The 72,089-nt window shown below is 39.8% G+C and overlaps 3 protein-coding genes across 7 annotated transcripts in view; 2 read left to right on the forward strand and 1 right to left on the reverse strand.

Annotated features, from left to right (window-relative positions):
• The first annotated feature begins 13,616 nt into the window (after window positions 1-13,616).
• On the forward strand, window positions 13,617-37,914 carry LOC143856367 (MLO-like protein 13). Its single transcript, XM_077366562.1, has 14 exons — window positions 13,617-14,224; window positions 20,689-20,746; window positions 25,854-26,077; window positions 32,541-32,657; window positions 32,919-32,979; window positions 33,954-34,048; window positions 35,049-35,123; window positions 35,243-35,331; window positions 35,835-35,884; window positions 35,979-36,019; window positions 36,353-36,604; window positions 36,698-36,765; window positions 37,264-37,324; window positions 37,422-37,914. Exons 1-14 carry the CDS (start codon window positions 14,102-14,104, stop codon window positions 37,653-37,655), a joined length of 1,548 nt encoding a protein of 515 aa, XP_077222677.1. The 5' UTR covers window positions 13,617-14,101; the 3' UTR covers window positions 37,656-37,914.
• Window positions 37,915-46,548: 8,634 nt separating this feature from the next.
• On the reverse strand, window positions 46,549-47,190 carry LOC143856610 (uncharacterized). The gene has a single exon (XM_077366876.1). It carries the CDS (start codon window positions 47,188-47,190, stop codon window positions 46,549-46,551), a length of 642 nt encoding a protein of 213 aa, XP_077222991.1.
• An 11,684-nt stretch (window positions 47,191-58,874) lies between these two features.
• Window positions 58,875-72,089, forward strand: part of LOC143856530 (uncharacterized) — a 27,599-nt gene continuing 14,384 nt past the window's right edge. Inside the window, exons 1-12 of one of the 5 annotated variants that reach the window (XM_077366782.1) lie at window positions 58,875-59,378; window positions 59,518-59,637; window positions 59,742-59,921; window positions 60,837-60,966; window positions 61,083-61,185; window positions 63,261-63,387; window positions 66,510-66,575; window positions 66,842-66,880; window positions 69,867-69,947; window positions 70,095-70,142; window positions 71,247-71,297; window positions 71,409-71,477. In XM_077366782.1, coding sequence (XP_077222897.1) covers window positions 59,772-59,921; window positions 60,837-60,966; window positions 61,083-61,185; window positions 63,261-63,387; window positions 66,510-66,575; window positions 66,842-66,880; window positions 69,867-69,947; window positions 70,095-70,142; window positions 71,247-71,297; window positions 71,409-71,477 — 864 coding nt within the window. In that variant the 5' untranslated portion in view covers window positions 58,875-59,378; window positions 59,518-59,637; window positions 59,742-59,771. Of the gene's footprint in view, window positions 59,922-60,836; window positions 60,967-61,082; window positions 61,186-63,260; window positions 63,388-66,509; window positions 66,576-66,841; window positions 66,881-69,866; window positions 69,948-70,094; window positions 70,143-71,246; window positions 71,298-71,408; window positions 71,478-72,089 lie in introns of all 5 variants that reach the window. The other 4 variants (XM_077366783.1, XM_077366779.1, XM_077366781.1 and 1 more) reach the window with 4 other exon arrangements.

The following is a 72,089-nucleotide window of genomic DNA, read 5'->3' on the forward strand; positions in this document are numbered from 1 at the left end:
CCTTGCTGAAGTTCCAAAGAGAAACTATTAGTAAATTTACAAATTCCTTGCTTTCTTCCCTACTCCTCTGAAACCCGAATTAGTGCAAAATCTATCCATCGAAAGACTTGAATAGAAAATACTATTTGAGATACCTTAGTTCCTTGCTGAAATTCCAAAGATAACTATTATTAAATCCTTTACTACTAAAAGGGAAAATCCTTGAAAAATCGTCTGCTTCTTTCCTGCTATTGCCTTTTGTGTCCCACCTTAATTTCCGTAAAACTCCCACTTATGTCCTTTTTCACTACTTGTTTTTCGTCATTTTCCCTTCTCATATGCCCTTGCACATGAGTTAAAAAAAAATCCAGTTGTCTCCTTTTATGCCTTTTTTGTTCCGTAATTGTCATAATTTTTTCAATTTTATTTGCAGTTTTGACCGTAATTGTTATATTTTAGTACCTTCGTTCGGTATTTTCTTCGTAATTTTTCTGCTTGGGTTCCATGTTCTCGTAATTTTTCATTTAAAACTTAGTACCCGCACACAATTATTATTTATTGCTATTATGTATTGCTAGCCACCTTTGCACACATCGCACTTCTACCAATCTTTGCAGCAAAGGATGGGTGACAAGCAGAAAAGTTCGCTCAGCGAAGGTGGCTAGCAAATCCCTATACAAAAAAAAGGGATATGTTATCCGCACTACTGTATTTTGATGAGGGCACTCCTCACTTTATTAAAAGTACGGTATGGCCATACGTCAAAAATCCATTTGACCGCGGGCTGACCCAGCCCTCACGGGGCGGGTGCGGGTCCAAGCCCAATGACCCGTAAAATTTTCCGCGTCACCTTGACCCGGCCCGCTTGACTCGTTTCCCCATGATTTTAGAGGGAAATGATGTGATTATGAGAGTTTTTATATATAGTGTAAGTCCTTATAGTGAGTATTGTTTTTCAAAAAGTATTGTATGGCTTACATCGTAGGATGATCCAAACCGTACATTTGATGGGCCACAATGTAAGTAGGTTGAGTGCCAAAATTCATTTCCATAGGATAATTACAACCCTTCAATCAATAAATGTTTCCTAAATATGCCGTTCCTCTATAGACTGCAGGGCTAGGATCATCGCATGGAAATGTGTTTTTTCGGAACATCCTATTTACGATGTGGCCCATCAATTGGACGGTTTGGATCATCCTATGGTGTAAGTTAAACAGTTCTTTTTTTAATAGGGAGTGTAAGAAATATGTTTTTGGTTTGCAAGCTTTGTCACAAAATTCTTGTTACAATATATATGGTGTAAGCCCATGTAGTGAACTATTTTTTAATAAGTCGGTAGGGGTCCTCACAAAACCTCAACTTACCTATCAAAAATTGGAGTGAATATTTTACGGCCTACACCATAGGATGATCCAAACCATCCATTTGATCATTCCCAAAGGAGGATCGCATCCCTACAATCTATAGATAAATGACATATTTTGGAAACCCCGTAACTGTTGGGATCATCCTAAGGAAATGATTTTTGTCATACAACCTATGGTGTAAGTCCGTACAATCAAGTATTTTTCAAAAGAATCGTACGCCTTGTATCATAGGATGATCCAAACCGGCCATTTAATGGGCCACAACATAAATTGATTGTTCCCACAAAATAATGTACATATGATAATTCCTTGCCCTTCTTTTAGAAAAACTTCCTACTGTATCCTATTAGCTGGGGGCATTTACGTCATTTTGATGCTAGAAGTTTGTCAGAATGAGAAATGATTTGAGGGTACAATTGTCAATTGCATACGAAAAGTACCGCCATATGGTACCTGTCTATGACAATTACGGAAAAAAACTATGAAAAAGAGGTATAGACATATGACAATGACGAAAAAACTACGTTATATGACGCATTCGAGATAAGTTACAAAATATTGACGGATGCCGAGCACCTGAAGAGGAACAACAATTATGGAAACCTCTATCGATTGGAGGGCTACAATCAGCCTATGGAAATGATTTTACAAGCACAACCGATTAATGTTGTGTTCCATCACATGGACGATTTGGATCAACCTATAACCCTCTATAGATCGGAGGATTAGGATCAACCTATGAAAATTATTTTTACGGCACAACCTATTTAGGCAGTGACCTATCTAATGGACGGTTTGGATCATCCTATGGTACGGGCCATACCGTACATTTTAATAAAGTGAGGAGTGCGATCATCAAAATATGGTGAGTAGTGCCATTATAAAATATGGCAGTGAGGACATTAGCACTATGTATAATTTGAAACCATCGTTGTTACTTGGATGTTTCCACGCGGGTAGGGTTCAACCCGAATTTGGGTTGGGTTGGGTTGGGTTAAGATTTTTCGCAAATCGGGTTGGGTTGGGTTGGGAAAAATCAACCCGATCCGAAACCCGAATTTGGGTTCCATCTGAAGAAGTTCTGTATATGTATTTTTCTTTTTCAACATTGAAATAGTCTCCACAGTCCACAATGGACGGTTTGGATAATCCTATGGTGCGGGCTATACCGTACTTTAATCAAGTGAGGACTGTGATCATCAAAATATAGTAGTGCGGATAACATTTCCCTTCGTTAATTATTCGTCCCTGTTTGTTTTGGATTTTGAGAACCGATTGTGAGTTAAAAACTGATTATTGGTGACTCTCTATTGGTTCCCAAAATCCAAAACAACTCGGCTTGAGTTGAGTTGGTCAACAATTGGTACCATATCAAATCGGGTCAACCCGACCCAACCCAGCCCGAATTGGAAATCGGGTTGGTTCGGGTTGAGGAAATTGCAAATCGGGTTGGGTTGGGTTGAATCCAGCCGGGTTGGACATTGGGTTGGGTTGGAAAAATGGGTTCCTCGGGTTGAGTTGAGGTGGCCTCAACCCGACCCGAGTTACACCCCTAACGATGACGAAAAAACTACTTTTCCTTATTCACTATGTGAGGGTTAAATTACAAAAAGTTTGATATTACGAAAGGCACTTTTTTTTCCAAACAACGAAAAAAACTGGTCATAAAAGTAATGGAATAGAGTAGGTCAGCCCTTACGAAACAACGAAAGACACTTAGGAACCAAGAGGATTGATCTTCCCTCTAAGAAGATCAATCATGTTAGGCAATGTCTGAAACCATTTATAATCCCACATGCATACGATACCAACAAAAAATAATTATTACTCACCACTTGACATTTCATAAGGGATGACCTCCTCTATTCCATTACTTTTCATGGAGGAGTTAGAAGGACAAAAAAATGAATTGCCAAAGTGCCCGTCGAATAGAAAATGGATACCGAAGTTTTTGTACAAACTTCTTGTTTTACCTTAAAATTCACAACCATCTCTCCTATTCTGGACAAGTAGATTCAATCCCCTATAGTTGAAAACTTTGAAGACTATGTGGCTCTCCACCTTGTGATTTGTTTTTTGTATTTGGACCATCTCGTCCCCTTTTTTTTTGCAATAAAGTTGGCTACCATTTAAAAAAAAATGAATTGCCAAAGTGCTCGTCGAATAGAAAATGGATTCCAAAGTCTTTGTACAAACTTCTTGTTAATACGTTGAAATAAACAAATTGAAATAAACAACGAAAGACACTTTTTTTTCATGAAAAGGTCAAATTACTTTTCCTTATTCACTGTGCTTTTTTTAACCAAATTGATCATAAAAAAACTTTTATCATTTTACCTTTTCTTTCCACTCAAAATTGTACGTAAAACAAATTTTATGCCCATTTTTAAGGTTTGTAAAACAAATTTTATGCTCATTTTATTTTTACGCCCATTTTAGGGAGCCTGGCTATTAGTCATTGCTCTTCTACCACTTCATCAATCAATTGATATGCAACTACGCATTTGTGGTACCTCATGCTCGGAGCATCTTCATCTTGTTTTTCTTTCTGTCTTGCTTTTCAGAAGTTGCCAAGTGGGCTCCATAGCGATTGTTATGTTATGTATGCAGTATTATCTTGTTTGCTAAGACTCTTAGTCACACGTGCCTTTTTACTAGTACCTGTAGACACCCCCATTTTGCTACGCTTTAAAAAGCAAAAGATTCGGTAGTTTGTCAAGTCTCGAGTCTATATTCCGCATTAGATTAGGCATCAATGCATTTTAGGGTAGATTTCATCTCATTTTAGGTGTTTGGAAGTTGATTTCCAATCCTAAAGGTTTCTAGGGTGTTCCAATGGTATCTGGAAAATGAAAGTTCAAGTTTTCAAGTAAGTGAAAAAACCTGCTATTTTTAGAATTTCCAGGGTTTCCCTCATTTTTGCCCTATTTTGCACTTCAGGGGTATTTTGGTCTTTTCCTTTGTTATTCTTTTGATTCTCGAAATATGTCTGAGAGATTATAGATGATTTCATGAATTTTGGAAAACCTGCTAAATTTAGAATTTCTCAGGGGTTTTACTTAACTTGGAAATTTTATGTGCGAAGGGCATTTTAGATATTTTCAGGGGGTATCAAATGATCATGTTTGATATTGCCCACCAAAAGAAGCAAACTTAAAAAACTTTCTATTTTTTAGGTTTGACCATGAAGACTTTCTATTTTTAACTTTTCCCTTTGGGGGCAATCCAATTTAAGGTCATTTTGGTCACTTTTGGGTGTTTTGATCGAATAAGGGTATTTTGGTCCGAAAAATTATTTTTCTAAAGGGGATGGTTCGACCATATGTCGAGGGTACACCATGAATGTCATATGGGTTGAGTTCATCAATGAAAAATTTAAATTTAAAGGATTTTATTGAATTTTCATTGAAAAAAAACCCGAAATACATGTCATATGGCCCATTGGGCTAAAGCCCATGAGGTGGGGGTCCATGTGGACGCACCCATGTGGGTTGGCCACATAAGTGGGTGCCCCACATGGGGAGGCCACATGCAAAAACGTCCAACATGGGATGAGGTGGTTGGTGACATCATATTTGCTTTAAAAAAATAATAAAGAAAAGAAGAGTTATAATTAGAAAGGGCTAGTAAAGTCAGGTTAGTAAAATTACCATAACTTTTTACCTTCTCATTCAAACAATTCATAACTATACTTGTTTCGAACGTCTCGAAAAGATCTACAACTTTCTAGTTTATCAATTTTTCTGAATCAGCCCCTAAATAAGTCGAAAATGAGCTCAAACGTGGACAGCCCTCTTTGGACGAAAATCATTCATAAAAGCTAGTTTCCTATGTGAGAAGGCTTCTAGATTAATCTTGAAGGATCTATATTGTGTAATTTAGCATGTCTTATTTGACAAGAAATTAAGATTAGAATCTAATTAAATTTGGAAACAAGAAAGAAAGGAAGCAAGAAGCACAAATTGGAAACATGCTAAAGAAAGAAGCTCTCACATTGGAAACTGCTAATTTTCTCTCAACTCTAATCTTTTCGATAAAAGCAAGCACACACAACCTTTGGGTTTCTTCTTGAAAAACTTCATCCAACCCTAGGAGAAGATCTGAAAATTCATCCATCTCTCTTGCTCCTTTCTTGGAATTTTGTTCCATTCTTTTGGTGTTCATCTCTTCTACTTGGTTCTTCAAAAAGAATTCTCATATTTCTTCGACATAATCAACATATTGGAGATATTCTTTGGGGGTTTTCTTTGCTAATTGAAAGGGTAAGACAAAGCGTATATCCGAGGATTACTTACCCTAGAGACAATGAGAGCTAGCAAGGTTGGTATTCCAAAACCCTCTTTCATATATCTTAAACTAGAAGCATGCTAGGATTAAATTTGTGATTTTTTTTTTAAAGTCATGAATATTAAAGAATTTGAATGTGAAATTTTAAGAAGATTAGATCAAGTTTAAGTTATTTCATAATCTGAAATTTTTCTTGGAAAATCTATTTTTTATATTAAAATTAAATTTTCGGAAATAAAAGGGTTTAAAATCCAATTTACAAAGCAAATATAACAAACCTTTACAAATTTTTGAATTTTTCAATCTCTGAGTGTTTTGCACATTAAAAAGTGTAGAAATCTGGAATTTCGAAGAATTTTGACTTCGTTTTGACCGCGATTTGACCTTTTGAACTTTACCCTCAAAGGGGTAAAATTCTAAAGATTGAATTTAAAAAGATGTCAAAACAGATCCAAAATCAATGAAAATTTAAACATAACATAATTTTAAGATTTTGAATTATTACGAATTTTCTGATGAATTCTTGATTTGATTTAAAGGGTTTAAAAATTCATTTAACTCTAGGGGTATTTTTGGAAAAAACCAATTTTCGAAAAATCTATAAGGTTTTCAAAATTGAAATTTGGATGAGAAGCAAATTAAATCTAATCTAATCTCCTGTGAAATTTTCAAGATTTTTGGTTGCTGTTGGATATTTGTTTATGATTTTTATGTCAAATCATGCATGCTGTATTAAATCTGAGAAAAATAGTAAATTGCAATGAAAACTTCTGAAAATATTTGTTTGATAATTATTACTGGAATTACATGTTTTCATAAAGTTTAAACTGATTTGGAGTTGATTTACTATGTGTTGCTTTGTTAATTCATAATCTGGATAGATATTTGTAAAATCGTAAATTAATAGTAAATCATTCTTAAAATTTATAAAACTTTTACAGTAATCCTTTCTGATTGTAATAAAGTTACTGTAGAAATTTGATATTGTGTTGAATTGATTTGCTATACGTTACTGTCTTAATTTACAATCTGGACAGAAACTTTCAACATTGAAAAAATAATAGCAAAACACATTTAAAATCTATGAAATTTTTATAGTAATCTTATCTAATTAAGGAGAAGTTACTGTATAAATTTTATCTTGTTCTGAAAAGATTTGCTATATGTTGATGTGTAAATCTACAATCTGAATTGAAACCTTTTAAAATCCTTAAGTAAATCGAATTAAAATCAAATTGTTTTAAAAATTTCCAGATGATCATAATATTCCATCACATATTCAATCATTAAATTATCAAAATAGAAACCTTAGGAATCACTGATTTCCTTTGTAAAATCCTGATGCTGTGATAGTTTAATGGCTGAAATCGCATTCATAATCGTATACTAATTGTGATCAATCCTTGACAATTTGAGCATGTAAATTATAGTACGATATTGGCTCCGAGGTCTACTGTCCACGGAAATCCTGAGAAACATGCCAGGCAATAACGTACTATAACTTAGATGTTAAATTGTGCGAGGTGAGAGCGCACGATTCCCTTTCATGAATGCGATCTAAGCATGAATTTTATCAAGCCTTAGAGCCTTTGGTATTCCTTAGATGTTAGGAATCAGAAACCTTTTAAAGAACTGAAAATCTTTCATTTCAACAAACTGAATTGATTTAATCCATGTCTTTGGAACCGTTGGATTGCGGTCTCCCATCGTAGGATCCTTTAGAGCCCCTTAGGAACACTCACGTCACGTTGTGTTCTAGGTTTTAGGGAGTCCTAGAGTTAGGAGTTCAGCCTCATCACGGACGCTTGCTATAGATAGCAACCGTGCCATAGGTCTACTTACACTAGTCACCCAATCTTTCCCTAGGACAAGCCTAGTAAACTAGGATGTAGGCTAACCTGCATTAGTCTAAGGAACAACTTGCATTTAGATAAGAATCATATAGCATCTTAAATGAAATCCTAAGATAATAAAATCCTCAACTTGAATTAAATAACTTCTCCTAAAACCGTTGAAACAATCAATCCCGTCTAGGTCGGTGTCTTAGTTGAGTTAGGCATAAGTAGCTTAGCTTAGGTGCACCGAACTACGTCGACTCTGATCCCAGTGAGGCTTGGGTACGTAGGCAGCTTGGATGTCTGATGGCATACCAACCGCGAGTCGGCACCACAACAAATTGTGGTGTTTTGTATATTAATTTTCTTGTAAATGCTTAATCAAATCACTTAGGATTTTCCATGAAATTAGAATTTTATGAGAACTTTCACTTAGATGGAATTCAAACAAATAAAGTAATCAAGATACACACTTAGGATCTACATTGAAATTAGATCATAGGATGCATGTCACATAGTTCGCACATTAACAGAGAGTTGAATGAGCCATTTAAAATGAATTCAAAAGAGTTAGCTTTTGAAATTGAAGACCGATTATCGGGCAGGAATGGTGCATGTGGTGGATAACTCCCCATACCTTCCATTCTTGTAACAAGGTAGCGAGTCTAGATTTCTGGTGAATTATGGGTCCTAGATCCCACATCTAGGTGGCGACTCTGTCAGTCTCTTTTGTGTGGAATTCGGATTGCCTTAGTGATCCCAAGTCTACATAAAAGATGAATTAAAATCAACACTAAAAATGCACACGCCAATCGCGTGGGTACGAGAGACCAAGAGAGCGTGTGGCGGCTCGCGCCCCACCCCTCTCGCGGGATCGGGTCCCACAGTACCTTAAAAATGAAAAGGACTCATGTTCAGAAACAAAAGATTCGGATAAATAATGCAATTTCATTAAAAAATCAGATATATATTCAACTACAAAATTAAAAATTAAAAAATTATTAAAATCCAATTCCTTGAATTCTTACCTAAACCTCTGGAAGCCACATTAAACGCAAGTTCCATGTGGCAAAAGTCTCGAATAAAATATACCCTTTGAATTGTGCTCTTTGTTAAAATTGTACAGAGAAGTATTGTTGAAACACTGAAACCGGCAAAGACACGGAATTTATACGGATCATGCATGTCAAGCAAAAGAACCAGAGTAAAAAAAGTGTAAAAAGAACAAAATCATTGATTTTTGTCAGTTTAGAGTTTTGATGTGAACGCATGTCTGCTTGGATATCGATGGCAAACAACATATCCGTGATTTACAATTTCATAATACAGGAAAACAAAAAAGAAGAAAGAGAAAAAGGGAGGGAGAAGAGTCCCCAAACTCTACCTTTGTGCTGGTATTCGTTCCGTCGGTCCTGCAGCGGAGGAACCTTCGTTTAATTGCTGTGTTCTTGGCATTGGACGCGTTTGGGTTTTGCTGTTGGTAGATGGAACTTGTGCATAGGATAGAGATGTGGCTCGAGCCGTCTCGATTGCCCTCTGAAGTCTGAAAGAAAACGCCATGAAAGGGGTTGGTGTGTATGTGAGAGAGAGGCGAGAATTCCAAATTAATGGAAAAAATTGAGCAATAAATGGAACATTACGGAAATGAATCGTCTTGCGCGTTATATATCAAGAGGCTAAAGAGGCAGGAAAGTCCAAAAGACGTAACGTTTTTGTAAAGCTAAAGAGACATGAAAGTCCAAAAGACGTAAGTTTTTGTAAATACGTACTTTTTTGTAAGTCCACATCAGCGTGGGTGTTTAGTAGAGAGACGTTTATAGGAGGAAAGTCCAGAAGTCATGCTATGGAATATTTAGTGATGCCACATCAGCATGGGATATTAGTAGAGTCCCGATTTTTTCAAACAAAAGCTGAATGCGGTATGCAGAGGGGGTGCCACGTGGCACAACACAGCGTACCACATTCAGCTTTATATATATATATAGTAGAAGAGAAAAGAAGAGAATTTTTTGAATTTTTTGAAAATTCTATGAGAATTACACATCACTTTTTTTGACATTTTTTTAACAAATGCACCCATTCAACCCACATATTTTCAATCCTACCCCCTCCTTTATGCTTTTTAACAAAGGCACCCATTAAAGCCACATAATTTCAATCTTACCCCCCTCCTTTACGCTTTTTTAATAAAAAATCTATAGGGTGATCTTAACCATCCGATTGAAGAGGAATTATGGAAACCTCTATAGATTGGAGGGCTAGGATCAGCCTATGGAAATGATTTTTGGGGCACAACCTATTTATGTTGTGTTCCATCACATGAACAGTTTAGATGTGGTCTATACCATTCTTTGTCAGCCCGTACATCGCACGGGGTTTTTTGCTAGTATATATATAGGATAGAGGAGGTGCCACGTGGCAGTACCACAGTTTATATATATATATATATATATATATATATATATATATATAAGATAGCTTGATGGGGTTTTCACTATTCATTGCTGACGTGGCAGCGTGAGGGAAAAAGAGTGGTTTTTTTTTAATCCTATAACTGTGGTGCTGCCACGTGGCACCTTCTCTATCCTATATATGTCACGTGTCACCCCTCTATAAAGAAAGCAGAAAAGCAGAATCCTATAACGTTACACCGTTTTGTTTTTCAAAAGACACCCTTCCTCCACAAACGTCGCGCCTCCTCACCTCCACCCAATCAACAAGGCATAAACAAAAAATCTCTCTCTCTCTCTCTCTCTCTCTCTCTCTCTCTTTGCTTCTTTGTCTCTCTTTATCGCCCTAAACCTTTTTCCTTCCTACCCATATCAGCCCACCCTTTCTATTGATGGTTGAAATCCTTTCAAGTAAACCCTTCCTACCATTTCACGCCTCTGAAATTTCCACTTAAAAAAAAAAATCAGGTTATTGTATTTTTTGTTTTTTAATGGCTCAGGTTAGTGTAGTTTAATTTTTTTTCTTTTTCTTCTCTTTATTCATGCCCCTGTCTTTATATTTTTGGTTGGGATTATTAAAACCCGATTCATGATCAGTTAAGGTCATTTCTGGATTTTGGAATTCATAATCACATCATGGATTTTGCATACTTCTTTATTTCCATGTTTGGATTGCAGGAATTTTTTGGAAGAGTTTGTAAAGGAAAAATATTTCTTAATTTTTTTAGACGTGAAAAACCATAACTTGAACGAATCCTTTTCAATTTTTTATTTAGAGGGACCTTCAATTTATGATTATAACCCTCTAGATTAATCATAATTATATCATTTCAATTTATGATTATAACCCTCTAGAAAAACGTTTCCTGAGAAAAAAATTTCCTTTTCAGAAATGTTTTTCTTTCAAACCAAACAGGGCCTAAAGCTCCGTGATTTTTCCATACATGTTTCACGTGTGCACCAAGTGCTTGATGAAATGCCTCTAAGAAAATCGTTTTTTACTTCGCTATGTTGTGCATTTAGGCATTCCAGGGTTGCAGAGGCATCCAAAGGAACACTCATTAATTTGTTCGGATCATTTACCAACAACTCAATGCTCCATTTTGTGTTTATATATACGTATATAAATATATATACAGGGATCCAGATAATTTTTGCTATTTAAGGTGCAAAAGGCAAAGGCAAAGGCAAGGCAAGGCTATTTTTTCTTTCCCCCTTACGCAAATATAACAACATGTTCTCTATCCTATTTGTCCGAATTTTCCCTTGGATAATTTTTTCATATCTTTTTAGTGAAGATATCGCCTTTGCAGAAGACCAATTCCCTTTCTCGGTCGAAGAGACTCAACCCAACTGAATAGTTTGTGCCAAGTGGTTGGCTGCAGCAGCCCGGACAACCTTGGTCTGACTGCGAGAGGTCGTTAGCAAAGAAAAAATAAACTAATGGCGTCGAGAAAAGCACGGTGGAAACGGGGTTTTTTTCTCTTATATTTTCATGAGTGAGCTTTGGGATCACTTATTTTTAAAAGAGTGAGTTTTGTTCAACTTAGGCCATGTTTTGATTGATTTGTTGAAAATTTTGGCAAATAAAAGGCTCTCGATTAATTTTTTTTATAGTTTCGAAATTTTTGGATCACTTATTCAAAGTTTTGTTCAACCAGTTCGATACTTGGAAAGTGAAGTCTACTACCACTTATGTTCTCTGTCAACTTCTGGGTGTTTTATGTGAAAAAAATGTTTTCCTATTGCTCATAGGCTTTATCCACCCATCTAATACTTATTAATTTCTATAAATGAAAAAACGCATTTTATTTTTTTTATTTTAAATCATTTCTGTTGCATTTGTTTTGAATTATTTACTCCTTCCATTTTCTTTTTAAACAACATTTTTTTACGAATAATTTACTTCTTTTGTCGCCCCGTGCATCGCACAGGTTGACCCACTAATGTGTGTGTGTGTGTGTATATATATATATATATATATATATATATATATATATATATATATATATATATATATATATATATATATATATGAGGAAACTGTTGGTGCGCTTAAGCTCACCAAACTTATGGTGAGCTTAAGCGCCCAATCACATGGGGGCCCACTTTGTTAGGATGATCCAAAGCATTCATTTGAAAGTCCCTTACATAGATGGGGGGTGTACCAAAAATCAGCTCCATAGGATCATCCTAACCCCTCCATTTGTGGAGGACAAAAATGGACAGACACAAATCTGCCCCATTTTTGTCCTCCACAAATGGAGGGGTTAGGATGATCCTATGGAGCTGATTTTTGGTACACCTCCTATCTATGATAAGGCCTTGCAAATGAATGGTTTGGATCACCACAGGAAATGTGGGACCCATGTGATTGGGAGCTTAAGCGCACCATAAGTTTGGTGCGCTTAAGCTCACCAACAGTTTCCTCTCTCTCTCTCTCTCTCTCTATATATATATATATATATATATATATATATATATATATATATATATATATATATATATGTAACATGTAAGGGCCTTTCAAATGAATGCTTTGGATCATCCTAACAAAGTAGGCCCCAATGTGATTGGGCGCTTAAGCTCACCAACACTTTCGTCATATATATATGAGAAAAGTGTAGCTACACCAACGGCTTAAAATACAGTGGGCCCCACATTGTTCGGGTGATGCAAACCATTCATTTGATGGGCCCTCATATAGATAGGGTGTGCACAAAAAATCAGCTCTATAGGATCATCCAAACCCTACGATTTGTGGAGGCAAAATTTGACGCGTAAAAACCTTTACAAATCTGTCCATTTTTGCCTCCACAGTTTGAAGGGTGGGGATGATCCTATGGAGCTGATTTTTTGGGCACACCCTATCAATGTGAGGGTCTATCAGATGAATGGTTTGGATCACCCAAACAATGTGGGCTCACTGTATTTTAAGCCGTTGGTGTAGCTAAGTTAGCTACACGTATGTGTAGCTTCACTTAACTCTCTCTCTCTCTCTCTCTCTCTCTCTCTCTATATATATATATATATATATATATATATATATTTATATATATATATATATATATATATATATTTATAGGAATCTAGATTCCATTTGAAATGAGAATAGGAATGGGAATGAAATGGAATGTGCGTTCCAATTCTCATGACTTTACCCTACCCGCGTGAAGCATTGCAGCACACATTCTAAAATGCTGCTCTTGGATCAAATATCAAGGGGAGGTACTTTTATCCTAGTTTGTACACCCATCCATCATATAATATCTAGGGGTGCAACTCGGGTTGGGTTGAGTTGAGGCCAACCCGAACCCGACCCAACCCAAGTTCCAACCCGATGACGTTTAACCCGACCCAACTGGAGGAACCCTCTTACCCAACCTGAGCCCGACACGACCCGACCCGACCTTACCCGAGTTTTTAAGCTTACTAAAAACTTAAAAAAATAATAAAAAAGTCAGGTTTCACTCAGGTCGGGTTGTCCAAGCCCTCAACCTGAACTCAACCGGGGTTAGGAAAAACCAACCCCAACCCCAAAGACACCTAACCCGACCCAATTTTTTTTCGATCCCGAAAGGGTCCAGGCTGAACCCCACGCGAGTTGCACGCCTAAAAATTTATCATCTCGAGAATATGACAGGATGCCACCAAATTCGGGAAAAAGTATGAACAGTCCAAAGGCTCTCAGTGCGTATACCCACGATGGCAGTAATGATGGAAGTGTCAAAACCAGGCCTTTCACGGTGGCTTCGGCACAAACTCTCTCTCTCTCTCTCTCATCCACCCATACTCTAGAGTGAGTGCTCCCCAGTGTACCTACCACAATGAATGGTGATAATTGGAAATCCCTTTCAGCCTTTTCTTTCTCGCCACTTGATAGAGCCTTCCAAGTCCCAATAATAATATCAAGGCAAAAGAAGAAGAAGAAGAAGAAGAAGAAGAATGAAGATGCTTTCCTTTCCTTACCTATCTCCTACTCCTTTTCCCATTCTTTGCGTCTCCTTCGCTCACTTTTCTTCTTCTTCTACTAAAATAAAAATAGCTTCTTCTATAATTATTCTTTCCTTGTTTGTTAAAAATTCTATACACTTGGTATTTGTATCTATCTCGGATGGATGGGTAGATTAGATCTGCTCCCCCGCCCCCCCCCCCCCCCCCCCCCACCTATCCTTAAGGAATGGCCGTCCAAGAGGAAACCTCATCCCTTAAGTATACTCCGACGTGGATAGTTGCCGGCGTCTGTTCCGTCATTGTACTCATATCCCTCTGTGTTGAGCGCTTGCTTCACCGCTTAGGAAAGGTAATCTTCCACCCATTCCTTGCTCTTTTTTTTCTTTTTTCCTTTTTTTTTTGCCCTGAGTGGGGCCCTGCCTCTGTATGGGACTAGGTTGTAGACCCAGCCTGCTATGGGTCAGGTTTAAAGGGCCTAGCCTAATGCATTCCATCAGTTCTAGAGCTTTTGGCGTATTGGTTAGGTATCTAACATTTGGTATGGACTAAGTGGGACCTAGCATGGGACGGGTTTAAAGGGCCTAGCCTAATATATTCCATCAATTATGGAGCTTTTGGCGTATTAGTTAGGTATCATATTAGGTATGGACTAGGTGGGACCTAGACTAGTATGGGGCAGGTTTAAAGGGCATACCCTAACACATTCCATTGGAGCTTTTGGCGTATTGATTAGGTACCTAACATTTGATATTAGAGCAGCCACCAGTTCCGTGTTCAAGTCAAGAAAGGGGCGACCTGCGGAGAGGACTACCTGGAGTAAAAGTCACCAGCCACAAAGTGGGCTGCCACGGAAGTGGCTACCTGGAAAAAAGGAGCGCAGTGGAATGTTACAGGTCCTGAGAGTGGGGGCCTGCCTAGGTATGAGACTAGGTGGGACCAGTCTGGTATTGCCGTAAAGTTTGTTTTTACACCAATTTTTCCACTTAAAATGGACATAAATTCGTTATGCATCCATTTTACGTCAAAAGAAAAAGAAACAGAGCCTTTATAAAAATTTGAACTGAGGCACCAATTGAATTGTATTCATAGGCAGGCTACATTGCAGTGCTGCCTTTCTCCAATTCCTTTGGACACAAGTCCTAAACACATACACACCCAATCCACCATGGACAATTGATTACATTGATCAATTACTTTTCCATCATTAATTTTGTTGGCATTTATTTGACCTGCAAAACATGTGATACCTGCCTTTTCTGGTCTCTCCATCACAGAACACAATTGTCATCGTTGAAGTTGTTGCTGTTGGATCCCACATCACCCATCTTGCAGGTCAAATTGCCACTGTTGGATCCGACATCGCCCATCTTGTTGGTCTAGTCACCATTGCCCAAATGGCATTTTTTTCCTTTCTAAAAAACTGATAGTAAATTGCAAAAATATTCATTTGATAAAAGACTATAATAGTCATGCATAGCATAAATTAAATAATTAAGAACTGTATTCAAATTAGGAAAATATTTCAACACTCTCCATGTGTACTAACTTGAGGTATCACAACTAATCACATTCTAAGGTTTTCAAAATTAGCTTTAGGTAATGTCTGGCGAAGATGTTAGCCACTTGATCTAAAGTATCCCACAATTCAACTTTGAACAAGTAACTTGTTCAACATATTATTCGGCTTCGGAACTAATTCTCATATTTCATTCTTACTGAGAGCCATGATCTCTTCTTGCTTTACAATCATCCATATGCATTTCAAGAAAACATTCAGCAATCTTGCAAATTTTGCAATAGTATGTACTCATGTGGAAGCATAGTTTAAAAACTCGACTCGACTCGAAAGTGGGTCGAGTCGAATCAGGTTGAACGAATGGATGCCGACTCAACAAAAACTTGACACTATTTAACTATTTATGTGTAGAAACTTGGGACATATATATATATATATATATATATATATATATATATATATATATATATATAATGCATCAAACATGCATATCTCAATAGATAGCGTCATTTTACACCAGGCAAGACGTGGTGGGTTCCAAGTCTTTTGGTTGATTTCTTCACTCTTTACCCTCAACAACTTGTGGACAAGGTAACTACGAGTCAACTGAAATGAGTTTCGAATTGACTCGACAAACTTTAGTACCAAGTGGAAGTCCTTACATTTCTCTAGAACCATGCGTTATTTCCACATGCCAATTTGATCTTCAATTTTTTTTAGAATCATCTAACGAAGCCCCCTTTCTCCTTAAAATGACAATTTCTTTTATGTGGAGATTCAAAGCCCTCCCTTGAACTTGATCTCCCAAACATAGGAGAGCATGAAGTTGATTTACTTGGAGCTTGTGATGAAATTGGACTTGAGCTCTCATAGTTTTGCATTATTTCACCTCCTCGGCACTTGTGGGGGCCATAGATGGGGTCAGTAGATAGATTTCCTAGGATAGGTTGCTCGGTTTGGAGGGATATTTTGGGTATTTCCTCAGAATTTCAGAAGGGTATTAGATTTAGGGTGCACTGTGGGGATCGTGTGAGATTTTGGTTGGATTTATGGTGTGGGAAGGTAATATTGAAAGATACTTTTCCTGATTTATTTTTGGTAGCGTCTGCGAAGGAGGCTATGGTTGGGGATTGCTTTGCTAGGATGGATGGGAAGGTTATTTGGGCGCCTGCTTTTAGGCGTAATTTCTTTGATAGAGAATTATTATCAGTGTGTAGGCTCTTTGATGCTTTAGAGAGTTGCTATATTAAGAGGGATGGGGAGGATGTAAGGGTTTGGATTTGGACCTCGGCTGGTGAATTCTCGCCTAAATCGTTCTACAAGCATTTACTGCCTTCTTCGGCTGCTCCTGTGATTGCCAAAGTGTGGGACATTCCTGCCCCCCCTTCGATTGTTGTTTTTGGGTGGGCAGCCATTTTAGGGAGAATTCAAACGATTGATTTGCTGAGAGATAGAAAGATGATCATTATTAATTTTTGCATTTTGTGTCGGGAGGATGGAGAGTCGGCGGACCATTTGCTTCTCCATTGCAGTTTTGCGCGCAAGGTGTGGGGTCGGGTGTTGGGGATGTTTGGAGTTCATTGGGTCTTTCCGAGGTATTTGGCCTCAGCTATTGCGAATGGACAATATGCCCCGTGGGGTTTAAAGGGGAAATTTTTTATGGAAGTTATCTTTCCTTGCTGTTATATGGTCGATTTGGAGAGAACGAAATGCGAGAACCTTCAGAGGCAAAGATAAAAGTGATTCCTTTGTTGCTTACAAAGCTACGACGGTAACTATCTTTTGGGCGAAGTCATTACATCTTTTCCAATTTGTGTTAGCGTTTGATCTTTGGTATGGTTGGCAAGGGGTGTGTTCGAGTGGTGGCAGGACCAACATCATTGTTCAAGAATGGGTTCCTCCGGGAGCTGGTTTGCGTAAGTTGAATTTTGATGGATCAAGCTTAGGCAATCTCGGTCCGGCGGGTATTGGCGGGGTTTTGCGGGATGATAAGGGTGAGGTGATATGGTCTTTTGCTGGGCCTATTAGGATAGCTGATTCGAATGAGGCGGAAGTGAGGGCTGCGTATCAAGGTATTAAGTATTTGGCAGGGGAGATTCTGAATAATGTTATAGTCGAGGGTGATTCCATTAATGTTATCTGTTGGTTTTCTGCTTCCCATAAGGTTCCGTGAAGGTTTGCGGATTTTTTTAATGAATTATTAGATATCATCGGAGAGTCTCATATTGAGTTCAATCATGTAAGGAGATCGGCTAATGGGGTGGCAGATTCTCAAGCTAGGAGAGGGGTTTGGTTTGGAGTCATTGGAGAAATTTGATTTTCTTCCTCCTTGAGGGCGTATTGCTCCTTTTGTTTGTTCTGTTTTTCTTTTCTTTGTATATTCTGTCCGTCTCGGTCTTTTTTAATGAATTCTACCATTCAAAAAAAGAAGAAGCCGCCTCATCAAATGCAATGGTATTATGAGATGTAATTTTCTTTTGAGTTTTCTGGTCCATGCATCTTCGAAATTTCTTCTTGTGTCATGTCCAACAAACACATGTCATAGCTTTTACTTTATAATTTTCATTTCTTAATCCAGAACAAGCACATGGCATATGCCACCAAAATCTCTAAAATTGGCTATCAATGACTTAATCTTGTACAAAAGCTCATAAGGTGACCTCATCTTATTAGTTCTTGAAAGAAGTCTATTCATCTTTTGACATGCACATCTCATGAGTTTTGTCCACAACTCCTTGGCCTATTTCTTTACTTTTATCCATATCAACACTTTTGATAAGTGTGTTAACTTGTACTTGGTAACATAGTTTTGTTGTGATGTTCTAACAAAAGTCATTTGCCGTATGTCAACTTGATGGGAGTGTCATTCTACGGATGGAGTGTGTTCTCTTGTTGTTGTCTTGAGTCTCTCTTCTTGTTTAGTGTTGTCTTGTTGTTATCTTGCTATTGTCTTGTTGTTATCATGTCATCGTCACCGGGTTGATGTAGTATCACCCTCTTGTTGGAGTGTTGTTGGTGAGTCCTTTATGTTCTTTGTCCTTCTTGGTATGATATTCGTCCCTTATATGGTCGGTTCCTTCTTCGTGTTCTTGGTGTAGTTTTACGCATTATTGTCCGGCTGTATGCTCGGTTGTTAGCATTCCTATCATCCTCATCTCTTCAGGCGGCGATGTCTTGCCGTCAACCCTGTCTCCAGACGATGATGTCCGCATCGTTGGTTGGTTATCTTATTGTCGATCTTGTCTCTCCGGACGACGGTGTCCCCCATCATTGGTCGGTTCTCTCTACAGGCAATGGTGTCCCCCATTGTTGGTTGTTATCCTTCTCCAGTCGACGGTGTCCTCTGTCGTTGGTTGGTTCCGATCACCTTTCCGGTGGTTGTTCTTCTTCTCTTAGCGTTATGCTGCTTAGCCGTTGTCTCTGCCCATGGTACTTCGCCGTTGTTCGTTGCGCGCACCTTGAGTGTGCTTATTTTGTTCGAGGCTCGCTGTTGTACTCTTGTGGCCGTAGCTATCTTTTGTTATGCTTTTCATTATGTATTCACCACACTAGCTTGAGGAGTGTTGTACCAAACTGGCTGTGTATGAGATTATTGTACTTTTTGGTTGTATGGTTATTTTTTGCTGGTTTGTAGTTTTCTTTGTAGCAAGCTAGAGTTCCATAGTATATACACTCCAGCTTGAGGGGGAGTGTTGAAGAGGATGTAAGGGTAGTTTAGGTATCACTTGTAGTAGTGAGGGTATTATTATCTTTGTACTCATGTTGACCTAGATGGGCCTATACATACATCATTTACATGAGGAGCTCCCTAGTGGAGACTTCCCATCTTCTCTACTCTTCTTCTCCCTCTCTTCTAACCCTAACTCCACTTCTAATAGCTCTTTACTACAAACTTTTCTAAATTACAAAGTATCTGTATGAAAAAAGGATCAAAAGAACTTTGAACATAAAATAAATAAATCAATTAAAAACTATACCGCTCACATCTCTTATACCGCCTAGCTCTCTTCTCTACACAAACCACTCTGGCACAGAAACCACTCAAAACTTAATACTTGATTGTTCTTCGAAACATATTATCATGCATTTGCTATATGTGTATAAACCCAATTGATACTAAAATGTCAATGGATAACTTTCTAATTCCAACTCCAACTGCCTATTTTAATAGCATATTTATTCTAAGAAAGCTTCCTCTAACTAAAGAGTAGAAGTTCATTGTTACAAAAGAGAAGAGATCCACTTTTAAACACATCTATGCTAGGCATTCTTAAGTTAAATGAATGCATGAGAGTGTGCCTTTTCCAGATTATTGGTGTTAGAGGGTATTATTGTCTTTGTACTCGTGTTGCCCTAGGTGGGCCTATATACACATCATTTACATGAGGAGCTCCCTAGTGGAGACTTCCCATCTTCTCTACTCTTCTTCTTCCTCTCTACTAACCGTAACTCCATTTCTAACGGCCCTTTACTACAAACTTTTCTAAATTACAAAAGTATCCGTATGGAGAAAGGATCAAAAGAACTTTGAACATAAAATAAATAAATCAATTAAAAACTATACCGCTCACATCTCGTATACTGCCTAGCTCTCTTCTCTAGACAAACAACTCTGGCACAGAAACCACTCAAAACTTAATACTTGATTGTTCCTCGAAACCTATTCTCCTGCATTTGCTATATGTGCATAAACCCAATTGATACTAAAATCTCAATGGATAACTTTTGAATTCCAAACTCCAACTGCCTATTTTAATAGCATATTTATTCTAAGAAAGCTTCCTCTAACTAAAGAGTAGAAGTTCATTGTTACATATGAGATCCATTTTTAAACGCATCTATGCTATGCATTCTTAAGTTAAATCAATGCATAACAGTGTGCCTTTTCCAGATTATTGGTGTTGCATGAGTATTTAAATATCAATTTTTAGGAATTGTTTTAACTTCTTTAAGTCAACAACTAGTAAAATTCAATCCACTCGGTCCAATAAGTGACTAAGCACTGAATCAACTCCTCATGAAGTTGACTTAATGTTAGGTTTTTAAACATTGATAGTGTGCATCTTTAGAGCAAAGGCGTTTATGAACTCAGTCTAGTACTCAACCAAGCTTCAAGGTGACTAAGCTGACGGTTGGGTGTTAAACCTTGATAGTAAGCATCTTGGATCATTTGAATGTGTGTATTTTCTGTTAGAAGTGATGTAAATTTTCTTTTCTTTTTCTTTTTCTTTTTGTTTTGTCTCTTTAAGCATCAATATAATGCTCTTAAATTGGTTGGCTCTTGTTTCCTATTTCAGTTTTTGATAAAGAAGCACCAGGATGCACTCTTTGAGGCCTTGCAGAAGCTAAAAGAAGGTTTGTATTAGTGACCCACTTTGATATTTCTGCATCTAATATTTTTTACACTGCCAGTTTCATTTTAGTGTATTCACAATCAGTTGGCTAGCAACTTAGGGTGTGTTTGGCGTACCGTTTGAAATAGCGTTTAAAACACTGTTTTGCAAAATGACGTTTTGGTTCAAAATGGCGTTTTGCCAAACGGCTTTTTGATGTTTGGTTGGCCAGATCAAAACGGCATTTTAAACGGCAAACGGAGGTATTGTGTGTTTGGTTGCAAATGCCCCAAAACGGAGTTTTAGTGGTAAAATGACCAAAAAGGGCATTGTTTGGTTGGCCTCAATGTAACTCAACTACTCTTTCATTAGGCCCAATATTAAAAGGTCATTAGGATCTCATTCAAACACTATTAAAATTAAACATCATTGCCACAAAAAAAAATGGCTATACCTTTGGGGTTCTTCTCCTTCTTCTTCTTAACGGCCTGATTTGCCGGATTTGACGAACGAGTGGAGGCGCTGAGGCAGTGAGGCGTGAGAGGGTTTGCAACTTTGCAAAGTAGATGAAGAAAGTAAGAAACTAGGGTTTCTTTTAATTCCTTTGTCTTTAAAAAATAAAATGAAGAGATCATATAATGATATCAGCAGCTCCTTGTTTTGAATTAAATATTAACAATTTAACAAATTTGTGTCTACAAGAATGATATTAACACCCCAACTTTTTTGGTATTTGACGTAACGCATAAAATTGCATGCATATACGTAAAATAGGTTTTGGTGAGGGCAAACACATAAAAACCCACAGCCTAAAAACTTCGTTCAAAACGGCGTTTTGCAAACGGACCTTCCCCCCTCCGTTTGCAAAACACCCTTTTGAGGGTTCAAAACGGTGTTTCAAAAGGCGTTTCAAACGGTGGCTGTGCACCCAAACACTCCCAAACGGCCGTTTGGCCCCAAAACGGTGTTTTAAACGCCAAACGGTACGCCAAACACGCACTTAGTCATTGTGATTTATCTTTCAAAAAAAAAAAAAAAAACTTAGTCATTGCAATTTTAATACTTGTGACAGTTGGTCTTGTATCCACGTGTTAGAAGAAGAAGAGGAGATGAGAATGAGAGAAAGAAAGAGTGAGTTGAGGATAGCTCCTCCTCACTTACGTATTTATATAAAGAGAGAAGAGTGCAATGACCACTATGCCCTTAGGCATCAACGTACACATACACATACTTCTAACACTCCCCCTCAAGCTAGAATGTATATATTATGCATTCCTAGCTTGTTACAAACATCACTTAATTTAGCTTTGCTCAAAGGTTTGGTGAAGGTATCAGCCAACTGATTTATTGACTGAGTGAAAGTAGTGCATATCTCGCCCTGTTGGATCCTGTGATGTATGAAATGGCAGTCCACCTCTATGTGTTTGGTACGCTCATGAAACACTGGGTTGTTACCAATGTGGATAGCAGCTTTATTGTCACAATACAACTCAGCTGAGGAAGATGTTGAGAATCCAATCTTAGATAGAAGGAGCGCAACCATATAAGCTCACTACCAATGTGTGACATAGCGCTGTATTCTGCTTCTGTACTCGACTTGGATACAACATTTTGTTTCTTGCTTGGCCAGGACACTAAATTACCTCCAACAAAGGTGCAATATCCAGTAGTGGATTGTCTATCAGGCCGTGACCCTGCACAGTCAGCATCACAAAAACCTTGAAAAACAGTCCTCTCCTAGGATCGCTTTTCAAATATCTAAGGATCTGAATCACAGCTGCCCAGTGGGAGTTACGAGGGGTACTCATGACCTGGTTGACAACCCTCACGGCATATGAAATATTTGGGTGAGTGACTGTGAGGTATATGAACTTCCCAATTAGCCGTCTGTACCTGCCTGGGTCTTCTAACAAGTCGTCCTCTTCTGGAAGCAGCTTAATATTCGGGTCCATGGGAATAGCAGCTGGTTTCATACCCAAGGATCCAGTCTCATCTAGTAAATCTAAAACATACTTCCGCTGTGAGAGAGAGGCTACTACGAGAGTAAGCTACCTCAATCGCTAAAAAATATCTAAGGCGACCAAGGTCTTTTGTGGAGAACTTTTTTTGCAAAAATACCTTCAACTTTTGTATGCCACATATATCACTCCTTGTAATGATAATATCATCAACATAGACTATGAGAAGCACATGGCCAACACTCGACTGATGACTAAACACTGAGTGGTCAACTTTACATTGTTCAACGCCATATCTCATGAGGGCATCACTGAACTTCCCAAGCCAGGCTCGAGGAGCTGGGATCGCCGGCTGAGAGGATGATGGCTCGGGAGGGGGTTTGAGGGCATCTGGCCGCTAATAAACCTGTATAGGAGCTGCAGAACGAGGAGGAGGAGCTGAGGAAGGAGTAGTAGGAACCAAAGGAAGTGGCAATAGTAAAGAGGGTGAACAGACAGGATCAGGTAGAACATGAAGAAGAATCTGAGGCTCGGATAGACTGCTCTCAGCAGGAGCAATAAAAAAGGAGGTAGACTCAAAGAAGCTGGCGCTGACGGGAACAAATAGCTGGCGAAGTCGAGGACTGTAATACTGATAACCTTTCTGGGTACGAAAGTTGCCTAGAAAGACACAACACTTAGCCTGAGGATCCGATTTATCTAGCCCATCCACATTTGGAAGAGAAGAGTGCGAGCAATATTAAGCAAGGACCGGACTTTGCGTTCGGCTACACCATTCTGCTGGGAGGTGTAGGCACAAGAGGATTGATGGATAATACCATGAGAGGATAAGAACTCCTGAAAGCCATTAGACGCAGAAAAGTACTCTCGAGCTTTATCGGTACGTTAAGATTTAAGACGGCAGTCATACTGGGTAGTAATCTCGGCATCGAAAGTACAAAAAGCAGTAAACACTTGGGATCGATCCTTAAGGGGAAAGAGCCAAGTCATATTGGGTAGTAATCTCGGCATCGAAAGTACAAAAAGCAGTAAACACTTGGGATCGATCCTTAAGGGGAAAGAGCCAAGTCATACAGGAGAAATCATCAACAAAAATGAGGAAGTATCGATAACCTAGAAGAGACATAGTTCGGGACCCAGACATTAGAGTGGACTAGCTCAAATGGACTCGAGACAAGGCTAACCAGCCTAGGCGGGAAGGAAGTACGATGGTGCTTCCCAAGCTCACAGGCCTCGCACTGAAAGGACTGAAGAGGGCTAAAGATAATAGTGGACTGCTGAAGTCGCTGAAGAGAAGGATGGCCAAGATGACAATGCCATTGATGGGCATCAACGGAGCTATGCAACATAGCACGAGGAGGATCACAATCAAGGTAATAGAGACCATTGGCCGCATAACCAGACACAATCGTCTTCCCTGTGGAAAGGTCCTGAATGACACAATGGGAGGGGAAGAAAGAGACCAAACAGTGATAAGTTTTGGTAATTTAGGTCACAGACAGTAAATTAAATGGCGACTTAGAAACACAAAGGACCGATAGCAAGGTAAGACCAGGGTGGGGGGAAACAATGCTAGTACTAGAGATGGGTGCAGTGGTCCCATCAGCTAAAGTAACAGTAGAAGGAAGTTGAAGGGGTTGAAATGAGCGAAGGGAAGCAGGGTTACCCGTTATATAGTTGGACACCCCAGAATCAATAAACCAAGGACCATAAGCAGTAAGAAGCGAAGCAAGGGGACTATTGGGTTGTGCAGAAGGGGCAATATGGGCTTGGCGATGTGCATGAGGCGCAAAAACTCATCATAGTCAGTGCGGGAGATACGGACTGGTCCAGTGGAAGGGGAAAGACAACGACTGCCACGGCCAGAAGATCCATCACCAATATACGCACCAAGAATAGAAGCCCCAATCAAAGGGGTAGGATTCAACAATGGAAAGGGAGCCGACGGCGGAGAAGTCGATCCGGTAGTACGAGGGAATCTAAGATGAGGATCCATGATGATAGAAATATAGAGACACCCTCAAGCACACTACGATAGAGGATAAACAAGAGAGAAGTAGAGAATCACACGGCAAGCCCAGGCATAATAGCGTAGTTCCGACGAAGAGACAAAGCATAAGAAGACATAGGATCACTACCCATGAGGAGAGGAGAGGCTAGGAGATGAAGGCGGAGGCACAATAGCTCACTCAGACATTTCAGCAAACACGTAGTGTGCACCTTTGATAGGAAGAGAAAGGGTAGGAAAAACAAGGAAAGGGGAAGCAAACAACGAGAGGAAAAGGAGCTTAGAGGGCCCAAAGGACATACCGCGGCTCGGAAAAGAGAGATAGTGGAGGGAGGCATAAGACTACACGTCAAAATAGAATGGGTAGTGCATTAGAGCACTAGGAAAAATAGAAAAAGATGCGAAGGAATAGAAAATAGGCGATTTAAATGATGGAGGGGGCGGCACTATTCACGGTACTGTTCATGACGCTATTCACGGGTACGGTTCACGTCACTATTCACGGGTACTGTTCGCGGCTTAGGGTTTGGAAAGAATGGATTTGGGGTTAGGGCTAGGGCTAGGGTTAGGGTTAGAGTTAAGGTTGGGGCTTTGGAGTGAATCGTCGATCTTCAATCCGGAGCTTCGCTTGGGCTTGTGGCAAAGACGGGGATGGGTTTGTCTGAGAGAGAGGGATGAGAGGTGGAGGGGAGGCGGACGTGGTCCCTACGGTATCATAACCCTACGGCTCTGATACCATGTTAGAAGAAGAAGAGGATGATGAGAATGAGAGAAACAAAGAGTGAGTTGTGGATAGCTCCCCCTCACTTATGTATTTACATAAAGAGAGAAGAGTACAATGACCACTATGCCCTTAGTCATCAACACACACATACACATACTTCTAACACACGTTATCTTCTTTCTTTTCTCCCCACGGCGGTTTTTAAGTGCAATATTCGATAGTAATTGATTGGCTTGAATGTTAGGCGAGGGGACTCAGGCTGGCTGGGCTCCCAAATACCAAATTTGAGCTCCAATTTTATTATTTAGTTTGGAATACCCTTATGTTTACGCAGACACAAAACAGGAGCATGTCATCAATCACGCCTAGTGTTCGTTTTTTACGACTAAAGTATACAATATTGATATGATTCTGCCTCACAACAATTTTCTGTATGCAGAGTTGATGCTTCTTGGCTTCATTTCCCTTCTATTGACCGTCTTTCAAGGTCTGATCAGCCACTTATGCATTCCCATGAGTTTTTCATCCCACATGCTTCCATGCAAGAAGGGGGATGACTCCTCTTCTATCATGCATCATCGTGAAAACTTCTCACTTGGACTTACATGGAATAGGCGACATCTTTTGTCTACGGGTACTGATTCTCAGCATTGCGCAAAGCAGGTATATTCAGTTATATTTCAGCCCCTCCCTTGAATATGATATATAGACAAACACACATGCACATATATGGGCCCTTATATGATGGATGCGGATATTTTTCCTAGGAAAACTATGAGGCATCTGGCCACATTTAAGCCTTCAAATTGGTCTGGAAGATCAAAAGATTGGTCCTGAGCAGGTTTTCCAACAGTGGCCCTGTTTTGAACTATGAAATTATGTTAATTATGCCAAGCAAAAAATTAAGATCGCTGCAGAATGAGGGCTGTACATATTGTTCAAAACAGTAAGCACAATGTTGAATTGCTTGGAGTTGGGAAATCTGTGCATATTAATGGGAAACATGTTAATGTAGAAGTGAGGTGGATGTGAAAATTGCAGTTAATGATGATTTTCTAAATTTGTATAAATGGGTAGTCAATGAAGAGCCAAAAGACATAGAAGAGCCAATGACTTCCACTTTGGGAGTTGAGAATAAGGTATTCTGCCTGGGCGGGGTAAGAAATTGATGAAGCAAGCAACCACAAACAATTTGATTGGCAAAAAGTGAGATGTCAGAAACAGTTAGGGAGCAAGGATATTCCCCATAGGCATGATAGTAGGTTTAAGTAAAAATTGTCACACCCCGAAACCTCGTACACAAGGCCTGGGGACACGACAACACCGTATACCTGTAAAGAGACCCTTACAAGTATACAAGGCTAATAAGCAATATCAAAACCAACAATTGGTAAAAACAATCTCCGCAATTGATAAATATCATCCGGGAATCAAATAATCAATCTCAAGTTCTCCACTCTCGCTCTACCCAAAATAACAATTAGCGTAGTCTTTATCAAGGTTTTAAATTTCGGTTTCGGAACGCATTTCAGTCCTCACCGAAACCAAAATTTCAGACGAAATCAATAGAAATTAAATAAAGTAATATTTTATCCCGTACCAAATTTCGACAAAATCCCCGAAATTTCAGTAATTTTGGCTGAAATTTTGGGATAATATTAAATAATGAATAAAAAAACTTTTTTGGGAGAATGAGGATGGCTACTGTCAAAAAAGAGCAGAAGGAGGCGGACTGGCAATGCCGTCATTGCGGCTACCAGAATTCTGGATGGCGGAATAGATGCAAAAGGTATCCGCAAGCTAGACTGAATCTGCCCCCCCCCCCCCCCCCCCCCCCGGCACATCGAGGGGAGGGGAGGCCCATAGGGAGATTTAAGCATGATAGAGATAATAGATCAGGAGCATGGTTTTGCTCTCTCTGTCAATATCTTAACTTTAGTTGGCGGGATGAATGCCGCTGGTGTCATAGGACTAGAATTCCCTTAAAATGGGTTCCTCGTGCTAGCTCATCATCTAGCGTAGAACCCAATGGTAGTGAAGATGATCTTTGGCCTGATTCGGGTAAAATTTATTGCCAGAAAAGTTCAGGGGTTCCACTTTTATCTATCTCGGGTAGGGAAGTGGATGTGCGAATGGGTTTCCTAAAAGCCTGCCTGATAGGGAAAAAGAAAAACCATAATGAGACCTTGCAGGAGCTCTGGAAATGGGCACAAGTATCCTGGGAACTCCCATCTTTACATCGTCCTTCTATGTTGGCGACCTATGGAGTTCTTTTTATGTTTGAAACAGAATTCCAAGCATTACAGATCCTCGCTAAGGGACCTGCAGCCTTGGATAACCACTTGCTTTCCCTCTCACCATGGAAAAATGAATTTATTCAAGGGGAGGATGCTCATTGGGTTTATTTTTATGGCATCCCATTGCACGCCTGGGCTGTCTCAACGGTGGAGGCGTTAGGGGGCCTTTTTGGTAAGGTTATAGAGACCAAGATGGAAGGCAACCACCAGAATTGTATGAGTTACGTCTCGGCCAAGATTCTAGCCCCACACTGGCTTTTCCTTAATTCCTGCGTTAAGCTCAAAATTTTAGACCAGACCTATACCATTGGGGTTGTTCTTTTGAAGGAAAATTCTGATTCCGCTATCCCAGGATCGGGTATTCCTTTGCCGGCAGATCTATCTCTGGCGTCTAAGGGGCTTTTGCCTGGTGAGCCGTTGGGCCCCGTATGGAATTCAAATTTTAAATCTTACCAGTCAAATCCTCAGGTTGGGATGCCTAAGAATGTGCCGATGGTCTGCCTCAAAAAAGGTGTGATGGGACCTGAAGAGAGGAAGTCAGACCATTTAGGTCTACTGTTGGTGAGTCCCAAGAAATCTAAAGCCTAAATACCCTGCCCTTAGGCAGAAATCTGCTTTGATGGCTGCACCCTTCACTAATACCAATACGTTTGTCTTCACCCTAGAGTCAGGAAGAGTTTTGATTATTGTGCCCCTGGCGGTTTTAATGATGGTTTAAATCCCCTAGCCAGGAGGTCAAGATCTCAAGAAAATTTCCTTATGAATATATTGGGGAATATCTTGGTTTCAAAACCAGGATCAAGGAAGACAAACAGCAGATTGTTGAAGCTCCTAAAATTTTATTCCAAATCTGGTAGGATAGGTCCCATCTATAGCTAATTCAATAGCCGTGGATCCTGGGGCTGAAGGAGATTTTAGTGATTAAAGCGATTATGGGTGCATTCATTAACTTATCTTTTCTCGGTAGCTAGGAAGTTGGTATTTTATCTTGTGTCTTTTCAGTTTTCTAGTGCTCTTTTCTAGGAGCGGACGTTTCAAGGTCCTGGGTATGGTCTTAAAGGGTACCCTCAACCTCATTTTGAAGAGACTCTCAAGCCTAAAGAAAGATTTCTTTTTTCTGGCTACCGTTAACAAAGGAGGAATGGCATCTCATGATGATCCAGGATTATTCTCATCTTGCTTTGGAAGACGGCTATTCTCTCTTTATGCGTTCTGGAACCTACTCAGGCTAGAGTCTCAAGTCGGGCCGTTCACTAGGTATAGCCTCTATGGGATTATTTTGTTAAAGGACAACCATTTACCGTTATACAAGCACTCTTTCTTTAAGATTCTTGGGTTCAGAAAAAGGGTTGTGTGGAGGCAAATTTGGGAGGAGACTAAGGCGGTGGGTATCCGGCTGGTGAAAGAAAACCCTACAAGCAGAGAATCTCCGGAAGTCCTGAACAAGATTCCGAAGGTTTTTCTCCTTTTTTGGCCAGAATCTCAGATCCAGTATAGCATGGAGGAAATTCTTTCGGTTTTGATGACTTGTCCAGAAGCTCAAACTGAATGACTATCTAGATGGTGATGACAAGTCTATTTTGATGAATGCCTTGTCTCTTCCCTGTCTTTGAAAAGATGAGAGCGGGACCTCAAGAAATAAAGGTTAGTAGATGAAGATTTCGAAAGGGAAGTGAAATAGTTATTTGACAAGGTGGCAGCGTATGGAAGTGTAGACCTCACTGTAATAGTTGACCTTGAAGACTTTTTTTGGTTTCTTATTGGTTTAGGAGCATGCTCCTGGTCCCCAATGTAACTTTCATAGTATCAATGAAATTGTCAATTATAAAAAAAAAAAAACTTTTTTTTGGGGATATTCCTTAAATTTCAGCCCGGAAATTTTGAAAATTCGGTCGAAATTTTGTAACGTTTCGGACTTTACCCAATTTCGGTTCCAGTTGAAATTTCAGATTGCGGTCGAAATTTAAAACCTTGGTCTTTATACAAAAGTTGTCAATCATACTCACGGTCTCTAGATGCCAGGAACAAATAAACTAGCAAGGAAGAGTCAAGCCTCCGCTCCCTCATCCACACCACGAGGGTCAAAATATGAAAATGTTAAACCGCGGTCAGTTGAAGCCCAGTACATAATAACGTGCTACAATAGTGGAGTCAAGCATGCGAGAATAAAGGTAAAATCAGGTAACCAAAGGAAGTAAGGAACTACACACATAACACTAGCATGGATCCACATCACTGCGATAAGTGTAACAATAGATGAGAAGCAAGGTCTAGAAGTCATATCTCAAGAGTATCACATCACGGTCATCGGCTTAGTCCAAAAAGCAAGTTATTGCTTACACCGACTGCCCACAGTGTCGGGACTAGTTCCTCACATCACGTACCTGTCGACAAGGCCAGCGTATCGTCCCACTTACGGGACCCAAATAGCCAACGTCCTAGCCCCATTGGTGCGGCCCCTTATTGTCCACATATAATCCTAAGCCTCCTTGTGAAGTGTACACACATATAACGAAAAGATTCGAAAGAGTACAAAGATCGAGTGGCAATGATTTACATGGTTTCCACAAGGGTTTCAATGTAATAGATGTCCATCAGTTATCAACTGTGAACTTCACATTTCTAAAATATTCACAGAGTTTCCACAATAAGCTTCAAGTTATGGAGCACATAAGTATCAATGAACCCAAGGTTCTATAACACTTCTCACAGTAAGGAAACTGAGCATGCAAGACCCGAGCCAAACTTACATCAAGGTTTCACATAGTCAAAAAGGTTATGCGAGTTGTAAACACAAAGGGCACATATTCGAGTCGAAGATCAATTCACCAAAGTACTACGAAATTACGTACCTTAGTGTCCAAAGCAATTCTTCACGCTCTCACTTGTAGGGGCAAAGTATACTCAAATCCTATGCAATATATCCAATAAGGAGTCTTAGGAGATGAAACAAAGTGGAGAAGCCCTGCAAAACAACTCATATCGAAACAATATCGGAAAAACTCAAATTGATGGCCAAACCCACCCCTAAGACTAGCAACGGGGTGGGGCGGGTCTGGATGTTGCATTCCCCGTCCCCGCCTTAAGGAAAATTCCTCATCCCCTCTTCGGGGATGGCGGGGAAATCCTCGCCCCGTCCCCGCGGGGAATATCTAGTCTTCGTCCCCACTCTACACACTAAGGGCCAAAAGGCATATTTGGAATTTAAAAAATATAATTTTTTTGATAATGCAAATTATGTATTGATAATGGCATAATGCAAGGTATTGAATCGAGGCGGGGCGGGGCTAGAGCCATCCCCATCCCTACCCCATCCTCGCTCCAGGGAATTTTTTAAATCCCTGTCCCCGCCCAAGTCAGGGAATCCCAGCTCCGCGCTGGTGGAGCGAGGCGAGGCAGATCCCCGTTTATACGTGGGAAATTGCCATCCCTACCCACCCCTAGTCGACCTAGGCCAAACACTAGTCTCCCGGTCGAAGGTCGACCACATACATGTTGTTTGGGTTTTTTGCGAGAAAACCCCTATTTTCCAAGTTTCAGTCATTTTGAGAGGTTCAAACTTAGTCTATACACATCCAAATCAACCATGGTTGGATTCGATGGATTCCGTATGACGAGGAGAATCAATCAAACCCAACTTGGTTGATGTAAATCACCGGACGAAGATCGGAAGAGGAAATCAAAGTCTAGGTCAAAAATCGCAAATATTCGCTTTTGATGATCAAAACATGATGATCTAGGTCTCTTTGGGGATCCGAAGACACAGTCAACCCTAGGAACTCTAGATCCATCAAAGGGACTCTCCTAAACACGATTGAAAATCCAAAAACACATATTTCTAGGGATTTGCTAAGGTCCATCGCAAAAGGCTTTTCGTGGCTGGTCTGTCGCATGTCAGACCAGCTACCTCATGAATGGAGACAAAAGCTGTTGTCTTCATTCACGAGGTGGCTGGTCTGAGGTGAGACAAACCAGCCACGAAATGCCTTTTGCGATGGACGCTAGCAATTCCCTTCATTCGCTAATATCAGACATTTTAAAGGTTTTCGAAGATACTTATCATGGACATAGCACTTACCTTGGCTCACGATCTATAGCTTGTGAATCCACCTCTCCTCTTTCTTCCACAAGTATGTGGGCTGGAGAGACGGAAAAAAAAGTTTTAGGTTTAGGTTTTGGCTAACCTCCCACTAACACAGGAAATGAGGTATTTATAGGCTTTCTTGATAAAAGCCCTAATTTCACTCATTCCAAAGACAAAAACACCCTCGTATAGGGAGGGACGAATCACTATGGGGGTATTTTAGGGTATTTACTAGAACCTAAGCTTTCATTCAAAGTCCAAGCATATTGAAATAAAGTATCATTAGTTTTGGGGTGTTCTCAAAGAAAAGTTGTTACAACTTGAAAAAATCCATACCATGCAATTTTATTTTTTTTGAAAAGATCCATATCGACAACAATGGCTCGGATATAATGTCCAAGGCCCTATCCAGGGACAAGCATGAGTATTGTAAAAGCATGACTGGCTTGGGCATGATGAAGCCTTCTTCATGTGTCGGGAGGGAGCGATTGTTGGGATTTCTCTTATGTGGAGGTGGGACATATTACACCTCTAGTTATGAAATTATGATCATGAGATAAGTTTGTGTTTTGATCTGGCGCATCTCTACATTTGCTTATATTCCACAGTTGTCCATTACTATACTATTTGGCAATGCTTACCTTAAATTTCACAATGTTTCCATTTTATGCTCTACATACACATGCAATAACTATAACTATGATCTCAAAGTTCTTAACTTGCTTTTGATTCTTTCTTATTTCAGGGAAAAGTTCCTTTGTTATCCATTGAAGCATTACATCAACTGCACATTTTTATCTTTGTCTTGGCACTTGTTCATGTAGTTTTCTGTGCCACTACCATGGTTTTAGGAGGGCTAAAGGTATGATAATTTCATTATCTAGTGTTTCTTTTTTGTGAAAAAAGCAAGCTGGTCTTTATACGAATTATAAGCTTCTCCCTAGGGTGGCTGCCGCTCCCACCTTAGAATCTTGGACTTCCTTACTATTTTGAATAAAAAAAAATGATTGAATGATTGTAAGTGCAAAAATGAATTTGTGGATGCATTGTTATCTGTACCTGTATGTGTGTCCATCATTTCTTATTAATGACCCTTGAATTGATAGATTTATACTTGTCATAGATACGCCAATGGAAGCGTTGGGAGGATTCAATTAGTCGTGAGGCTTTAAAGGCAGAGAAAGGTAACGGTTACTGATATTCTTGTGTGCTGTATGTCTTGTTGATATATACTCAACTCAACTCAACTAAGCCTTTGTCCCAAACTAGTTGGGGTCGGCTAAAGAATCCTTTCGAAAATTTTCATGAAGAATGTGAAAGAATCTACCCTGCTCAAATTGACTAAATCTAATCCTGTCACTAATTGGATTCGTCTACATGGGTCATTTTCATCCATTCTCTCCTATCCAAGATCATGTTCTCTGTTATGTTCCTAGCCATCAAGTCTTTCCTCACTTTTTCTACCCAAGTTGTTTTCGGTCTGCTCCTACCTCTTTTTACTCCATCAACTTGGCATGAGTCACTTCTTCTCACTGGAGCATCCTAAGGCCTACGTTGGATATGCCCAAACCATCTTAAGCAATGCTCTCTCATCTTCTCCTCAATGTGCTACCCCCACCGTTTTACGGATGTCTTCATTTTTAATTCTATCTAACCTTGTGTGGTAGCACATCCATCTAAGCATTTGCATCTCCGCTACACTCATCTTATGCACATGCTGCTTCTTGATGGCCCAACATCTGAGCCGTACAGCATGGCTGGCCTCACAGCTGTCTTATATGTGTGTGTGTGTGTGTGTGTGTGTGTGTGTGTGTGTGTGTGTAAGTGCGCCTTGTTGGATCCAAGTCACCCAACCACATATATCATTCCTCTTTGAATTTTTCAAGGTTGTTAGAAATGTGATCGGGTGAAGTGGATCTAATATGGCACTCCCGAGGCTGGTATTTGCAAGGTGGCCCTTCAATTTAGCATTCCTCTCTCTCTCTCTCCATGTATCTGTGTGTGTGTGTGTAGAGAGAGAGAGAGAGAGAGAGAGAGAGAGAGAGAGAGAGAGAGAGATTAGAAGTACATGGTGGGCCTTTCAATGTTTGCAGACAATTCAGCTAGCCTACCATGTAGTTCAATATGTGATATAAACTAACTTTTTGAGCTGTTTCAGGGCCAGAAAGCACCACAGCTGCTCACTATCGTCACCAGTTTGTCAAGGAGCGTGTTCTAGGATTTTGGACCAAGTCAGCTGTTGTAAGCTGGATAGTGAGTTACTACACCAATTTTGACTGATATATTATATCATATTGTGCGCTGAATTAGAATGGAGAGGCATTTTGTAAGAAATTGGGATTTTCTCACCAGTTTCTCTTTTCATTGTTTACAAATTTGGATGTTGCATGAAATATATGTCATGATTTTAGTAAAATAATCCTGCATTGATTAGTTGGTTCTTCATGTACCCTCAAATTCTATCAATGTAGAGGAATTTGGACCCCTGGCTTTCAATGTTCTAGTGCATCACAATCAGCGTTGGCCCGAAAACTCCACATTTGGAGTGCTTTGGCCCCTCAACTGGCAGCAATGCAAATATCATTACAGAAAATGCTAAATGCAGCTATGCAAATGGCATATAACATATTTTGATGCCCTACGAAGCTATGCAAATGGCAGATAACATATTTTGCTGCCCTACATTTGCCTAACATTATCAGGAATATGTCCTGCAGAAATGAAAGTAATAAATTTACTATCTCCTCCTGAAACTTTGCATACCAAGGCAGAGGAGACCACCCTCCGTCACCCATGTTCTTGAATTTAATGGTTCCATAGAAGTGCGTCACAATTAGGATTGGCCCAAGAAACTCCACATTTTGAGTGATCTGGCCCCCACAGGATGCTATGCAAATATTGTTATAGAAAAAACTAAATGCAGGTATGCAAATGGAATATAGCATATTGCAATGCCCTAAAGTTTGCCTAGCAATGCCAGGAATATGTCCTGTAGGAATGAAAGACAATAAATTTATGTATCTCCTGAAACATTGCATACCAAGGTGGAGGAGACCACCCCCTTCATCCATCTTCTTGAATTTAATGGTTCCATATAATCAAAATTTAGTGTTTATAATGTTCACTTAAATCCTTCTATCATGTAGGCAAAGTGACTTCTTCTTTCCTTCGTTTTTCTACCCTATATGATGCTCTTCTTATAAAGCTTTAAGTAATGAAATGTTTCTTTCGTTATATTTATGTTTTATCGTAGATTTCATTCTTCAAACAATTTTATGCTTCTGTCACCGCGTCAGATTACACTGCTCTTCGATCGGGATTTATCACGGTAAGCTTTTTAGACTTTAATAATCACTAGTTATTTCACCCATTTGCTGTTATAACTCCAGATACCATGCTCGCTCCTTTGAGGAAAGAATTCAAAATGCGTACTGTCTCTTGTTCCAGACACACTTCCCTACAAACCGGAACTTTGATTTCCACAAGTACATGATGCGAGCACTTGAGGCTGATTTTAAGAGAGTTGTTGGCATAAGGTAATCAATCTTCAAAGAGGACCAATCCCATCCATGTAACTCATTTGCAACATATTCTGACATTATTCACATGTATCCTACCTGTGCGTGGACGGTTAGATCATTAATTCGGATCATCCGTCCAGTAGTCCCAACCCATGATAAATGGCAGCCAGCCCAAAAAATGCTCTGATCAACCGTCCGATTGGTGGAACCAATGGCTAAAATCTACAAGGCAGTTTTTGTTTTACCCATGCTTTTGAAGGCCACCTGTCTGACATCGGGATCATCCGATCAGTGCAAATTTTGCAACGGCACATCAATGGTGGGGCCCACTGGGTGGACAATCCAGATCAGACATCCACTTGAGGTGACCATCATATGATGCAAATAAAGGGAATTGGCAATTTTTCAGCTTCAAAGGATTTGACATCCTTCATCTCTTATTTCCTTAATGGAGGGTATTTTCAAGACGAACAGAGAATTTTGTATTCTCTCACTGACAACACACAATTTATATGCAGCTGGTATCTGTGGCTCTTTGTTGTTATCTTCCTGTTGCTGAACGTAGATGGTATGTTTGAGTCCCGATAAAATTATGGTTGTTGATCCTAATGTGTATCGGAACCTAATCTTTCTTCATCATCTTATTTTGGTTGTTTATGCAGGATGGCACACATATTTTTGGTTATCATTTTTGCCTCTGATTGTAAGTGTGTCTGGACTTCAACATTAGTGTGTACTGGTGTTTGTGGTTGCTTGCTAATTGCTGAAAGTTTGACCCAAACTTGGGATTGATGAGGGTTGCTAATTGCTGAAAGTTTGACCCAAACTTGGGATTGATGAGGGCTGGAGTCTGAATTGCCTCCAAACTCGATTTTGTTTTTACTAGAGTTTTCTTACTAGTGCTCAATTGAGCTTTTGGGCACCCAATTGAATTATTCCTGTATTAGATCTAGTTTCTTTTGAGTTGAAGCAAAATTATCTATTCAATCTAGTTTCCAAACACTGATTCTAGCCAATGAACTGGGTGGATTTGTAGCTTCTACTTGTTGTGGGTGCAAAGCTAGAACACATAATTACTCGAATGGCTCAAGAAGTTGCAGAGAGGCAAAAGGATGATGTGGAGGGTCCGAAGAATGATCTCATAGAGAGGCAGAAGGGTGACCTCCAAGCAGCAGTCAAGCTCTCTGACAAGCATTTCTGGTTTAGTCGCCCTGGCATCGTTCTTTACTTGATTCATTTCATCTTGTTCCAGAACTCATTTGAAATAGCATTTTTCTTCTGGATCTGGGTAAGTAAATCGGAAGGTTCACACACATTATAGGCATGTATGTGTATACATACTATGCATGTTTAGTGCATTTATTTCTCTTGATATCAACAGAGCACCTACGGCTTTGACTCATGCATCATGGAGGAAGTGGCTTACATTGTTCCCAGGCTCATTATTGGGTATGTTCAGACACAACTCGCTCTTGCTTTCATCTTCGGTGTTGCCTGCTTGAAGCATCTTGCTTCTTGGCTCTGTCATGAGACAATGTTTAAACAAATAGGAATGTTCAATGATAAAAAAAAAACTCGTTCATTGGCTAAGTCCATCTGGTTTGGCCAGGCTTCGAGTACCGGGCAAACCTTGGTACGTTGAGGAGTTTTTATTGTCAACTCAACTCGGTCCGGCAGAACTTGAAAATAAAATAAAAAAGAGCACTGAGAGGGTGCCATGTCATGTGTATTGGCATGATCAGGTGCAGAAGTAGGGTCATGCCTGTAGTTTAGGGTGTAAAGTGCCCCATGTATGCTTACTTCAGCAAGGTTGCATGCTTACACTGGCCTTGGCAATCACTTATAAAAGAATTCAGTACCAGCATATTGTATTAAGTAAATGAATCAGTGTAGATGCATCCATCTCAAAACTCTTGGTAAATGCTTAGACTGGTTTACTCTGCGCAGAGTGATTATTCAAGTACTCTGCAGCTACAGCACTCTTCCTTTGTATGCTATTGTTACCCAGGTAAGCCAGTGAATTTCATATAATTTCGTTCTGTTTGAAGGTAGAGTTTTGAGATGGTTTGATTCCTTTCACCTTTCTAACTTTTGTTGAATGAAAGATGGGAAGCATGTTCAAAGTTGAGGAGCACACAAAAACATCCCTGCATGGTTGGGCTGAGGGGGCAAGGAGGAAAAAGAGACCAGCTACATCATGGTGGAAGAAGCGTGGTAGCAATAGTCAAGAGAGTGGCCCATCTATGAAGAAGATGGCCATTCAAGTGGTTGGAAGTGCTCTTGATGCCAACCAACCAGTTGTCTTGGAAGGAATTACAACCTCATTAACTGAAATTTAATATCATCATGAGCACAACACTTGTGCTCCCAAATGATTCGTGTTTCTTCTATCAGTCACCTTATTTTTGTGACATTGCCAAACTCTGTATATTTCCTCTCGTGTAAGTAAAAAAGGATGAAGTTGGAGAAAGCAAACCAGCTACTTTTTAGAATCTTTATATTGGAGACTTGACCCCACCCCCATCCTTATAACCGAGTGTTTCAATTTTTCACTTCATAATATGAAAAACAAAACCAAGTAGCATAGTTATCCGCTAATTCAACATGTTTTTCTTATAAATATGTTTTAGTGAGGGTAGATCTCCTTATATAATAAATCTTGGGGAGTGATAAATCGACTCCCCTATATCTTAAATCGACCTCCAATGTGCCTATCTCTCTCCTCTTTCTCTCTCTAACCCAAAGGCGAGAGAAAGACACATATAGGGAGTCCATTTAAGGTACTTGGGAGTCGATTTATCACTGTTAAATCTTTATTAATGCAACATGTTGATGCACATTAGACTGCTAGGAAAATGGGAATCCGTTTTGTGGAAAAAAAAAAAAAAAACGGGGCATCATTCATTAGAGCCACCTCCATTAAAAGACAGAGGAAGGGAGCTCAATTCCCCAAAAAGCAACAGTTACATATTGAAAGGGTCAAATCAATGGTCATGTCACTCCCGTTTTTATTTTCCGGAAATTTGACACAAGGGGACAAATAAATGACATAATATCAGAGGGGTCAAGTGTATGTTGAAAATCACAGAAGGGGGTCAAAACCCGGTTTACGAAAATATGAATGACGAGAATGCCCCTCTGCAGAAACAGAGTGATATGACTTTGAGAAAAAAAAATCATTTCAGTTTTCCCTCTTCTCTCCTCCCGTCTCTGTTTTTTTTATTTTCGTCCTCTCCTCCGGTGATCTCTCTGGCAATCTCTCCGGCGATCTCGACGAAGGTGAAGCACGTATCAAACCTCGCATTTGAAGGAAACCCTACCTGGTACGTCGTTTCCTTCCCTTCCTTTATTCAATCTCTTTTTTATTTATTTTTTAAAAGGAAAATCAGGTTGACAGAGATGCAAAGGGGGGGAGGGGAAATCCTTTTTGATGCAATCTGTTTTTTATTTTTTCCAGTTCATATACATGTCAGTTACTGCATTTCCTCCTACAGAGTAAAATAGTTGTAAATGCTTGTAAATGCTGTTTGTTGCTGCTAGGGTTTTATGTTTTACATTAATTTGTGAAATGGAGAACTGTTATGCTGTTTTTTTATTCTAGGGTTTTATTTTGTACATTAATTTGTGAAATGGAGAGATGGGATTTCATTTCATATATGCGTATGTTACTGCAAATTCACCTACAGAGTAAAATAGAGTTGCATGCTATTTGTTGATGCTAGGGTTTTATTTTTTACGTTAATTTGTGGAATGGAGAAATGCGATTTCATTTCATGTACATATCACTTACCGCATTTCCACCTACCGAGTAAAATAAATGCAAATGCTCGTCTTTTATTTTTACAATTTGTGGAGTGGAGAAATGGGATTTCAAAAACACCTTCTTCAATATCATGTAGAGCTCCCCTATATTGCCCTTCAAAACCCTCTTTAGGTACTAGTAACCCCACCTAGATAGCTGAAAACCCTTTTCTGTGAAATTGGGGACCATGGTGGGCAGTTGATGGGCCCTCTATGGGGACTTCTTCTACCCCATTTAAGGACCCATAACACCTTCTTCAATACCATGTGGAGATCCCCTATATTGCCCTTCAAAACCCTCTTTAGGTACTACTAACCCCACCTCGGTAGCTGAAAACCCATGAGAAGCCTCCCTTATGTACTAGTAACCCCATTTATGTAGCTGAAAACCCCTGAATTTGAATTTGAGGACCATCTTCTGGATTCGATGGACCCTCCATGGATTCTTCTTCTACCCCATTTTAGGGCCCATAATCCCTTCTGTAATACCATGCACAGCTCCTCTATATTGCCCATGAGAAGCCCCTCTTAGGTACTAGTAACCCCATTTTTGTAGCTGAAAACCCATGACTTTGAACTTTATGACCATCTTCTGGATTTATGCTAGGGTTATATTTTTTACGTTAATTTGTGGAATGGAGAAATACGATTTGATTTCATGTACATATCACTTATCGCATTGTACACACCTCATTTTGACCTGACCCAAATTTTCGAAATCGAATAAATTCCCGAAAGCTGAGTCCAGAAATTTTTGAAGAACCGAGCCTTGAATGCGAAGAAACCCCAAAATTTTATTGACCCACAGTGTTCACTAATTGATACAAATTTTCCCAGGATGGTTAACCTCTCCGAGAGTGTCCCTACAAATTTTAGAAGAATTGGACGAGCAATGGACATAGGCCATAGGATCAAAAGGAGAATGGATGGCTGAGATTAGGAGGAGGGTTTTAACCCTAGCTATAAAAAAAAATCTCGTAGAGAAAAGGGGGGGCCGATTTTTTCTGGAAAAAAGGGAGAGAGAGCTGCAAGAGAGGGAAGAAGCCATCATCCCAACCACCTCCTTCACATCATCTCCACCACCACCCATACTCTTCTTCTCCTTCTATCTCCGACCAAACCCATAGCCGCCGGTCACCTCCACCATCTCCGACCCCCCCCCCCCACCCCCAAAATTCGAAACCCCATCTTCCACCTCCATCTCCACCGCGCCACCACCAGCTACCATTCTCAACCTCAAAACCCTATTCCAAACCCACTTCTTTTTTTTTACTCTCCACCCTCAGCCACCGAGAGGAGAAACAGAGACAGAGACAGAGAGAGAGAAACAAAAACAGAGAGTAGCAGAAAAGGAGGAGACCGGCCACCACCATCTTCAGCTCCACCACCATCCTTAGCTCCACCACCACCCAACCCTTCCACCACCCAACCCTCTTACCACAGCCACCCCCTACCTCCTCAATTTTCAACATCTAAACCCATTTCAAACTCACCCCCAACCTCCATTGATTCCGGTGGCCTTACCGGAATCCGGCACCACCACCACCACCACCACCACCCTCTACCTCTACCTCCATCTCCACCTCAACACCACACTTCGAAAATCCTCTTCCATCCTCCACCTTCACTTTCCTCAACCCCCCAAAGCCGAAACCCATTTTCCGCACCTCCAAAAGCCAAAACCCACCACCACCGTCCTCCACCTCCATCTCCACCCCAACACCACCCTTCGAAAGTCCTCTTCCATCCTCCACCTTCACCTTCCTCAACCCTCAAAGCCGAAACCCATTTTCTGCACCTCCAAAAACTGAAACCCACCACCACCAACCACCACCAAACCGAAACCCATCTCCACACTTCGAAAACCCTCTTCCACCCTCATTTTCTCCGACCCCCACCTATAAAAACCGAAACCCATTTCTACCCCAAACCCACCTCGAAAACCCATAGCCACCACCACCGGCCTCCCTCAAACCCTCAAACCCTCTTTTTCTTTCTGTAAAAAAAAAAAGAAAAAAGAAAAAAGAAAACAGAGCAATAGAGAGAGAGAGAGAGAGCTAAGAGAGAGAGGGGTTTTGGCAGGTTCCCCCATTCCCTCCTTTGCCTACTACATCTCCTTCAAAACCCATTAATTTTAGCCATTTTTCAAAGCCCATCCATCTTCTTTTTCTACCTCCATCATCATCTTTTCCATTGTCGTTTGGGGAAAATACACACAGAGATCGAGCAAGGGGATTCTACCATTTTCTCGCCGAATCCAACCTTGCCAGTATCATCCATGCCGATCATCGCTCTCACGGCCATCGAAAAGCAAGGATTAGAGGAGACTAGAGCTCTATCAAAGGGGTAAATCCATCATTTTCTTCCTCTCTAATTCCCTGCTGGCTCATTTTCATGTCTGTAGGATATACAAATGCATGTGGGTTTGGTACTTGGCATATCAATTTCCATGATTTAGGTTCTGCATTTTTTGCTTTGGTTTATGTTGTGTCTGTACTCCGTTTGCGTTGTCTGATCCTCTAATTAAGAGCAGTAGCAGCAAGTGCAAAAGGGTTAGGGATTAATTTCTTTCCTTCTTCGGGTTCATCTTTTCATACGTTCTTAGGGATCCTACTCGAGCTTCGGGATTCCCTCGATTTTGGGAACGCTTTGTCGGGTTTAGGCGATGACGGACGGCAACCTCTTGAGCCAAAACCCTCTTTCAATCAAAAGGGATAAAAACTCATAAAAATCGAATAACAAAAACAACAAAAACATCAAAAAACACTCAAAACGTTCTTCGAAAAGCTGTTTCGAACTACGTTGGCTTGATCCCTTTTCACAGGATACGTAGGCAGCTTGGGACCGTCATCCTAAGTTCAGTCAAACTTTTCAATAAAATCATTTAAACCCTTCAAAAAAATCATTTCAGCATCCAAAAATATCTTTCAAGCTTTCTCAAAAATACAAAAACCAAAATGGGCAAGGATGGTGATTGCCGGGTCACTCGGAGCCTTCTTTTCATTTCATTTCCGATTTTGATTGTGGTTTGCCGGTTTTATTGGTTTTTCGACGTTTTATCGGGTTTTGGGACGGGCGACGACGTAGCATGGCCCCTTTACAGGGATTGTCCTCGCTGAGCCCAACGATAGGCTATGACGATCGCGAGACTTGTCCGATTTTAGCGGATCAGGATCACTGAGCTCGATTCCTTTAGAATCGCTCCCCGAGTCTATCGTATGTCCCATTTTCTTTTCCCTGGCATTTTGGGTTTGCGCATACCATCTATTTTCTGATTCCTTTCTTTCCTCGCATCTTTTAGCTCATCGTGTGTTTGTCTTTGGTTCCTTGTGTGTTTACTTTCAGCTTGCTTATTCCTTGTGTGCTTAGTTTCACATGCTTAGCTGTGACATTTATTTGCTTACTTATCATGATCATATGCTTAGCTGTAGATATTTACTGCTTTCCCGCTTATCATATCTACTATTACCTGCTTAGCTGTAGTTGTGCATGCGGATGTTACTGCTTCCCTAGATGTGATGGGTTAGGAGTAGATGCGGTGAGTCAGGATTTGGATGCTCATTTTCTTTTGCCCATCCCCGGGTCATGCATGCTTAGATAGACAAATGGTACTATTACCATTATGTGAAGACAACCACTGGGTTCTTCTGATTGTCGATATGGTCACCAAAATCTTCCACGAATGCAATTCGTGTAAAGGAATGGAGTTCCAGGAACGAGCAGGATTGACCGTAAGTGGGTTAGCATCTTCAATGTTTTCCTACTTATAAATCTATACGTATAACACTTATGTTTCCTAAACTTGTCAATGTTAACCACTTGCAGGTTGCGTTGTTGAAGGAGTACTTCAAGGAAAGGGGCTGTGATATAGACCATTTTCAATATGCTCAGATGTACAATTTCCCACAACATGCCAATGGGTCAGTATATTTAAATATTTATTTTTGTAGGCTATGATTTTGATTCGCTCAATACAACCGTTGTTATGCAGGTTCGACTGTGGTCTGTTCGTGCTTAAAGCGATCGACCATCTGTATGCAAAGGATCCATTTACTTTCAGCAAGTGTGACATTCCCGCTTATCGGCTGCAGCCGTGCGAAAGATTCTTGCACCGAGAGTTCGGGGACTGTGGCGATTTTCTTAAGTGGGTATATAAGTGAAAAATGAAGAAGAGCTCTTGAAGTTCTGATGGATGTTGTAAACAGGATGGACATTGATGGTCTTTGCAGTGAAGTTTTGTGTCTATTTGTAAGCAAAATGGGGTAAAATGGGGTAAATTTATTTGTAATTGTTGGGCGCATATGTGTTGGACAGAAAGTAGGCTGTAGAGACACAGAGGGAGGGTTTGTTTGTATCTTAACATACTGACAACTATGTATTTGTAATTAAAAATCAAGTTCTGTCAAGTGATGGTGGTTGTGGCATTGGGTTCATTGCGAAATATGGTAAAGGACTTTGAAAATTATCAAATATTTCTTCATAAAGTTTTGGGGGAATTTATATTTCTATTGGATGGAAATATGATTTATTTGTATTGAATTGTGGTTATTTTCTGTAGTTTTAATTTATTTTCATCGTCATAGTTGGCAGTGGGAGCCCTGTTTTTTGTGCTTTTCCGGGTATTTATATTTTTATTGTAGGTGAAAATGTTAGGACATTGTCTGATAGAGCCCCAAATTGCCCGTTCTTGGGACTTTTCTAGTACAAAAATCTCCCTGGGAGATTGGTGGGAAAATTAGTTATCACTGTTAAAAAAATAATTCCTTTTTTCTTTGGTTGCTTGAATTGTTGGGAAGAAAAAAATTCTTCCTCAAACTTGTTCATAAATTGAACACCATTTATGACAACAGCCACCCCCTTCTCTCCAAATGGCCACCCCCTTCTCTCCAAATGGACTGTCCACCCCACACCATAGGAAGACCCATAACGTCCATTTGATGGGCCACAATTTAAATAGGTTGTACGGCAAAAGACAATTCATGCATTTAGATCATGTTTTGTACTTGGTATGTCCTCCTGACAAAAAATTAAATTAAATTCTCGGAGCTCCAAGATTTTGTCTCGGACCTCCGAGAATATGGCCAGACGAATCCTGGAAAGATTCTCGGAATTCCGAGACAATTTCTCGGAACTCCGAGATTTCGTCCAGGTCAGCCTCGGAGCTCCGAGAATTTGTGTCGGAACTCCGATATTCGGGCCAGTAGGAATAAATTTAATCTGTCTCTTCTCGGAACTCCGATATTCCATCAGGGTGAAAGTCAGAGCTCCGAGAAACTTTCTCGAAACTCCGAGAATGGGGCCAGTAGAAGGAAACAAAATTCTTCTATTCTCGGAGCTCCGAGAATCGCCCCAGCACCGTTAAAACCGTGGACCCGGTTCATTTTTTTTACTTTTCTTCTCCTCTTTCCCCCTTCCTTCCACTTCTCTTCAAACCCTAACTCCATTTTTCTTTTTTCCGTCATTTTCTCCCTACATCTTCCTCCAAAACCCTCATCTCCCTTCCAAATCCCTCTCGTCTTCCTAAAACCCTAGCATTTCACCCATTTTTTGTTTTTTCTTTATTCCCTTCTCTAATTCTCCTTTTTTCCTCCATTTTAGGGGTATTCCTCTTTTTTTTACATATTCCTTTTCTCTCCACCCACATTTCCTCTCACCATGCCTCCTAAAACCAAAAATCTCAACATCGGAGGCTCCTCCCAACTTGAAGACCCCGAATACGTTCTTGAAGTAGTTTATGAGGAAGAAGGGCCTTCACGGAAGAAGGCCAAGGCCAAGGCTGTGGTTGCCAAGGTTGTGCCAAACTCCTATTTCACTGGGGATAAGGCCAAGAAACTCTGGGCCGACGTCGGCACTAGGGGCATCCTCACCGGTAGGTACATTGATCCCCCTGTCCTTGAAAATTTTGATTTAAAGGCCAAATTTGATGCTCTTCATTGGACACCCATCCTTCACATCAACGAACCCGTTTGCCCTCGATTGGTGCGTCTCTTCTATGCCAATCTCACCATTTCCCCTTCCTTCTTCAAAATCGAATCTAAGATCAAGAAAATTGTCATCAAACTCAACTATCAGACTTTTGCCACAATATTTGGGATTAGCCATGAGGGCCTCTTACACTATTTTTGGCAGGAAGATGGGATGCATTCACTTGATGATATTGATCATGACACTGTGTATGGTCGGATAACACGGCGCTACCACCCTAATATGCCTGTACAATCTGCCGACCTCATTCAGGTTGCGCGCATGCTCCATAACTTCACGTACCACATCTTCATACCTCGTGGTGGGATGCGTGAAGCCCTAAGACCCTTAGAGGCATATATTATCTACAGCATCCTAGAGGGCCGCCAACTTTGTCTGCCATATATCATGTTTCGCTACATGTTTCAGACCCCTGAACGCTACCGCTCTTCCTTGCCATATGGCATGATTCTCACCCGTGTCTTCCGCCACTTCGGCATCACCTTGGATGGAGAGATGACCATGACTCCTACTGCCCCGTTTGATGTTCCGACCTTTAACCGCATGGCTCTTAATGAAGCAGCGATTGACATCGATTGTCACGATGGAGGAGGCTACGAAGCCGAGGACCAGGCTGCACCGGCACCTCAGCCGTCACAAGATACATCTCAATTCTGCACTCGCCAGGATTTGGCTCACATGCAGGAGGCCATTGAGCGATCCATGGCCTCTCAGTTTCAGCAGTTGTCTACCCATGTCGACTCTGCGATTTCGACTCGCTTCCACACCATGAATTCCCACTTTGATGACCAGTGGGCCGCCTATTATCGCTACATCTCCAGTGGTCAGTGGGGCCAGGCGCCGGGCAGTTCTTCTCATCAGCCACCGCCTCCTCTGGAGCAGTAGATGGCTCTAGTTCTCTGATGAAAATTACTGTCTTGCTCATATTTCTCTTTATATTAGGCTTATCTATATGTTTCTATAGTCTTTGGATTATCAGTGGGTTGTATGGATCCTATTTAGGTAGATGCTTCTATAGTCAGTTTGATCTTTTTGGGATGTATTCCGTTTTATATAATTCTGTCACTGTTATGATGTGTCGTGGATGCTATGTCCTTTGACTGGTTGTATGCACTTTCATTGGCTCACACCTACCCTCTTTTCTTTTGTTCCACCTTTTTGGTGATGACAAAAGGGGGAGAATATTTGAGCTCCCAAGTCATAATAATATGCATATATTAAGGGGGAGCAAAGCTCTATGCTTATAATTTTGCAATAAAATTTCCATCATTAAAAGTATTGCCTTAATAGGGGAGCTCCTACCCTAAAACAAATTATGTTTGTCATCATAAAAAAGGAGGAGATTGTTAGCCCAAGGGTTCAACAAGTACTCCTATCGAAATGTTTTGATGATTAACAAACTCAATTTGTTATAAAATAAAGGTTTCTCGGAGACACTATGATTATTTATTTTTTGTATTTCAGTTCGTATTTTAGGAAAGAAATAGGTTTTCTACAGTTGTAAAAATGAGGTTCTGGAGGCACTTCCCATTGAGTGCGATCTACTGTAGGGTGAAACACCTCACAGTACGTTTCCCGATACATCTCTATACGAAACCATTTATGGCAATAATCGTACTCATCAAAATCCGTGATGGTAATGGCTGCCATGGCATGTCCGCACGGAAGCCCAAGCGTTTGGAAGTCACGACATGTACAGGTTTGTTGCAGCAAGTTTACGACATCATGATGATCACGGGACCTTACTTCAAATTCGTTCACACCTACTCGATAAGCATCATATCCGCGACCCTGTTCCCTGGCCAGTCCCAAATGTTTTTCTGCATAATGCGTGCACTTTGTTTCCCATTCAAAGCCCATCGCTTGACGTTTCTGTATGTATTCGGAGCTCTTAAAACGAGTCAGCTCCACCGCAGCTGCAATCGGCAATTTTCTGGCATCCTTTAGCACTGCATTGTAACACTCCGATCTATTGGTGGTCAACACATCATATCTTTCCCTCTTGAAGTAGAAACTAGCCCAGTTTTCCTTAGGAATAGCGGCTATCCAGTTGTGTGCATTTTCATTCCTCGCCTTAATTTTTTCCATTGTGTTTATGAAAACACTCTCTCAAAGCCCTAGCAGCTCTCAAGAACAATTTCTTAAGTAAAGGGTCTTTGAAGTCGGTATACAAATTGGCGGCGAGGTGACGCATGCAGTAGCTATGGTTTGCAATAGGCATTACTTTAGGCACTGCTTGCATCAACCCCTTTTGTTGATCGGAGCATAGGGTCAATGCGCCTATCCCCTCCGGCAAAACGTGCCGCTTCACCAAATAGAGGAACCAGCACCAGCTATCTTCGTTCTCAGTCTCGACAACTCCAAAAGCTAATGGAACTAATCCGTTGTTCCCGTCTACCCCAACTGCGATCAGTAAGATTCCAAGATACTTTCTACGTAGATGCGTCCCATCGACCAAAACTATCGATCTGAGTGTTCGCTGGAAAGAACGTATGCTGTGACCAAATGGCATACTTCTTGGGAGTTGACCGTGACTTCTTGAACATGAATCGCTGCCGAATTGCATACTCCTTAATGGCCTTCTTGAACTGCTTCATATTTGGATACATAGCCCCAACAGTTAACTCATCGAACTCAAGATTATCTGCATCTACCTCATCAGCCCCAACATACATGTCGTCTACTTCGACTGGACGACTTGTGCCAGCAGGTAGAAATGGCCGACCATTGCCGGTAGGGGGAGCCACTTCTGTTGGCCTAAGGTTTTCATTAGAATCTTCGTTGTGATTTTGATTTCCATTATAATTTTCAGGATCATGGGTGGCCTCATCACCCTGCTCATCCTGAACCTCAGCCTCAGCCTCAGCCTCGTCATCATCCTCTGCAGGATCATCATCATTGTTATCTTCAGTTCTAAATTCTTCGAAATCACAACCGAAGACATGAAAATCATCCTCGAAAACGTTAATATGCTCCGACAGCACATCTGCATCCTTCCCGGGGACAATGATATCTTCGGAGATATGGTTCTCATACATATCGTCCGAGAAGTTTTCATTTAGGTCAACTTGAACCCTACACAGTTCAACAATATAAAATCAGGACAGTAGATTGAGTACTTGAATATAAATAAAATTCTACAAAACATACCTTGAAGTAAATTGTGCTGAGTCACCTCCTATGCTTGTATTGCCCAATTATGTTTCATATTCTCTTTGTAAGTCTACTTCAAAAAGAGAGTCGGGAGTGACAGTTACTCGTTCCAGTGGATATCTTAGGTGTGGAATCGGTGGAACGGAAGTAGGAGGTATGCATGCATTATGAGAGGGATTTTGAGAGAAAATCAGTGGTACAGAAGTCAAACGTATGGGCAGGTTATGAGAGGGATTTCGCGGTGAAAAGGAAGTAGAAGGTATGGCATTGTTTGTGGGCAGAATTGAAGAATAAGATGAATTTAGGCCATTGTCAATTTTTGTTATGTATAGCATCACAGAGTTGAAAGTATCTTTCTCAAGCACCTTAACCAACGATTGGAAGATATCATCGCTATCGACGTCGATTAGAGTGCTTATATATGGATCAACAACATATTGACATTTGATGGATAGTGACACCCGTCCTCCAATACTCCCAATTCGACTGTGGATTAGAGCCTCCAATTCTTTAAGATTCATTCGGGGACTTACCAATAAGAATTTCTTACTCCCACCAACATATTCCCAATTAACTTCATCCTTCAGTATGCCATCATAGTGTAACAGTAGAGAAAGCAATGTGCGTGCCAGTTTACGAAGACCTGCAAAGGGCCGACAAGATATCATAAGAACCATCACGTAAAGGGGGTTTCTCAAGGCGAATAAGTAGAGTTCGACTTAACCAAAACCTTCGGAGGCACATGTTCAGGAGGTGAACCAGACAACTCTGGTTCTGAAAGAAGAAAATATGACCTTCCTGATTGAAAACATGTCTGCAAAAGGAGTATATGATATGGTTAAGACTTAAACATGACAAGAAGATAATAACATATTTTTTTAGAATACATTTAATACCCAGACTAAAGCATGCAAATAATTGAACATAAGTGAACATTGCATTTCAAGTATACAGGTCACAGTATCAAATCTAGTTTAAAGACGAAATCTACGAGAAATTACTTTAACATGTTAGATCTGGCAAGGATATAATATTTTCTTAATTAAATTACAGCATAAGGGATTATGTGCCCTTAAATGGGGTAAAAGGAGTACCCATTGGAGGGCCCACAAAATTCAGAACATGTTCCTCAAATTCAAACTCAGGGATTTTCAGCTTTAAAAATGGGGTTACTAGTACCTAAGGGGGGCATCTCAAGAGCAATAGAGGGGAGCTAGGCATGGTATTAGAGAAGGGATTATGGGCCCCCAAATGGGGTAGAAGAAGTACCCTTCGAGGGTCCATCAAATCCAGAAGATGGTCCTCAAGTTCAAACTCAGGGGTTTTCAGCTACATAAATGGGGTTACTAGTACCTAAGGGGGGCTTCTCAAGAGCAATAGAGGGGAGCTAGGCATGGTATTAGAGAAGGGATTATGGGCCCCCAAATGGGGTAGAAGAAGTACCCTTCGAGGGTCCATCAAATCCAGAAGATGGTCCTCAAGTTCAAACTCAGGGGTTTTCAGCTACATAAATGGGGTTACTAGTACCTAAGGGGGGCTTCTCATGGGCAATAGAGGGGAGCTATGCATGGTATTAGAGAAAGAATTATGGGCCCTCAAATGGGGTAGGAGAAGTACCCTTGGAGGGTCCATCAAATCCAGAAGATGGTCTTCAAGTTTAAAGTCATGGGTTTTCAGCTACAAAAAAGGGGTTATTAGTACCTAAGGGGGGCTTCTCAAGGGCAATAGAGGGGAGCTATGCATGGTATTAGAGAAGGGATTATGGGCACTCAAATGGGGTAGAAGAAGTACCCTTGGAGGGTCCATCAAATCCAAAGATGGTCCTCAAGTTCAAAGGCATGGGTTTTCAGCTACAAAAAAGGGGTTATTAGTACCTAAGGGGGGCTTCTCAAGGCCAATAGAGGGGAGCTATGCATGGTATTAGAGAAGGGATTATGGGCCCTCAAATGGGGTAGGAGAAGTACCCTTGGAGGGTCCATTAAATCCAGAAGATGGTCCTCAAGTTCAAAGTCATGGGTTTTCAGCTACAAAAAAGGGGTTACTAGTACCTAAGGGGGGGCTTCTCAAGGGCAATAGAGGGGAGCTATGCATGGTATTAGAGAAGGGATTATGGGCCCCCAAATGGGGTAGAAGAAGTACCCTTGGAGGGTCCATCAAATCCAAAGATGGTCCTCAAGTTCAAAGGCATGGGTTTTCAGCTACAAAAAAGGGGTTATTAGTACCTAAGGGGGGCTTCGCAAGGGCAATAGAGGGGAGCTATGGATGGTATTAGAGAAGGAATTATGGGCCCTCAAATGGGATAGGAGAAGTACCCTTGGAGGGTCCATCAAATCCAGAAGATTGTCCTCAAGTTCAAAGGCATGGGTTTTCAGCTACAAAATATGGGTTACTAGTACCTAAGGGGGGGCTTCTCAAGGGCAATAAAGGGGAGCTATGCATGGTATTAGAAAAGGGATTATGGGCCCTCAAATGTGGTAGAAGAAGTACCCTTGGAGGGTCCATCAAATCCAAAGATGGTCCTCAAGTTCAAAGGCATGGGTTTTCAGCTACAAAATATGGGTTACTAGTACCTAAGGGGGGGCTTCTCAAGGCCAATAGAGGGGAGCTATGCATGGTATTAGAGAAGGGATTATGGGCCCTCAAATGGGGTAGAAGAAGTACCCTTGGAGGGTCCATCAAATCCAAAGATGGTCCTCAAGTTCAAAGGCATGGGTTTTCAGCTACAAAAAAGGGTTATTAGTACCTAAGGGGGGCTTCTCAAGGGCAATAGAGGGGAGCTATGCATGGTATTAGAGAAGGGATTATGGGCCCTCAAATGGGGTAGGAGAAGTACCATTGGAGAGTCCATCAAATCCAGAAGATGGTCCTCAAGTTCAAAGGCATGGGTTTTCAGCTACAAAAAAGGGGTTATTAGTACCTAAGGGGGGGCTTCTCAAGGGCAATAGAGGGGAGCTATGCATGGTATTAGAGAAGGGATTATGGACCCTCAAATGGGGTAGAAGAAGTACCCTTGGAGGGTCCATCAATTCCAAAGATGGTCCTCAAGTTCAAAGGCATGGGTTTTCAGCTACAAAAAATGGGTTACTAGTACCTAAGGGGGGGCTTCTCAAGGCCAATAGAGGGGAGCTATGCATGGTATTAGAGAAGGGATTATGGGCCCTCAAATGGGGTAGAAGAAGTACCCTTGGAGGGTCCATCAAATCCAGAAGATGGTCCTGAAGTTCAAAGTCATGGGTTTTCAGCTACAAAAAAGTGGTTACTAGTACCTAAGGGGGGCTTCTCAAGGGCAATAGAGGGGAGCTATGCATGGTATTAGAGAAGGGATTATGGGCCCTCAAATGGGGTAGGAGAAGTACCCTTGGAGGGTCCATCAAATCCAAAGATGGTCCTCAAGTTCAAAGGCATGGGTTTTCAGCTACAAAAGGGGGTTATTAGTACCTAAGGGGGGCTTCTCAAGGGCAATAGAGGGGAGCTATGCATGGTATTAGAGAAGGGATTATGGGCCCTCAAATGAGGTAGAAGAAGTACCCTTAGAGGGTCCATCAAATCCAAAGATGGTCCTCAAGTTCAAAGGCATGGGTTTTCAGCTTCAAAAAAGGGGTTACTACTACCTAAGTGGGGCTTCTCAAGGGCAATAGAGGGGAGCAGCGCATGGTATTACACAAGGGATTATGGGCCCCCAAATGGGGTAGAAGAAGTACCCTTCCAGGGTCCATCAAATCCAGAAGATGGTCCTCAAGTTCAAAGTCATGGGTTTCCAACTACAAAAATGGGGTCACTAGTACCTAAGGGGGGCTTCTCAAGGGCAATAGAGGGGAGCTATGCACGGTATTAGAGAAGGAATTATGAGCCCTCAAATGGGGTACAATAAGTCAGCATGGAGGGCCCATCAAACTCAGGGGTTTTCAACTACATAAATGGGAATCTTAGATCGAAACTTTTGCAAAACAGGAGCTGATTCATGGGTTTATCTTGTGCATAAACAGAGGTAGGCTGCTCACTCCTCTTTCCCTATTTGCTTTTTCTTGCCTGGTTTAAGCTCGGACAAAATGGTGGGAATGATGGCTGTAAATCTGTTTCATTTTTTAATCTCTAAAATCTGCTAATGCAGCTCCTTCATCATCCTCTAACAGGTTCTAAAAATAGGCAATGTTTAACGAACAGAGAGAGAGTGGGGTTTTAAAGTTTTATGAAATTGGACCTAGATAAGACCCGATCATTGTTAGAGAGCTAAAATGTTTGTATCAAAGCCAATAGAGGTGATAACTGTAGTATAATGAAAGCCTGATATTAAATGACAAAGATCTCGAATTGCTCTAGGCAATAGAATTGCAGGTGCAACTGATGATGGAGTGCAGAAATCAAAGGGGCTGAAATTGGAGTTCTCAACAAATAAGCTCTCAACAAAAAATTCTTCATCCAATTAGAGCATTGCCACGACCCACCTGGATATTTTCTTCGCCTATTTGGACAGAAGCAAACTATAGACTTGGCTTCCTGAATCTCAAATGACTTGAATTACCGTCATACTTCAAATCGTGATGTTTCTCCTACACATTGAATCTCCTCTTTTCCTCTTTTCAAATCGCCACATGAGACTTCTAATATGAGTTGCAACATCAAATCATGGCCATTTCTTTTACCCAATGCTCAATATAGAGGATATAAAAAAAATATTAAAATACAGGGACCGAATCTCTTATGTCACTAACAAATCACAACATGAAAAATTCAATCCCTACACTCATCAAACTCATGTCTGTCTTGTTTTCGCAAGCACTTTCACATTTAACACCAAAGCTAAATGGGATAGCATGAGTTTTGAATTACTAATAATAGCAATATCTTATGAGCACAACCACCATTTGCGCATTATCATATCACACTGCCAGAATTGTCTTAAATAAAATCTTTGGAAATTATTTCTTTCAGATAGTAAAGAAAATAATATGAAAGATAACAAGGGGGTGACGGAGAAAGATATGTGATTGTATAAGAATGCCATCTGGAAACATGTACCCCAACTGTAAGAACGGTGTGTTTGCCACAAATGGTTTATTTTTTTTCTAAATATACACTCAACTCCTATTGTTAAAGCATCAATTTCCTTAATGTTAATCTTTATTTGTTAGTTTGAAGAATTTGTTGCTCAAAATAAATGGATGTTAAGAAAGCTTTTATTCATGGAAAGTTCAAAAGCATAAATGTAGTTCAAAAGCTTTTAGTATGAGAGGTGAGACTACAAACTACATCTACATCTCTACTATGACAGGTGAGACTACAAATTTGTCAACTGACTACAAACTACATCTCTACTTTGTACTCACACCGAAGACAAATCATGAAAAATAAACAGAGACCAGGTAGGGTTTACTGTTTTCGAGGTTTCATACGTGCTTCACCTTTGTCGAGATCACCGGAGAGATTGCCGTCTACGGCTCTGTTTGGTTGTCAAAAACCAGGCATCTCATTAGAATTTGGTGGGAATTTTAGATGCCGGCACGTCGTTTGGTTGTGTTTTTCAAACCCAATGGTCAAAACACCCACAAGAATGTCGGGACACGGTCGGCCCACGTGGCTCTCCAATGAGAACCGAATGGCAAACCCCCAAAACCGAGTTTTTATATTAGAATTTCAACGGGAATAGGCTTCTAAAACGAAGGATGACGCTCCAAGCACTGCTTCGTCGCATATCTTCCGCGAAATTCTTGCAACCAAATGGCGTTTGGGAATTTAGTTCCAACGAAATTCTAGTAAGCATCCCTACAACCAAACGTTACTTCAAAACCCCACCCCCATAAGATCCTTTCACTGCCACTCTGCACAAATCCCCTTTAACTTCCCATTCTCGCCGAGATTCACGAACCAAACAGACCCGTAGAGATCGCTGGAGAAGATGACGAAAAAAAAAAAACACAGACGGGATGAGAGAAGAGGGAAGAGAAACAGAGGGAAAAGTGAAATGCTTTTTTATTTTGAAAAGTCATATCACTCTGTTTCTGCCAGAGGGGCATTCTCGTCATTCAAAATTTCGTAAACCAAATTTTGACCCCCTTCTGTCATTTTCAACAAACACTTGACCCGTCTGATATTATGTCATTTATTTGTCCCCCCTCTGTCAAATTTTCTTATTTTCCACACGGAATCCAGTTTTCATAGTGTTTGCCATTAATTTATAAAAAATAATAGAAATCATGACATGGACTTTTGATACCCAAATATACATGTTCTAGAATCATGACATCATTCTCAACATATAATTCCATTTTTTGGGGAAATGATATATTGGTCATTTGTTTTTACTTGGGGGGTTAAACCCCGTCGACTATAAATACACTGGAGGGGGTTGTCCCGAGTAAAAAAAGGTGGCGAATATATCACTTCCCTTTATTGTCATTTCCTTCTAGAATGCTCTAAGAAGCCGCCTAAAAAAATAAAAGACAAGCTGAGTTTGGGCAATTATTAAAACATGGTAGTGCCAATACAGTTAGCCTTAAGTTACATCTAAAAAACGTGAAGAGAAATTTTGTATATATCACTTCACCTTTATTGGCATGACTCATTTCCTTCTAGAATGCTATAAGAAGCCACCCAAAAAACGGAAAGACAAGCCTAGTTTGGGCAATTATTAAAACATGTCAGTGCCATTACCGTTAGCCTTACATTATATCTAAAAAAGTGAAGAGAAATTTTGATTTGAAAATGAGGTCTGAGGAAAGTGATAAAAGAAAAAGCTTACAATGATTTATTAGCAATGTCACAAACATCTCCAATATTTCCAAAATGGGAGTTGCGAGCCTCGTCCGCATAAGCACCTTCTCCGTCCTTGGCAAGTGATGACAGCCGCATATGTTGACTTTTGCTTTATTCATTTAATTCACTGTCATCACTTGCAAAGGACGGGGCACGGTGTTTCTGCGAAGGAGGCTAGCAAATCCCTTCCAAAATATTGTGATAAAATCATGACATTTTGATAAAATGAAAAAATTCAGAAATAATCCTGAGATTTTAAAAAATGTAGCGATATTTTCATTTTAATCATTTATTGAGATTATATAGTGATATTTTTATGATATTTTTATTTCATATTTTTTCTTAAATTATAAATTTTATATATTTTTAAATAACTTTATTTTTATCTTTTTTCGTCCCGATATAAACCCGAAAAAAAAAGTAATATATCCCGATATTTTCCCTCTCCAAAAAAATTCCCAAGAATAATATTTGTGACTTAGGCCATGTCTGGCAGTCGGGAATTTTTTTTCATGATAAATCAGTGTCTACAAAGTGGTGTGAGAGGGGTAGGACAGGTGGGAGGAGGAGAAATTTGAGAGGGCAGGAATGAGTTTAGGATGATTAAGTGGCTAAAAAAGTAGGAAAAAAGTCGATCACATTTGGAGTGGAGTTTTTTTGTTTCCTAGTTTTAGCGGCCTTTTTTGCCCTCTCCTCATTGAGTCCCTCTCGTATTCCTAAAAATAAATCTGTCTCCTACACCCCGGCCTCCCTCACCGCATGAAGAAGCTAATTTATCATGAAAATAAATTCATGGTAGCCAAACGTGTCCTTAGTGTATTAGTAATATTCTACTCTCCCTCTTGCCACTCACTCTATGTACAAAAAAAAGGCCATTGATTTTTTTTTTTTAAAAGTTAACAGTAACAATATATTCCAAGAAACTATGATACAGGAAGGGGGATAAGATGTCCCAAAAACAAAAAGTATCAAGTGGTCAACGCCACTAAAGAGTTAAATACAACAATTTTATCCTGAAGGACCACCCCTTCTTTCGCTAAACGATCAGCCAAAGAGTTTGCCGAACGCATTTTATGTTGTAGGGTCGGCTGTAATAGTTGCACTAGATCCCGAATCTCATCAATCTCCGGAGCAAGACACCAAGGGCCACCACGACGGTTAGATGCCCAGGCAATGACATTTGAAGAGTCCCCTAGGCCATTGATATTTTGCAATGCCATGTTTTGATAATGAGAAGAACCCACATTGTCATTTATTGTTTAAGCAGCCATCGAAAGCTATTACTATAATACGTAGTCCCAAAATGGAATATGAGCGTGTCTTTATCAAAGGTTAACCCTAACTTTTATTTAAGATGGTAAGGGGTATCATTATCAAAGTGACGACCAAAAGTATATTGAGATTTTGGGTCTTGTAGATAACTTCTAAGATTTGTCGGTTTGATTTAGGTATCTTCCCTTGAATTTCTAACCGATAGAGGAGAGAGAGATCTCCTAATTTGAAAATATTAAATGAGTGGGATTTTGGAAAATCTCAAAATGGTTTTGGAGAGTTTTCTTGGCCTTAACGTTTTGGGCAAAGAGAAAAGAAAAGAGAAAGAAATAGAGAAGAAGAAGAGAGGAAGAGAAAGAGAAGAAAAGGGAGAAGGCTCAAGCGATCGTGTCAACATTGAAGGAAATCATCTGAAGGAAAACCATCGTTGGAAACTTTGGATTAAGGTAAGTGTTCGAGCTGTTGCAGAGTTAAGTTTGTTTTCACCATTAAACTTAAGAACACTAATTATTTTGGGAAGAAAGTTAGGGTTTTTCCTTTCTGGCTTCATCGTTCGCCGTGATCTTGTTGGCCTCGTTGGAACCGCCTCATTGTAAGCTTTCTAACGGGACCAACCTCGCTTGATTCCGACGAGAGAATAGCATGTTTTATTAGCATGTAGGGGTTTCATTGCTTTACTAGCATGTTTTATTCATGTACTATGTTACACTATCATGTGTTAATATTTGTTTACTCATTGTTATATGCTTTGGATTCGTGATTTCCTTTTGGCATGCCCAGACTTACCAAGAGTCTCCAAATTATCGTATTGGGCTTTTAGCTCACCCCGTTGATTATAAATTGCCAGATTATTAGAGCTACTTTGGACGGAATCGAAAGGAACGTCGAGCGGGCGTGACTGGATTATCTTGTCCTAGTAGTTACTTATTTTAATTATGTGAGTAATTGGATTAAACCCTGTTTTAGATTCATTGATTATTGAGATGGGTGTGAGAAGATTTATTTTGTAGTTGATTAATTATTCTTTTGGAAATAATGATTAGTTGCCTTTGATACTTGCTCGTTATTGTAGCCTTGTACCTCTGGTGGCTAGGGCTCGATTCGGGGCATGACAATTATCATTTACAAAAAAGCTCTCAACAGCCATTAAAAGGAAAATGCAAAGGTGAATTCCTCTTATTATCAAAACATTGCTGTGGGAATTTTTAGTTAGTTAGGAGTCTTAGAGATAAAGCTTATCTAGGTTAGGGATTTTTAATAGATAAGGCCGAAGAAAAGACGGTTACAAAAAGGAAACGGCGAAATAGAGAAAGAGGAGAAAAGAAGAAGAGAGAAAAAAATCAGCGAGAAGAAAAGGTGAAAAAGCCACGAAAGAAAGTTCGTCGCTAAAGAATCTACCGTTCCTCTTCTCACACACAACCATTTGTGCATCGACATCCAATTCATTCCAGGAAAACACAACGAAGGATCTTTGATCGACATCCAAATCATTCCAGGAAAACACACCTAAGGATCTTTGATGAACCACACGATGAGATTGGTTGGAAGATGGAGTTGTTTCAACCATTGATTTCAACTATGTTTTTCGTGAAGATGATGCCCACTAAGATTTGGGACCCTGACATTCCAAAAGAAAAAACACTTTTCTTTTGGAAATATGGCAGTGCCAATATCAATAGCCTAACATTATACATAAAAAGGTAAAGACGAATTTGGTATCAAGGGATTTGCTAGGGACCATTGCGTAAGGCTTTCGCGGACCGGCTGCTGCATGGGGGAGCTACCACGTCAGATGAATTAAATGAATAAGACAAAATCTGAGCATACATGGCAGCTCTCTCATGCAATAGCCGGTCCGCGAAATGCCTTATACGATGGTCCCTAGCAAATCCCTCCTATCAATACGTGCCCCATGGAAAGAGATAACAAGAAAAAAGCCTATGCTGGACTACTATTCTGGGAGTACCATGTTCTGATAATTGCACAAACTCGGCTTGCCATTTCTGGGTTCCGAAGTTTCTTTAGAACTGTAATAACATTTGACAGCTATTTAAAGAGGAATTCTAGACTGAAGGGAGCCCTTGCAAAAAAGAGGTGAAAGGGCTCTCCTATTGGCTACACACCATCATCATGCATTAATAACGACTGAAAAGTCAAAGATGATGGTGATGTGCAGCCAATGGGGAGCCCTTTCAGCCCTTTTTTGCAAGGGCTCCCTTCAGTTTAGACTTCCTCCTATTTAAATAAGAAAAGACAAGATGAGTAAGTGCAATTATCATAACATGGTAGTGCAAATACCAGTCTAGTCTCCCCTGCAATGATGTATTAGTAGGGATTTGCTAGGGAGTTTTGCAGAAAGGCATTTCCCCGCTGACTTCTGCTTGAGGGAACAGCCACCTCAGATGAATTAAATGAAAAAGACAGAGTCGGCTGAAAAGTCACCCACGAAATACCATTCCGCGAAACTCTGTAGCAAATCGTGTATTAGTAATGTCCCGTTTCTATCTCTCCCTCCCGCCACTCGCTCTGTATATACGAGACGACACCTCGTATTTTGTACGTACTACTTAATGACATTCTTCTACTTATTGAATTAGTAATTTAGTAGTGAGGGGGAGAGAGATCCGATCAGAGCTACGTATTCGTACATACGGTTATGATACGAACTGTAGAGTCGTGCGGCATCGTGAGAGGGAGAGGCCGAGAGATAGCTAGCTCCCTTCTTCCCTCCTTTTCAATCTTCAAACCCTCCAAAAACCCTATAAAATTACCCTCTCTCCCCAATACAATATACGCTCTCTCTCTTCGTAGCCCTAAATCGCCCGATTCAGTCCCGACGAGTCGACTCACCCCGACTCTTTCCCTCGATCTCTCCTCCTTGCCTAAATTGAACCCCCCTCGAGCGATTCCCCTCCTGTTTACCAACAATTCTTCCGTAGAATTTGAAAAACCACGCTATTTGAACAATTCGAGTGTTTTATTTTCTTTTTGCCTTTTTGAAGTTAGGGCTCGGAGAATTTCAATATTTCGAGCCTCTAGGGTTAGGTCTGGCGCCTGTTTCTAGTGTTTGAAATCTCACGACTCGATCCCGACCTAGGGTTACGTTTTCCTTTTTCTCCTCTTGAATTTGCGGAGTTTCAGCTTTCTTTGTGACTTTCGAAAGTCTTTCTATTTCAGTGCATGCTTCTGTGTTTCTTCTCAATTGTTTTGATTTTGATTTTGATTTTTTTCTTTTAGCTTGGATTGAATGACAGTCCACCATGTCTAAGGGAGATGCTTTCAGATGGAAATTATGCTTAGGTTAGGTTCTTAGTCTACTACCAGAAAATGGCCACTGAATGTTGAAATTCTCTACTGGTATTTGGATTGCGCTGGGTATCTGCATTATTTTTCTTTTCTTCTAAAGATTTGCTTAAATGCTAAGGAAAGTCATTTGGTTTGAATCACAATGGGAGTTGCAGCATCACCACTGAGAGAGATTCATTCCAATCATGAGTAGGCTGTCAATCCGGCCACGTCCTCTTGATATTCACAAGAAGCTTCCCATTGTTAAATCTTTCAAGGACTTTGAAGACGATGAGATCACGACGTCCACTCGCAATTCTCAGATACTGCGTCTTGCGGCCGAGGCTGATAATGAGGTAATTCTTTTATTCCAAATGCCTTCTCTCTTTCTCATGAAATGCTCAGCTAATTGGAACTTAATATCTCCCACCATGCAAAGGCTGCTTTTATCTTCTTTTTTTTATGATGAGTTTGCACTGTTTCAATTCAATTCTGTCACTCCAAATGTAATGCCTTGAAAAGTAACAATATCTACTTGAGCGTTGGTTGGTTGCTTGGATGCAAAGCGAAGCCATTTTCATCTCTGAAATCCTTGCCAACCACTTTTTAAAGAGAATTTTTTGGTCTTGGCCCTCTTAACGTTTTATATGGCCTATTCTCTCTCTCTCTCTCTCTCTCTCTCTCTCTCTCTCTCTCTCTCTCTCTCTCTCTCACTTTTTAATTTTTTCAAACGGTTTTCTCTTGCTATTTCTTGAGTGAACTTAATGTCCTCCCACACATTTTTTTTAGTTTCCCCTTTCCTTGTAGGATTTTGAAATTGTCTTCTCCTCGTTCAGTACATCTCTTCCTCTTTAGCATTTCGAGAAGGAAACTTCCAGGATGATGTGGGAAGCACATATGATATCAAGCCTCTGAAGTCTGAACTTGGATGCATGTCTTTATCATTCTCCAAAATTTGAATATTTTGTATCTTGCGCATTCTGGTTCTTGAAAATTGAGAAATTGGAATCACTACCTGTGACTTGGTTGTTTTTTTGGTAGGTAAAATCGGGCCTGGCAGGACCCCTACTGGTGTATTAAGATAAAAAGATATTACAATTGAGAATACAAAACACCATACCTAATAGAAACCATGTCTAATAGATAGGGGGAGTATGACTTGGTTATGTATTTGCATCAAACAAGTTTATGTGCTATGATCGAAGGCTTTTGTTGGTATATAGTTTCAATCACACATATAATGCTAATGAGAAGATGTTTACATCCTACAGGTGCATCATGTGCCCAGTAAAAAGATTGCTTCCGAAATTCCTACCCCACAATTTGTTGTTGTGGATACATATGAAAGGGATTACTCATGCACCTTCACACACCCAACATCATATATACGTGGGAGGGGAGGTAAATTACTCATGGCATTTTCCTTTAGTTCCTTGGAAAGAGGTTTGTTCCAGAAAGATCTTATGTAAAGCTATAGAAGTACTTTTTCTGATTGAAGTATTTCATACTATTTGCAGCTAGGGCTGAGATCGGAGAGTTTGTCGAGTATGACTTGGACAATGAGGATGAGGAATGGCTTCAAGACTTCAACAATGAAAGGATGATTCTTATGCCTGAAAAGTAATATTGCAATCTAAGTCTCCAATGAATGCATTAATCTTACTTTTGAAGTTACATATTTTTCATATTCACCTTTGACTATTGCAATATTTCTGCTTCTTTCGGTAATATGGATATGGAATCTTCAAGACTTCAACAATGAAAGGAAGATTCTTATGCCTGAAAAGTAATATCGCAATCTAAGTCCCCAAGAGTTCTAAGGGATGACCAGGGTGTGACCCTATGGGCTTTGTCAGGACCAATTGGGTTACTGACTCCAATGAAGCTGAACTAAGAGCGGTCTTGCATGGTATCAGAATTTCAGATGAACGTAACCTAAGCAGTCTGATTGTTGAGGGAGATCACTCAATGTGATGAGGTGGATGGCTAGTAGTCACTCTCATCGCTGGAGATTTACTTAGTTGATAGATGAGATTCAGGAGAGAGTAGCTGACTTTCACATAAGGTTTCAGCATGTGTAAGATCAACCAATGACGACGCATAGATTGCCCCATGCTAGGGTCGGTAGGGCAGCTCTGGAAAATTTTGATTTTATGCCGCCATAATGTAGACCGTCTTGTCCTTTTTGTTATTATTACTATTGTTGTTGCCTCGACCATCTCAGTTGTGGGCCTCTGTTTTTCTCTTTAATTAAATTTTCCCTTGCCGTAAAAAACATTAAAATCTGGGCCATAGGATGATCCTATAGGATTCATTTCATAAAAGAGTGGCAAAGTTTAAGGCCGGCTGCCAACCTGATGCCAACCCTCCTCCTTTATCCTGGCTTAGGACAGGCTGTGAAAAACACAGGCGGAGTTGAGGATGATCCTCATCATATTGTCACCCCCATTCCATGAGATTTTTTATTTATCATTCACTACAAACTCCACCCTTCCTATTCCTAACCTTGATAGATACCTAACAATTGATCCTTGTTGTTCAATGCTATTTTATCCTACGAATAAATTCTGGTGATAAAAACAACCGATAGTATGGTATAGAAGTTATGAAAATTAGGTAATTTTGATTGCCAAAACATTTGCAGCCAGAAAGTATTAAAAAATGGGTGGGTGTAATTCTGGGTCTCTTCTCCCAATTGGAGTTTTGGGAAGTCATGATCTCTAATTTGCGCTTATCGTGGGATGTGCTTTGACCGAGTGTTCTCTCACATGGTTTTCCTCCCCCAATGTGCTCTCCAACACTCCCAAGTTATATTAAGCTGAACATTGATGCTTCTAGCCTGGGAAGCCTTGAGCTGATTGGCAGGAATCTTAAACGACCATGATAGGGAGGTCAGGTGGGGATTCTTTGTGCTGGTTGGGGTGACAGATTTGATTGAAGCGGAATTTCTGGCTCTCAAGTGCGATGCTCTTCTCGTAGGACCACCCTTGATCGACTTTTTGGCATTCTTTGGATAAAAAATAGGAAATATTATCCTTGGAGATTCGTGGATGCCATTTAGTTAGTGATTGATTACAGTGAGGGAGATGAGATCTTTTTCCATCATGCATTTCTATCGACAAATTCATGTGGACTCATTGGTGTGTAGCAGACTAGCAGTGTTTCTAGAGCATCATTGGCCGTTACTTATCATTTTCCCATTTGAGGATGTTGTTTGAGTTTCATGCTTTGGTGTCAGTTGTGTTTGTGGCTGAACATGACCATCTCGGCCTGTGCTTACTAGCTTTTTCTCTTTTCTCTTTTAATAAGCCTTATTTTTAAAAAAAACTTGGGAAACAAATTTCTGGTATGCTTTACCTTTTAAAAAAATATTCTGGTATGCTACAATCAATGAATTCCTAAGTAGCTAGCATCCAATGTCACTGATATCTGAAAATGTATGGCTGTGATTATGGAGTGTGTCATTAGGTGAAATCCTTTGTAGCCAATGTCTAATATTAGTGTTTCAATTTTAGCTCGGTGCTTTTATTATTGGAATGACAAATCATACCTAATTAGAAGGCTTGCTCTGATTGTTTCCAAAATATTCTTTTGGTAATGTTTCTAGGATTTGATATTCATTTCTTGCTTTCCCTTCTCTTCTCATTGACTTTCTTCTTGTTGCAAATAGTCATTCATATATGCTTCCAATGCAGGTTTGAGAGTCTTTTGTTTAATTTGGAGGCTTTGGATCATAAGACTCGAGAAAGAGCGGGAATCATAACACCACCTACTTTGGGCTTACCTGTTCCTGTACTTCTTCAGTTAGATTCAGCAATAGAGGTGAGTTTTTACTTCGTTTCAGGAATTAAGAGTCTGTGTATTAATTAACGTGTTATGTTTTTTTGTTTCTTTTACTAATTCTTACTAGTACAATCTTTAAGGAATGAATCAATTTATTTCTATTTTTATTTATTTTTATTTTCTTGTGATCTAAATAACATATACTGTTCTAGAGGAAATATTCATCTAGTTCTCAATGTCACGTTTGTTATTTGTTGGATTGGATGTATGCTACATGACCATACCCCGGGCGCTTATCCATTTAAAGTCATTCAAAACAATACTATTAAATTATTGCTCTACTAGCTTGGGAGTTAGCTTGCGAGTGATTTAATTTAATTTGCCTATTAAATAATACAATTATCAGCTTGGAAGTGAAATTTAATTTCCCTATGGGGCCGGATTACTCTGATCAAGGCAGTACTAGCTAATATCCTGGTCTATCACTTTTCTTATTCAGATGCATGATGGGAGTGATAAAGCACATCAAGCAGATTCAAAGAAATTTCTTGTGGGGTGATTCCAAGGAGCTTGAAAGAGGCGTGCAAACCAATAAGAGGGAGGATTTTTTTTTTTTTTTGGAATGATTTCAAAGTCACCTTCATGAAATTTTTCTGAAGGATTCATTTAGCCGACCCCAACTAGTTTGAGACAAAGGCTTTGTTGAGTTGAGTTGAATGATTTCAAAGAGGGAGGATTAGGCATATGGAACATAAAACTTAATAATAAAGCCATACTTGGTAAATAGTTGTGGTGATTTGGGGAGGAAAGGCAATAGCTTTGGGTAAGAGTGATAGAAATCAAATATGGTGCGGGGCTTAATCATTTGGATTTTTGACGATAGATATCAGGGCACAAGTCTGACAAGTCTGACTGTGTGGAAGAATATTATGAGGCATAAGGATAAATTTCTGAAAGGAGTTAGATTCAGAGATGGGAAAGGGAACATGATCAGATTGGGAAGGAAAGATGGTGCCAACAAATGTCCTTAATGGATAGTTTTCCTGACCTGTTTAGTGTGGCTAACAATGTTTTGATCCAATATTGTGTGGAGTGGGTTGAGGAGCAAATTTCCTGGAAGTTCGATTTTAGGGCCAATTCTTTGACAGGGAATTGGGCCAAGTTGCCTTATTTTGGGAGTGTTGGAGTCAGTCTCCATCAAAAAGTCGTGCAAAGACAAGGGGGTTTGGATCTTGGACTCGTTTGGTGACTATTGCCATATCCTGTTTAGCTCTTACCTATCTCACTTGTACGGAATTTGGCGCACCCTACCACTGCTGATGTTCTGTGCATTCAGATGTACAACGTTCTAGGATAAAATCCTAACACGACCACTTGCGAAACCACAAGGATTTAATAGTGGATCATTGCGTTCTATGTGTGGAAGCAAGGGAGACAGTACACCATTTGTTCCTTCCTGCAAGAGTGCCGGAAAAATTTGGGGCCAGAAGGATATGAGATTCGGCATAGCTTGGGTCTTTTCTCTTCGATTAGAGTCGCTTGACATTTGGGTGTATGCGCCTTGACCACCTAGAGGGAGAGATCATTGGAGATTGATGACGTTGGATACTTTGTAGGTCCTATGGAAGGAGAGAAATGACCAATCTTCAAAAGCTAGGTTAGAAGCCCTCATTTCTTGTTCATGAATATTATCTCGTTAGTCATCTATTGGGCGAGAATACCACCTCGCTTCGGATTAAAATCTTCTTCAGATCTATGCCGTAACTGGAGCCTGGAGGTAGATCTGCACCAGTAAGGAATGGAGTGAAATTAAACTTTGGCGGATCGAGCTTTGGTAACCCTGGCTTGGTTGCCATTGGTGGGCTTCTCAAGTCAAGTCAGTCTTGCGAGGTATCGGATATACAACTAGAGGAGATTTGAGCTGCTTAATTGTGGAAGGGGACTCATTGAATATCAGATGGTTTGACAGTAGAAGCCGTTGCCCTTGGAGATTTGCAGACTTTATTAAGGAGATCCAGGATCGGATAAAGGGATATCATGTTTATATAAAGAGAGGCTAATAATGGGGCAGATCGGCTAGTTTAATTTGGGGTAGAGAGAGCAATTATTGAGTTTTTTTATTTTTATGTTTTCCCGATGATTTGTTTCCGTCTTTGTGTGTATGTGTCCTCATTTTTGCTTGTATCAACCATCTCATGCCCTTTTCTTTTTATCTATTAAAATTACCATTGTTCAAAAAAAATACTGTTAAATTATTAATTTAGACAGTTAAGTGCTTCCATTTCCTACTGTGATAAAAGACCTTCATAATTAATTGTTGTAATCAACTGATGCACTCGAGTCACGAGTTTTTATTTCTATTTGTGTATGGCATGATGCTACACCAACAAGGAAGCTACTGTATTCATTTTTGCTATAGATTTTTAATGCCAGGTACTTTATCATTGCAGTAACAGTGGTAAACACGTGCAGCCTGGCTACGCTAACACGGAGGGAGCTTTTTTATTAATAAAAAGAATGAGTTTTTTTCGTTTGTTTATTATTATACGCTGCACTTTGGTGTATCCATTCTTACATCTGTGATTATTTGAGGCAGCGAATGCATATTATCCGGGAAAGATGCTGCAGTCTTCATTGAATTGATAATTTTGCACAGAAGCCTAATTTCTCACAAAAAGCAATCTTTTGGGTGGTCTTCACTGGTGTCCTCCCATGGGAAAATTAAAGCATCATCAAATTGTTCATCGACTCTGCAAAAACAAAAATAATTCTTTTGAACAATCATTTAGCCAGTGAAACCTTTGACCAAAGACGTTTTTTTTGCAGCACCATATGTTGCCTTGCCCTTTGCGGATGCAAGAGGGGCCCAGGAGCCCCTTATTGCTGTTATTTTAAGCATCATTTGATACCCTGGTTTGGTGAATCACACCTTGCAATAAATATCCGGAAACTTTGACAAGTGTGTTGACATATCCTTTTACTGAAAACAATCCACGAATCCCTGAAGATAATATTGCTACCTAGGAAGGGAATCCATATTCACTTTTTGTTTACTTGTGCGTATTTTGTAGTTATCTCAAAATATATACATAATGAATTTGTTTAGTGGTATTGTTTGATGTTGCATCTTATTTAATTGTTACGGTTGCCTTATGCTGCAGGCCTTGCAATCCCAGTCCATAAGATACACAGTTTTCCAGTCTGTCTATAACTACTGGAAAGCGAAGGTATATGATCCATCTTCCATGAGTATGTATGCATATCTTGTTGTTTCTACAGATATAATGCTTCTGCTGCATCTTTGTTGAAATGGTTGAAAGCTTATTTTTCCTAACAGAAAACATACCTTTTGAAGTCAGTTTGGTTTTGCATGTCGCGGTGCAATTTGTGTAAACTGCAATCTTAAAGCTTTCAGATTGCAGTATACACAAATTGCGCCCAGAATATCATTGCTTCTGTTGTTTCATGCATACTGTCTTGCTTTTCTTATCAGCGAGAGCGATGGCAAAAGCCTATTCTGCGGCACTTGCAGGTGTGTTGTATTTCTTGCTTGAGTGCAGAATGATATTTCTGGTATAATCTTGGATTCATTTCATGGGTGTCCTTTGCAAGCATGGCCAACTTCATCCTATTGATATGATGTGTTAAGGTGTATTTTGTATTACAATATCCAAGAACCTTTCGTATGCTCAACATGTCCTCTTTTCACATTAGATGGACCATCAACTAGTTCGGCAGGTGATTGAAGTTGCTTTAACCAACACAGTCTAATCATGTTGTATGTAATAAGAGGTCAGACCAAATTGAGCTTGTAAGATGCGTTATTACTTATATTAAATCATTAAAACATGTAAAATTATGTGGTAAGATTAATAGGACCTGCTCAATCTGATTCTAATTTTCCACATCTAAATTCAGTTAACATTCCACAGCATTTCTATATAATAGTGAATTCTATAGAACAATAAAATAAAAATAAAAATCAGACCACTGAGACATGGGAGAACTTTGTTTTAGTATGTTATTTGCAATTGCGTTCCTTCTCCTTGAAACACATAGATAATCAAATTCAAATCTATTTAGAATCATGAAACCACAAGTCATTTCATTTTATAACATTCCATGCATTTGCATATAGTAGTGAGTTTTGTAAAACAACTAGACCAATCAGATATAAGTGGAAGTTAGCCCTAGTATATTACATGATGTTCTTGTTGTTCAAGCTGATGATATATCTGAGCTGTTCAGCTATGTGAAACTTTGTTCTGTTTCTTGTGTTCATAATTCATTTTAATATGTTCTTAAAACTATGCCTTAAGTATCATTTGTGATGAGTTGGATTTCACTAAAGGAGGTTACATCCTATCTCATTCCCTTGCCATTGTTACCTAAAATACTTGAAGTATTCATGCTTACTTTGGGATTGTGACAATGCATTATTAACAAGATCAGCAGGATGGGAATTGAAATGGATTCTTTATGCATTGGCTGCTCTGTACCTCTTAGATAGCCTAGTGTTTTGTCTCCTTTTTTCTTTTGTGGTTTCAATGTTGTATGGGCTATTTCCATTTCAAAAAAAATGTTGTATGGGCTATTTCCAGCCCTCAAAAAAAAAAAAAAGGAAAAACAAAAGATCAGCCGAATAGTGGTCTCGCTTTATTGAAAAATAAATTACAGAAGAGCAAGAAGTTAAAGAAAAAAGCAGTACTGAAATGATTTATAGAATTTTACAAGAAACTAATAAAGTAAAGCAACATATATCGGTATAGAAAATATTTCAAAGAAAAAAAAAAATCAGCTCAGCATAGAAAAGTTTGTATTCTTTTAGCTGAAGTAAAGTTTAAATTCAAGAAAACTCATGAGACTTCATATTGCCCTAAAGCAACATACATCGGTATAGAAAATATTTCAAAGAAAAAAAAAAAAATATCAGCTCAGCATAGAAAAGTTTGTATTCTTTTAGCTGAAGTAAGTTTAAACTCAAGAAAACTCCTAAGACTTCTTATTTCCCTAAAGAGTTCTAGTTTCTACTGTTTGCAGTGATTGTGGGAAGCTGAAAGCCAAATGCAATTTCCTAAGAAACTGATTTAAATGACCCAGACTGCATTCTGAACTGCCAATCACAGCATATCAGCTCTGGAAACAAAATTTATAACTCACTTCTTCTTGTCCTTCATGTTTGTTGGGATGGATAAACTCCATTGGTCTGCCTTTGTTTGTGTTTCTTTGACTTTACTGAGTCCCAATCTAGAATACATTGCAGCTATCTTGTTTTTTTTGTCTGGAAGATTCATTCTTAGGATCATATGCGTTTACGTTCTTGCTTCTAAATGGGATGCCAAAAGAGATTCTCTGCTTCTTGGTTCTCGATGGATTTATGTTTGCACCTTTGCAGTCTGGCTGGCATGCAACGCATCAGACATTGTTGATTTCCAGTACAGTTAAGCCAAAACAATTGTGAAGAAAGAAACAAACTAATGGCTTGGGCAGTTGACTGAAGTGTCATAATTGAATTAAGCAAGTGCTTGGCTATAAACAAAATAAATTGCTTACATACCCCTGGATTGCATTGGTGCCAGTCCGCCCATGCTTGCAATTTAAGATTGATCCACATTTCAAGATTTTGGACTCCTTGGATGTTTGATCATCAAATTTTTGCTGGACTATATTTTGGCCATTTGATCTGGCTCTCCAATAAGTAAGGACTGATTGTGGAAGTGAAGAGGTGCTCAACATCCTTCAAAAAGCCAAACTTGTATTTCCACATCTCAGTCTGGTTTGCTGATATTTGGAGTCATGTATCAGATTGTTTTTTCTTTTCTCATTTCTATCAACTTTCCTTTAGAAAGAAAGTTCTTTGATTCCATGTCTGAGTTGTGTTTACTTTTGTCAACTATGTCAAGGGAAACTCTCCTTTAGAAACACAAAGTTCTTTGTTTAATTTTCAAGTTGTCTAAACTTCCATCAACTACATAATATATCAAGGGAACCCCTCGTTTGGAAATTTCTCAACTTGCCTATAAAGATGCATTACTCCACGTAGAATTGTAATGCACTATCCTCAATTGCCATGTAAGGTTTAGTCGCATTCATTCTGCAATGAAACAAGTTGGCTATCTAGTGTCTCTTAGCTATTCCACGCTCAGAAGAATTGCTTTCCTACTTGTTTATGATCTTCTGCGCGCTGAAGCTCAATCCTTTGTTACGGTAGTGTTACTGGCATCTTGGCATTTTTTGAATGCCTATACGTCCATTTATGTCTGTTTTATACGAAAAAAAAGTTGGACATAATTCAGTTGATCATTGAGAAAAGGAAAACTGCATAGAAGAGGTAGATAAATGTATAAACTAATTTGTTGATTGTATGGTATCTATCCATGTCCTTTTGGCTTTTGCTGCTTGATTAATTTTATTTTTGTGGTTCATTTTCAGCCCACATGATGATCTTTGTTCTTGTTTAACTTCCAATATAGTTAGCTAATCTTTTTGCAATCTCCACCTTGTTTGTGTTTGTGCAGCCACCTCCACCAGTTAATGATACCAACCCCTACAATGTATTCAGGCCCAGGGAGAAGGCTCACCGTCTCCACACAAGAAGGGTAGGTATTAGAAGTATTTTCATTTGTACGCAGTGTTTGGTATTTTGATAAGATGGGACAAAACTGTCTACCTGATGCTCCCATTCTATAGAGGAAAATGGATCGATACAATTTCTTTGATAGCTTTTTCTTGTTCTTTGTTTTTAGATGCAAAGGCGGGAGAACAATGTTCAGTCCTTTGAGAAACTTCGCCAGGTAAAGAGCATTATTGCTTTCACTCATTGTAGAAATATAATGCTTACTTTGGGCTTTGAGTCTTGCCTTGGTTGGGGCCTTGTGAACAGTTAGACCTCATAATTTTTTGGTGCTTTCCTTCTTATCTATTTTCATGAGTCAAAGGAAGCAGCTTTCATCTTCTTGCTAGTTCTGCACGTTTGGATTTTGTTATTGTCTATTGGGTGTATTTAGTCTCATAATTAAAGCCGTGTAGAAAGTAGTCCTAGTATGCCTTATGGTTAGCATATTTTAACCAGTTTGACCACTTGTATAGTATTCAGTCTTTTATCAAACCATTCATAATCGTTGTCATATTTCTTCAACTAAACATGTAGAACATATCTTCTTTGAGGTCATATTGCCACATCTACTTGTTTTCTGACTTTTCATTATTGTTCTATCATTTCTTTGATTTATTCTTCTTTGATTTGTTAACAAAGTGGCATCATGCTGGGACCTTCATTTTTCATTAACTAATTAAAAACAAAATTAACTTGGAAAATATTATATATGTAATTGGGAACTTATGATTAATCTTGAAGTAGTGTGTTTTATGGGGCTGGGAGCATGTCCCTGATTTGTGAAAGCATCTGAAGCACAGTTATCAATCCCATTTTGGGCAGAATTTCCGGCACTTTCTTATCAAATATGAATGTAATTTCAAAGTTATCCTTATTATTTTATACAAGCACTTCCTAACTGCCTCCGCTTCCTGACATCTTTTCAAATTGCCTTTCCCCATTACCCTCTTGGGCCTCTTCTATGTCTACCCCACACGTCACACCTGTTCATACTTAATAAAACTAAGGATTACATTGTCTGCCTCTCAACAAAAAATATTAAAGTGCTTGTCAGATGATGGGAGCTTTCATCTTTTGATTGTCACTATTATTTCATTGTTGGCTAATGTTTTTTGAGCCCTGAGTGCTCACCACTAGTGAAGCAACTTGTTTTTAAAGAGATTGTTCCATTATCTTATCTGGAACTGGTTCGGTGTTTTAATGTCCATTTTAAACTTTTTACATCATATTTTGCTGCTCGTTTTGTCTTTCCATTTTTTGCTGACTTCACTATCTGATCCAGGTCAGGCGCAATTTGGACCGAGCTAAAACAGTATTAGATGCTTTGATTAAGGTATTGTTGTATACCGACAATTTTAAAATTTTGTGAATACTTTTTACTTCTAAATATTCTTGGCTATCACTAGAAAATATATGCTGCATCTGACAACATAATTGTCTATAGAGGGAAGAGAAGAAGCGAGAGGTCATGGAGAGTGAAGTTTGCTTTCAACGGATTCAGATCGAGTATATGGTATGCGCCCAATGTCATGTCTTATTTTGATTTAGTTGCATTAGTATTCATGAGAATGACTTGCAGCAAGCAACTTGCGAAAAAAATCTATTTATTTAGTTTAGAGTAGCTTTGCATCAGAATGATTAATCTGCCAATTAGTTCATTGGAAATGTAATTTCTACAGATCTGGGGTTGACCTCGTAGCCTAAATAATCACATTACTAGAGTCTCCTACCGTCAAATAGCTAAACGTGCATTGAATATTCATTAACTGGTAAGAAGAGCCTAATCCTATGCTTCATTGGAACCAAGGTTTTAGATTTCGGGGGAACCGAAACCGAATTTTTTGCCGAAATCCCGAAATTCGGTTTAGGAATAAAAAATTAATATTTTTTTTCCAAATTTCTCCGAAATGTCCGAAATTTGGTAAGTTTCGGCCATTTCAGTTTCGTTACGTTTTGGCGTCGGTCTCAACGGAAATCCGAAATTTCAGATTTCGGTCGAAATTTAAAACCATGATTGGAACCCTTTGACACCAATAGGACAAGAAAAGGAGACCAAAAAGTATCAACAATCAACATATCTCCCATTTGCAATTTGCAGACGGCACTCTTATTTTTATGGAGGTCG

The sequence above is a fragment of the Tasmannia lanceolata genome, unplaced genomic scaffold (assembly GCF_043159265.1).
Source record: "Tasmannia lanceolata isolate RefF3 unplaced genomic scaffold, GAP_Taslan_0.1 ptg000023l, whole genome shotgun sequence".
NCBI lineage: Eukaryota > Viridiplantae > Streptophyta > Magnoliopsida > Canellales > Winteraceae > Tasmannia > Tasmannia lanceolata.

Bases quoted from the DNA above. Each gene is read 5' to 3' on its own strand.
- LOC143856367 (XM_077366562.1), top strand. From the start codon at position 14,102: ATGGCCGTCCAAGAGGAAACCTCATCCCTTAAGTATACTCCGACGTGG. The intron at 32,658-32,918 runs GTATGATAATTT...TACTTGTCATAG, and splicing joins TGGTTTTAGGAGGGCTAAAG to ATACGCCAATGGAAGCGTTG. The intron at 36,020-36,352 runs GTAAGTGTGTCT...GTGGATTTGTAG, and splicing joins TATCATTTTTGCCTCTGATT to CTTCTACTTGTTGTGGGTGC.
- LOC143856610 (XM_077366876.1), bottom strand. From the start codon at position 47,190: ATGGAAAAAATTAAGGCGAGGAATGAAAATGCACACAACTGGATAGCC.